The 60,182-nt window shown below is 42.6% G+C and overlaps 1 protein-coding gene across 8 annotated transcripts; it reads left to right on the forward strand.

Moving 5' to 3' along the window:
• The first annotated feature begins 23,245 nt into the window (after positions 1 to 23,245).
• Positions 23,246 to 30,487, forward strand: LOC109944886 (phosphatidylinositol/phosphatidylcholine transfer protein SFH6). 8 transcript variants are annotated; one of them, XM_020550495.3, is made up of 14 exons: positions 23,246 to 23,557; positions 26,608 to 26,902; positions 27,058 to 27,154; positions 27,255 to 27,521; positions 27,610 to 27,687; positions 27,870 to 27,971; positions 28,059 to 28,108; positions 28,184 to 28,283; positions 28,366 to 28,458; positions 28,542 to 28,655; positions 28,850 to 28,976; positions 29,216 to 29,556; positions 29,790 to 29,864; positions 29,938 to 30,487. In XM_020550495.3, the coding sequence occupies exons 1-14, from the start codon at positions 23,524 to 23,526 to the stop codon at positions 30,112 to 30,114; spliced, it is 1,950 nt and encodes a 649-aa protein (XP_020406084.1). In that variant the 5' UTR covers positions 23,246 to 23,523; the 3' UTR covers positions 30,115 to 30,487. The 8 variants fall into 8 exon arrangements, with proteins under 8 accessions (XP_020406084.1, XP_020406087.1, XP_020406088.1 ...); XM_020550498.2 differs by having other exon boundaries at positions 29,988 to 30,487; XM_020550499.2 differs by having other exon boundaries at positions 29,994 to 30,487.
• Positions 30,488 to 60,182: the final 29,695 nt, after the last annotated feature.

Raw genomic sequence — 60,182 nt, forward strand, 5'->3', positions numbered from 1 at the left:
TATCATGGAAGGGGTAGTGGTTCTACATGAGACTATTCGCGAGCTGCGTAGAAAAAAGGATTGTGGGGTGATTTTGAAGCTTGACTTTGAGAAAGCTTATGATAAGATCAAATGGCCTTTTGTACAACAAACATTACGTATGAAAGGTTTTTCCGAAAAGTGGTGTGCCTGGATTAATTCAGTCACAACAGGTGGTCATGTTGGCATTAAAGTGAATGACCATATTGGTGCAAATTTCTAGACTTATAAAGGTTTACGCCAGGGGACCCTCTTTCTCCTATTTTATTCAATATAGTTGTAGACATGCTTGCTATTTTGGTAAATAGAGCAAAAGAGGAGGGTCAATTCGAAGGACTCATCCCGCATTTAGTGGATGGGGGTTTATCCATTCTGCAATATGCGGATGAGACCGTCCTTTTTTTGCAACATGACTTAGCAAAAGCGGCAAATTTAAAGCTCTTATTGATAAGTTTCGAACAAGTTTCAGGGTTAAAGATAAATTATCATAAAAGTGAGCTTTTTGGTTTTGGTCTGACTAAGGAGGAAGAAACACTCTATCTCTCTATTTAGATGCCAAAAAGGCGGCTTTCCTTTCAGATACTTGGGGATCCCAATGCATTATAGAAAGTTAAGTAATAGTGATTGGAAAACCATAGAGATAAAGTTTGAAAAGAAATTGAGCAGCTGGAAGGGAAAACTTATGTCGGTAGGTGGCCGGTTAGTCTTGATTAATTCTGTTCTCACAAGCTTAGTTATGTTTATGTTGTCTTTTTTTGAAGTGCCTAAGGGTGTACTGGAAAAAATAGACTACTATCGCTCTAGGTTCTTCTGGCAAGGAGATCATCATAAAAAAAGTATAGACTTGCACGTTGGGATATTCTTTGTCAACCTAAAGACCAAGGAGGTCTAGGTATTCAGAACATAGAGGTTCAAAATAAGTGTTTGTGAAAGGGAATTAGGCTTACACCTAGTTCCTAAATAGTTTTGGTGGTTGAATTGCCCAACACAAATAATTGGACTAACTAGTTTGCTCTAGTGTATAAGTTATACAGGTGTAAAAGGTTCACACTTAGCCAATAAAAAGATCAAGTATTGGATTCAACAAAGGAGCCAAGGGACAACCGAAGGCACCTCTGGTCTGGGGCACCGGACTGTCCGGTGTACACCGGACAGTGTCCGGTGCACCACCGGACAGTGTCCGGTGCACCAGAGGACTCCAACTCAAACTCGCCACCTTCGGGAATTTCCAGAGGCACTCCGCTATAATTCACCGGACTGTCCGGTGTACACCGGACAGTGTCCGGTTCTCCAAGGAAGAGCGGCCTCCGGAACTCGCCAGCCTCGGGAAAACGCAGCGGCTGCTCCGCTATAATTCACCGGACATGTCCGGTGTACACCGGACTGTCCGGTGAACCAGCAGAGCAACGGCTACTTCGCGCCAACGGTCACCTGCCGGCGCATTCAATGCGCACCAGAAGCGCGCAGAAGTCAGGCTCGCCCATACTGGCGCACCGGACATTGAACAGTACATGTCCGGTGTGCACCGGACATCCAGGCGGGTCCAGAAGACAGAAGCTCCAACGGTCGGAATCCAACGGCATTGGTGACGTGGCTGGCGCACCGGACATGTCCGGTGTGCACCGGACTGTCCGGTGCACCATACGACAGACAGCCTCCACCAACGGTCATGTTTGGTGGTTGGGGCTATAAATACCCCAACCACCCTCCCATTCATTGCATCCAAGTTTTCCAGCTTCCAACCACTATACAAGAGCTAGCATTCATTGCAAAGCACACCAAAAGAGATCAAATCCTCTCCCAACTCCTCACAAAGCCTTAGTGACTAGAGAGAGTGATTTGTAGTGTTCATTGAGCTCTTGCGCTTGGATCGCTTCTTTTCTTTCGCATTCTTTCTTGTGATCAAACACTCACTTGTAATTAAGGCAAGAGACACCAATTGTGTGGTGGTCCTTGCGGGAAGTTTAATTCCCAAGTGATTTGAGAAGAGAAGCTCACTCGGTCCGAGGGACCGTTTGAGAGAGGGAAAGGGTTGAAAAAGACCCGGCCTTTGTGGCCTCCTCAACGGGGAGTAGGTTTGCGAGAACCGAACCTCGGTAAAACAAATCCGTGTGTCTCACCGCTTTACTCGCTTGCAATTTGTTTTACACCCTCTCGCGGACTCGGTTTTATTTCTAACGCTAACCCGGCTTGTAGTTGTGTTTATATTTGTAAATTTCAGTTTCGCCCTATTCACCCCCCCTCTAGGCGACTATCAATTGGTATCAAAGCTCGATGCTTCATTAGAGCCTAACCGCTCGAAGTGATGATGGGAGATCACGCCAAGAAGGAGATGGAGACCGGCGAAAAGCCCACTACAAGCTACGGGAGCACTTCATCGGGAGAGTCCCGTACCAAGAGGAAGGAGAAGAAGAAGGACTCCTCCAAAGGGAAGGAGAAGAAATCTTCTTCACACAAAGAGAAGAAGGAAAAATCCTCTTCTCACAAGCCTCGTCGGAGTGGGGACAAGAAAAAGAAGATGAGGAAAGTGGTCTACTACGAGACCGACTCTTCATCAACATCCACCTCCGGCTCCGACGCGGCATCCGTCACTTCTAAGCGCCAAGAGCGCAAGAAGTATAGTAAGATTCCCCTACGCTATCCTCGCATTTCTAAACATACACCTTTACTTTCCGTCCCATTAGGCAAACCACCAACATTTGATGGTGAGGATTATGCTAGGTGGAGTGATTTAATGCGATTTCATCTAACCTCACTCCACAAAAGTATATGGGATGTTGTTGAGTTTGGTGCACAGGTACCATCCGTAGGGGATGAAGACTATGATGAGGATGAGGTAGCCCAAGTCGAGCACTTCAACTCTCAAGCAACAGCAATACTCCTTGCTTCTCTAAGTAGAGAGGAGTATAACAAAGTACAAGGGTTGAAAAGCGCCAAAGAGGTTTGGGATGTGCTCAAAACCGCACACGAAGGAGATGAGCTTACAAAGATCACTAAGCGGGAGACGATCGAGGGGGAGCTCGGTCGGTTCCGGCTTCGCAAAGGGGAGGAGCCACAAAACATGTACAACCGGCTCAAGACCTTAGTGAATCAAGTGCGCAACCTCGGGAGCAAAAAGTGGGATGACCACGAGGTGGTTAAGGTTATTCTAAGATCTCTTATTTTCCTTAACCCTACTCAAGTTCAATTAATCCGTGACAACCCAAGATATACACTAATGACCCCCGAGGAAGTAATCGGGAATTTTGTAAGTTTTGAGTGCATGATCGAAGGCTCGAGGAAGATCAACGAGCTTGATGATCCCTCCACATCCGAAGCTCAACCCGTCGCATTCAAGGCGACAGAGGAAAAGAAGGAGGAGTCTACACCAAGTAGACAACCAATCGACGCCTCCAAGCTCGACAATGAGGAAATGTCGCTCGTCATCAAGAGCTTCCGCCAAATCCTCAAGCAAAGGAGGAGGAAAGACTACAAGTCCCGCTCCAAGAAGGTTTGCTACAAGTGTGGTAAGCCCGGTCACTTTATAGCTAAATGTCCATTATCAAGTGATAGTGACAGGGGCGACGACAAGAAGGGGAGAAGAAAGGAGAAGAAGATGTACTACAAGAAGAAGGGCAGCGATGCCCATGTTTGTCGGGAGTGGGACTCCGACGAAAGCTCTAGCGACTCCTCCGACGACGAGGACGCTGCCAACATCGCCGTCAACAAAGGACTTCTCTTCCCCAACGTCGGCCACAAGTGCCTCATGGCAAAGGACGGCAAAAGGAAGAAGGTTAAATCTAAATCCTCCACTAGATATGAGTTTTCTAGTGATGATAATGCTAGTGATGAGGAAGATAATTTGCGTACTCTTTTTGCCAACCTTAACATGGAACAAAAAGAAAAATTAAATGAATTGATTAGTGCTATTCATGAAAAGGATGACCTTTTGGATTCCCAAGAGGACTTCCTAATTAAGGAAAACAAGAAACATGTTAAGGTTAAAAATGCTTATGCTCTAGAAGTAGAAAAATGTGAAAAGTTGTCTAGTGAGCTAAGCACTTGCCATGAGACTATAGACAACCTTAGAAATGAAAATGCCAATTTATTAGCTAAGGCTGATTCTCATGTTTGTAATGTTTCAACTTCCAATCCTAGAGATGTTAATGATGATTTGCTTGCTAGGATTGAAGAATTGAACATTTCTCTTGCTAGCCTTAGAAATGAAAATGAAAAATTACTTGCTAAGGCTAAAGATTTTGATGTTTGCAACGCTACTATTTCCGACCTTAGAAGTAAAAATGAAATATTGCATGCTAAGGTTGTAGAACTAAAATCTTGCAAACCCTCTACATCTATCGTTGAGCACACTTCTATTTGTACTAGATGTAGAGATGTTAACATTGATGCTATACATGATCACATGGCTTTAATTAAACAACAAAATGATCATATAGCTAAATTAAACGCTAAAATTGCCGAGCATAACTTAGAGAATGAAAAATTTAAATTTGCTAGAAGTATGCTCTATAATGGGAGACGCCCTGGCATCAAGGATGGCATTGGCTTCCAAAGGGGAGACAATGTCAAACTTAGTGCCCCTCCTAAAAGATTATGTAATTTTGTTAAGGGCAAGGCTCCCATGCCTCAGGATAACGAGGGTTACATTTTATACCCTGCCGGTTATCCCGAGGATAAAATTAGGAGAACTCACTCTAGGAAGTCTCACTCTGGCCCTAACCATGCTTTTATGTATAAGGGTGAGACATCTAGCTCTAGGCAACCAACCTGTGCTAAGTTGCCTAAGAAGAAAACTCCTAGTGCATCAAATGAACATAGCATTTCATTTAATACTTTTGATGCATCTTATGTGTTGACTAACAAATCCGGCAAGGTCGTTGCCAAATATGTTGGGGGCAAGCACAAGGGGTCAAAGACTTGTGTTTGGGTAACCAAAGTTCTTGTGTCTAATGCCAAAGGACCCAAAACCATTTGAGTACCTAAAGTCAAGAACTAAACTTGTTTTGTAGGTTTATGCATCCGGGGGCTCAAGTTGGATCATCGACAGCGGGTGCACAAACCATATGACAGGGGAGAAAACGATGTTCTCCTCCTACGAGAAAAACCAAGATCCCCAACGAGCTATCACATTCGGGGATGGAAACCAAGGTTTGGTCAAGGGTTTGGGTAAAATTGCTATATCTCCTGACCATTCTATTTCCAATGTTTTTCTTGTAGATTCATTAGATTACAATTTGCTTTCTGTATCTCAATTATGCAAAATGGGCTACAACTGTCTATTCACTGATATAGGTGTCACTGTCTTTAGAAGAAGTGATGATTCAATAGCATTTAAGGGAGTGTTAGAGGGTCAGCTATACTTGGTAGATTTTGATAGAGCTGAACTCGACACTTGCTTAATTGCTAAGACTAACATGGGTTGGCTCTAGCACCGCCGACTAGCCCATGTTGGGATGAAGAATCTTCATAAGCTTCTAAAGGGAGAGCACATTTTAGGACTAACAAATGTTCATTTTGAGAAAGACAGGATTTGTAGATCATGCCAAGCAGGAAAGCAAGTTGGTGCCCATCATCCACACAAGAACATCATGACGACCGACAGGCCGCTTGAGCTACTTCACATGGATCTATTCGGCCCGATTGCTTACATAAGCATCGGCGGGAGTAAGTATTGTCTTGTAATAGTGGATGATTATTCTCGCTTCACTTGGGTGTTCTTTTTGCAGGAAAAATCTCAAACCCAAGAGACCTTAAAATGATTCTTGAGACGGGCTCAAAATGAGTTCGGCTTAAGGATCAAGAAAATTAGAAGCGACAACGGGACGGAGTTCAAGAACACTCAAATCGAAGGCTTCCTTGAGGAGGAGGGCATCAAGCATGAGTTCTCTTCTCCCTACACGCCACAACAAAATGGTGTAGTAGAGAGGAAGAATCGAACTCTATTGGACATGGCTAGAACCATGCTTGATGAGTACAAGACTTCGGATCGGTTTTGGGCGGAGGCGGTCAACACCGCTTGCTACGCCATCAACCGGTTGTATCTACACTGAATCCTCAAGAAGACATCTTATGAACTCCTAACCGGTAAAAAGCCCAACATTTCATATTTTAGAGTCTTTGGTAGCAAATGTTTTATTCTTGTTAAAAGAGGTAGAAAATCTAAATTTGCTCCTAAGACTGTAGAAGGCTTTTTACTAGGATATGATTCAAACACAAGGGCATATAGAGTCTTTAACAAGTCCTCCAGACAAGTTGAAGTTTCTTGTGACGTTGTGTTTGATGAGACTAACGGCTCTCAAGTAGAGCAAGTTGATCTTGATGAGATAGGTATTAAAGAGGCTTCGTGCATCGCGCTAAGGAACATGTCCATTGGGGATGTGTGTCCTAAGGAATCCAAAGAGCCTCCAAATGCACAAGATCAACCATCCTCCTCCACGCAAGCATCTCCACCAACTCAAAATGAGGATGAGGCTCAAGTTGAGAAGTAGAAGATCAAGCAAATGAGCCACCTCAAGATGACGACAATGATCAAGGGGGAGATGCAAATGATCAAGACAAGGAGGATGAAGAGCAAAGACCGCCACACCCAAGAGTCCACCAAGCAATCCAACGAGATCACCACGTCGACACCATCCTCGGCGACATTCATAAGGGGGTAACTACTAGATCTCGTGTTGCACATTTTTGTGAGCATTACTCTTTTGTTTCCTCTATTGAGCCACACAGGGTAGAGGAAGCACTCCAAGATTCGGATTGGGTGGTGGCGATGCAAGAGGAGCTCAACAACTTCACTAGGAATGAGGTATGGCATTTAGTTCCACGTCCTAACCAAAATGTTGTAGGAACCAAATGGGTCTTCCGCAACAAGCAAGATGAGCATGGTGTGGTGACAAGGAACAAAGCTCGACTTGTGGCCAAAGGATACTCTCAAGTCGAAGGTTTGGATTTCGGTGAAACCTATGCACCCGTAGCTAGGCTTGAGTCAATTTGTATATTATTGGCCTATGCTACTTACCATGGCTTTAAGCTTTATCAAATGGACGTGAAAAGTGCCTTCCTCAATGGACCAATCAAGGAAGAGGTCTATGTTGAGCAACCTCCCGGCTTTGAAGACAGTGAGTACCCTAACCATGTCTATAAGCTCTCTAAGGCGCTTTATGGGCTCAAACAAGCCCCAAGAGCATGGTATGAATGCCTTAGAGATTTCCTTATCACTAATGGCTTCAAAGTCGGAAAGGCCGATCCTACTCTATTCACTAAAACTCTTGAAAATGACTTGTTTGTATGCTAAATTTATGTTGATGATATTATATTTGGGTCTACTAACGAGTCTACATGTGAAGAATTTAGTAGGATCATGACACAAAAATTCGAGATGTCTATGATGGGGGAGTTGAAGTACTTTTTGGGATTTCAAGTGAAGCAACTCCAAGAGGGCACCTTCATTAGCCAAACGAAGTACACTCAAGGCATTCTCAACAAGTTTGGGATGAAGGATGCCAAGCCCATCAAGACACCCATGGGAACTAATGGGCATCTCGACCTCGACACGGGAGGTAAATCCGTCAATCAAAAGGTATACCGGTCGATGATAGGTTCTTTACTCTATTTATGTGTATCTCGACCGGATATTATGCTTTCCGTATGCATGTGTGCAAGATTCCAAGTCGACCCTAAGGAAGCTCACCTTACGGCCGTAAAACGAATCTTGAGATATTTGGCTTATACTCCTAAGTTTGGGCTTTGGTATCCTAGGGGATCCACTTTTGATTTGATTGGTTATTCGGATGCCGATTGGGCGGGGTGCAAAATCAATAGGAAGAGCACATCGGGGACTTGCCAGTTCTTGGGAAGATCCTTGGTGTCTTGGGCTTCAAAGAAGCAAAATTCGGTCGCTCTTTCCACCGCCGAAGCCGAGTACATTGTCGTAGGCCATTGTTGCGCGCAATTGCTTTGGATGAGGCAAACCCTGCGGGACTACGGTTACAAATTAACCAAAGTCCCTTTGCTATGTGATAATGAGAGTGCAATCAAGATGGCGGATAATCCCGTCGAGCATAGTCGCACTAAACACATATCCATTCGGTATCACTTTTTAAGGGATCACCAACAAAAGGGAGATATCGAGATTTCATATATTAACACTAAAGATCAATTAGCCGATATCTTTACCAAGCCTCTTGATGAACAAACTTTTAACAAACTTAGGAATGAGCTCAATATTCTTGATTCGCGCAATTTCTTTTGCTAACTTGCACACATAGCTCATTTGTATACCTTTGATCATGTCTCTTTCATATGCTATGACTAATATGTTTTTCAAGACTATTTCAAACCAAGTCATAGGTGTATTGAAAGGGAATTGGAGTCTTCGGCGAAGACAAAGGCTTCCACTCCGTAACTCATCCTTCGCCGTCGCTCCGGGCCACCCTCCATCTTTGGGGGAGAGAGCAAAAGGACTTCGTCTTTGGTATAATCTTAACTCATTTATTTATGACCAAAGGGGAAGAAAGTACTTCAAGGGCTCTAACGATTCCGTTTTTGGAGATTCATGCCAAAGGGGGAGAAAGTATGAGCCCAAAGCAAAAGGACCGCACCACCACCAATTTGAAAAACTTAGTTTTTCAAAGAGTATTTTCAATTGGTATCCTATTGTGTTCAAAAGGGGGAGAAAGTAGTATTTCAAAAATGATATATCAAAACCCTCTTGAACACTAAGAGGAGGATCTCATTTAGGGGGAGTTTTGTTTAGTCAAAGGAAAAGCATTTGAAACAGGGGGAGAAAATTTCAAATCTTGAAAATGCTTTGCAAAATCTTATTCATTCACCTTTGACTATTTGCAAAAGAACTTTGAAAAGTATTTACAAAAGAATTTGCAAAAACAAAACATGTGGTGCAAGCGTGGTCCAAAATGTTAAAAATAAAGAAACGATCCATGCATATCTTGTAAGTATTAATATTGGCTCAATTCCAAGCAACCTTTACACTTACATTATGCAAACTAGTTCAATTATGCACTTCTATATTTGCTTTGGTTTGTGTTGGCATCAATCACCAAAAAGGGGGAGATTGAAAGGGAATTAGGCTTACACCTAGTTCCTAAATAGTTTTGGTGGTTGAATTGCCCAACACAAATAATTGGACTAACTAGTTTGCTCTAGTGTATAAGTTATACAGGTGTAAAAGGTTCACACTTAGCCAATAAAAAGATCAAGTATTGGATTCAACAAAGGAGCCAAGGGACAACCGAAGGCACCTCTGGTCTGGGGCACCGGACTGTCCGGTGTACACCGGACAGTGTCCGGTGCACCACCGGACAGTGTCCGGTGCACCAGAGGACTCCAACTCAAACTCGCCACCTTCGGGAATTTCCAGAGGCACTCCGCTATACTTCACCGGACTGTCCGGTGTACACCGGACAGTGTCCGGTGCTCCAAGGAAGAGCGGCCTCCGGAACTCGCCAGCCTCGAGAAAACGCAGCGGCTGCTCTGCTATAATTCACCGGACATGTCCGGTGTACACCGGACAGTGTCCGGTGCACCAGAGGACTCCAACTCAAACTCGCCACCTTCGGGAATTTCTAGAGGCACTCCGCTATAATTCACCGGACTGTCCGGTGTACACCGGACAGTGTACGGTGCTCCAAGGAAGAGCGGCCTCCGGAACTCGCCAGCCTCGGGAAAACGCAGCGGCTGCTCCGCTATAATTCACCGGACATGTCCGGTGTACACCGGACTGTCCGGTGAACCAGCAGAGCAACGGCTACTTCGCGCCAACGGTCACCTGCCGGCGCATTCAATGCGCACCAGAAGCGCGCAGAAGTCAGGCTCGCCCATACTGGCGCACCGGACATTGAACAGTACATGTCCGGTGTGCACCGGACATCCAGGCGGGCCCAGAAGACAGAAGCTCCAACGATCGGAATCCAACGGCATTGGTGACGTGGTTGGCGCACCGGACATGTCCGGTGTGCACCGGACTGTCCGGTGCACCATACGACAGACAGCCTCCACCAACGGTCATGTTTGGTGGTTGGGGCTATAAATACCCCCAACCACCCCACCATTCATTGCATCCAAGTTTTCCAGCTTCCAACCACTATACAAGAGCTAGCATTCATTGCAAAGCACACCAAAAGAGATCAAATCCTCTCTCAACTCCTCACAAAGCCTTAGTGACTAGAGAGAGTGATTTGTTGTGTTCATTTGAGCTCTTGCGCTTGGATCGCTTCTTTTCTTTCGCATTCTTTCTTGTGATCAAACACTCACTTGTAATTAAGGCAAGAGACACCAATTGTGTGGTGGTCCTTGCGGGAAGTTTAATTCCCAAGTGATTTGAGAAGAGAAGCTCACTCGGTCCGAGGGACCGTTTGAGAGAGGGAAAGGGTTGAAAAAGACCCGGCCTTTGTGGCCTCCTCAACGGGGAGTAGGTTTGCGAGAACCGAACCTCGGTAAAACAAATCCGTGTGTCTCACCGCTTTACTCGCTTGTGATTTGTTTTACACCCTCTCGCGGACTCGGTTTTATTTCTAACGCTAACCCGGCTTGTAGTTGTGTTTATATTTGTAAATTTCAGTTTCGCCCTATTCACCCCCCCTCTAGGCGACTATCAGTTTGCTTGGTAAATGGTTATTTAAATTGATTAATGAGGACGATCTATGGCAGAATTTACTTAGGAACAAATACCTCAAATCTTGTACCTTGTCAAAGGTAGGTAGAAAACCTGATGACTCTCATTTTTGGTCTGGGCTACTGAAAGTTAAATACCAATTCTTTGGTCTTGGTTCCTTTATTCTTAAAGATGGGAAGCAGATTAGATTTTGGGAGGACACGTGGACGGGTAAACAACCTCTAATGATGAAATTTCCGTCCTTATATAATATAGCTCGTAAAAAAAGTGATACGGTGGCAAATGTTTTTAATAGGATTCCTCTAAACATCTCTTTCCGTAGAGCGCTGGTGGGTGGTAATCTTTTATGTTGGAATAGATTGGTCTTGAGTATTGCTCATACTCATCTATCCACTGGGAGAGATGAGTTCAAATGAAATTTGCCAACCTCGGGGCTTTTTACAGTCCGTTCGATGTACAATACTCTTATTAATAATCCCAAGATTTTCTATTTCAAAACGCTCTGGAAGATGAAAATACCTCTGAAAATCAAGATCTTTATGTGGTATCTCATTAGTGGTGTAGCTCTCACGAAAGACAATCTAGCTAAGCGTAGATGGCAGGGAAGTAAAAAATGTGTGTTCTGTGATTCGAATAAATCTATACAACACTTGTTTTTTAAATGTCATTACGCTAGATTCTTTTGGAGGCTTTTATATTGGTGTTTTGGTCTAAGTACCCCGAGATCATTTAAACATATTTTTGGATCTTGGTTGCATAGGGTGCACCTCAAAGTTAAAAATCTGATTATTATAGGTGTTGCAGCTTTATGTTGGGCTATCTGGATAAGTCGGAATGACTTAGTGTTTAACAAAACCCCGATGGTTACTTATTTGCAGGTTCTGTTTTGGGCGACCCATTGGCTTAGGTTTTGGGGATATTTGCAGAGGGTTGAAGACCAGGAGATAGTCAAGGAGACGTGTCGACGGATCGAAGTCGCATCTATGCAATTTTTTTTCTTATTTTGATTGGAGTTTTACGAACAAGATTACATATTGAGGTTATAGTATCTCTGTTGGGTGTCGTGTTTATTTTAATGTTTGTGGTGTAAGATTGCACTCTATGTTGGGAGTGTTGATCTTTTGATGTTACTTTGTTTGTAAGGCTGTACCCTCCTTTCATAGAGGACAAAGCCGGGACCTGGTTTCCATTATCTAAAAAATCACTTATATTATATTCCTACACTCTCTCACGTTGAGCCTCTCTTAGATCTTAGACATGAAATAAAAGTGAGTAACAATTATTTTATTTAATTGCGCTAGCTAGGATTCGAATTCGTAACCTCTAACTTTGATACCATATTAAGGGTCCGTTTGGTAGGGCTCTGGTTTGTCCAAAAACAGCTCTAGCTCTGGCTTTTTTTTGAAAAGTAGTTTTTTTTGTTAGAGTTAAAGCCATTTCATAAATCGTTTAGCAGAAACGGCTTATTCTGGAGCCAAAGTCATTTCCATGTATTAAAGTGCTAGAGGCAGAGCCAAAGCTGAACCTAGTATTTGTGGCTTCTTCTCTATAGTAAAAAAACAGCTCTGTCAATTAGGTGATTTTCGTAAAAGCCGTTTGAAAAATATGTTTGGCAAGGTTCTGACTTTTTCCAGAGAAAAGTCAGAGCCGAAGTCTTGTCAAACATACTCTAAGGGTGTGTTTGATATGACTCTGTTCCACCTCAGAGCACCTCTACTCCAAAACTCTGCGTGGAGTAGCTCTGCTCCAGAGTTTAGATTGTTTCTCAAAACCGGTAGCAGTGGTGGGTAAATAACTCAAAACTCTATGACTAGGTTGTTTTTTAGAGTTTTCGGAGCAGCAAAAAAGGTACTCCAAAAAGTTGTACTGCAGCTCCAAAAACTCAATAGAGTTTATAACTCTGGAGTTATTGTGTTTAGCATGATCTGGTCATCTCCTACTTAAAGTTTTGCTCTGGAGCTATGCCAAGCAGGCTCTAAGTTATATTATATTCCAACAATACTTAATCAAATACTCGGATCGGACCCTGCTATCAAAACAAAGGATACCAATTTTAGTTGGTTGAGTTCGTCATAGTCCGGCATTTTGCAGGCGCCACCGAAGACGTGGAGCACCCCCTCCGTGGCAAGGTCCTGCCACTCCTGATGCATGCAGAGGATCAACATGGTCCACGTGAGTAGCACCCAGGGGGTTACAATTTCGTTTGTAATTTTGAAAACCGTTTTGTTGACTAAAATTTAACTTTTAAGTTTTCAAATTCTAAACCGAAATACAACTAAAATTGATTCGGCATTTCTCTAAGTTACGGTAATGGTAAATTTTACCTGAAACCGCTGCTTATCAAGCGGGATTGTAATCCGTGGTAGAACCTATATGGTCTCATTTCGAAGTAGAACAAATTGCACTCTCTAATGACATATTGACATTGTCCATGGACATGGCACCAGAGCTCGTCCCGCCGCATTTGCCTTCACCCCTGAACTGTTCCACATTTGACTCTAGCAGTAGGCCAAAGAAGATCGTCCCTCATCACATTTCCTGCTCTCAGCTAGTTATTCCTCGTTGCGATCATCCCAACCCTTCCATCGTGATCCGCTTCATCCTTCGGTTAACCAGCACTAAACACATGTAACCTTTTATAACGTATATCCCATGATAATAAAGATTTTTGTCATTAGCTATTTTATTTTATGAAGTATCTTTTCGACAAGATAACTTTATGACGAATTTAGATAAGCGTCACTAGTAGTATTGAGAAAATACCATAACACTAGTCAATCATCGTTTCGTGACAACATCTTATTGTCATAAGGTACTAGCAGTAAACGTCATAACTATATAACAGTCTATATCGTCATAAGATATTATAAATAAGTAATGATCTAAAATGTTCATTCTAGTTATTAATAAAAATCAATATACATATTGAAGAATGGTTATGATTTTAACTGACGGCCATAATGTGCTACAAAACTGAGAAAAAATCCTAAAAATCAAAATGTTTAAATGAGAAAAAGGTAAAAACTTTTATGCTTAGAAGATTCTATTCTGTTTTATGATGTATCTTTTTTTGACAAAATAACTTTATGACGAATTTAGACAAGTGTCACTAATAGCATTGGCCATGTGACCAAATGTTTTGTTGTTAGATGTCCACAAATATGTAGTGATAGCCATCCTTAATTGAATTCTAGACATGACTCAATGTTTTCCACCTCTTATTGCTTTATTATATTAGATATAAAGTAATAAATCAATAGTAGTGTCAATTTCATTTCTATGAAGATCTTAGTTGAAATCTGAAATAACAAAGAAAGAATCTCAATTTAGACCTATAATAACAAATCAATAGTCTATGTGCATTTAGATATTTGTAACAAGTTTGCTCAAGTATCTTATTGTGTTTCTTGTTCCAATCTTGATAGTGATTGTAACACATAAAAAAATCTATGGAAGTCCAAATGATCAACTATGCTCTAGGGATACTCATGTAGCATTACCATTGCACTAAGTTCTTTTCTAACTATTTCTCGGTCAATGTGTAGTTTTCCACTGAAACAATGTCCATATATGTTTTATCGAGCCTCAAAGAAGCTTGTGCTAATGTCTTCCCATTTAGCTTCTTCTTTTGCACACAACTTTTGTAGATGGACATGAACATGCTTTGTCCCATTATTACTTGTCACATAAAAGTTTCTTGAAGCAATAGCTAAACTTTGCTTCAACTATGCCATTACATTTCACTATCTTGAACTCCTTCCATAGAGTAGAGGCGAGTCTTCTCTTAAAACCAGCCACAACACCATATTCTTCCTCTTCTTCTTCTTCAATGTCATCGTTGTCTATTTCAAATGGTGCTAAGTCATTGTCCGACTTAGGAGCAAATGATTTAGGTTCAAGGGATGCAACCATTGTTGCATTTGATGACTAACATAATGGGATGTAAAGATTTTTTTAATTTGAACAAGAGCGAAGTAAAGACAATGCTCATTTAATGCATTAGTGCCTTACGTATGCTCGCTAACGACAGAGTTGCTAACTCGATTGATGAGTATATCAAAATAGGGGAAAGCTTGGCCTTAGAATGTCTCAAATATTTTTGTATAGGTGTTATTTAAAGTTTTGACGAGAAGTATACTTGTGTCACACTGTTGATGATTTTAGGTGGCATTTATATAAGAGAGAGAGGATTTTGTGGTATGATAGAAACTAGAAACTATAAATTGGATGCATTGAAAGGGAGGAGCTATCCCATTGGATATAGAGGATAATTTATAAGGGGGACATTTGATCTCGACCATCATGCTTGAGGCTATTGCCTCATATAACTTGTGGACTTAATATTCTTTTTTGGATAGTAGGGTCGAATAACGATGTCAATGCGCTCAACCAATCATCGTTGTTTACTAACGTGCTCAAGGGAGAAGCACTAGATGTAAACTTCATGATGAATTGCCTTGAGTGCAACCAAGGGTATTCTCTCGTTGATGACATCTACCCTTGGTGACCAGTATTTATGAAGATCATTCCTCTCCTACAGACTTTGAAGCAACAAATGTTTGTGGTATGCCAAGAGGGTGCACAGGAGGAAGTATATAGGGCATTTGGAGTCCTTAAGGCTCACTTTCATATTCTCGCTAGCTTAGGTCGTTCTTTTCACCACTATGTGTGTGGTGTGATTATGTGTGCATGTATCATTCTATATAACATGATTATTAAGGATGAGTGTGAAGAATCATATGATATGCTCGGCTACAAGATAATCAAGTCCTCTGTTGCAACACTAACCATCACCTCCAAAGCATTGATGGACTTTGTAGCCATCCTTCTGAAAGGGAAATAGGCTTACACCTTTTTCCTAATTGATTTTGGTGGTTGAATTACCCAACACAAATAATTGGACTAACTAGTTTGCTCTAAATTATGAGTTCTACATGTGCCAAAGGTTCACAACAAACCATTAAAAAGACCGAGAAAGGATTCAAATATAGAGAGCAAAGGTCAGTCGAAGTGTGCCCTGGTCTGGCGCACCGGACTGTCCGGTGTGACCGGACAGTGTCCGGTGTACCACCGGACAATATCCGGTGCACCAGGGACTCCAACTCCGAACTGCTCACCTTCGGGAATTCTGGGAGCCACTCCGCTATAATTCACCGGACTGTCCGGTGGGGCACCGGACTGTTCGGTGTGCCAACGGAGCAACGACTACTTCGCGCTAACGGTCGTCTGCAGAAGGCATTAAATGCGCTATAGTGCGCGCCAGAGTCAGAGCAGTGCTAGAAGGCGCACCGGACAGTCTACAGGACCTGTCCGGTGCACCACCGGACTGTCCGGTGGCCCAGAAGACAGAAGCTCCAACGGTCAGAATCCAACGGCTGGGTGACGTGGTAGGCGCACCGGACTGTCCGGTGCGCCATGCGACAGCAGCCTTCACCAAACGGCTAGTTTGGTGGTTGGGGCTATAAATACCCCCAACCACCCACCATTCATGGCATCCAAGTTGTCTGACTTCCCACACCTTACAAGAGCTATAGCATTCAATACAAGACACACCAAAGAGATCAAATCCTCTCCCAAGTCCATAGATCATTCCCAATCAAATAGTGACTAGTGAGAGAGTGACTTGTGTTCATTTGAGCTCTTGCGCTTGGATTGCTTCTTTTCTTCATTCTTTCTTGTGATCAACTCAATTGTAACCGAGGCAAGACACCAATTGTGTGGTGGTCCTTGCGGGGACTTAGTGTCCCGTTTGATTGAGAAGAGAAGCTCACTCGGTCTAAGTGACCGTTTGAGAGAGGGAAAGGGTTGAAAGAGACCCGGTCTTTGTGACCACCTCAACGGGGAGTAGGTTTGCAAAAACCGAACCTCGTTAAAATAAATCATTGTGTCTCACTCTTTATTCGCTTGCGATTTGTTTTTCGCTCTCTCTCTCGGACTCGTTCATATTTATAAAGCTAACCCGGCTTGTAGTTGTGCTTAAGTTTATAAATTTCAGATTCGCCCTATTCACCCCCCCTCTAGGCGACTTTCAATCGGTATCAGAGCCCGGTGCTTCATTAGAGCCTAACCGCTCGAAGTGATGTCGGGAGCATCCGCCAAGAGGGAGCTCGGGACCGGCGACAAGTCCGCAAGCTCGGGGAGAACACACTCAAGGAAGTCCATCCACAAGCACAAGGAGGAATCCTCTTCCTCCATCAAGTCCCAACGGAAGGGTGACAAGAAGAAGAAGATGAAGAAAGTGGTCTACTATGAGACCGACTCTTCGTCACCCTCCACCTCCAGCTCGGAATCGGCATCCGCCACTTCTAAGCGCCATGAGCGCAAGAAGTATAATAAGATGCCCCTTCGCTATCCTCGCATTTCAAAACACACTCCATTACTTTCCGTCCCATTAGGCAAACCACCTATGTTTGATGGTGAAGATTATTCTATGTGGAGTGATAAAATGAGGCATCACCTAACCTCACTCCACAAAAGTATATGGGATATTGTTGAGTATGGAGCACAGGTACCAAATGAAGGGGACAAGGATTATGATTTGGAGGAGGTCAAACAAATCCAACACTTCAACTCCCAAGCCACTACAATACTCCTCGCCTCTCTAAGTCGAGAGGAGTATAATAAGGTGCAAGGATTGAAGAGCGCAGAAGAGATTTGGGACGTGTTCAAGACCGCACACGAAGGAGACGAGGTGACCAAGATCACCAAGAGGGAAACGATCGAGGGGGAGCTCGGTCGGTTTATGCTTCACCAAGGGAAGGAGGCACAAGCGATGTACAACCGGCTCAAGACCTTGGTGAACCAAGTAAGCAACCTCGGGAGCACCAAATGGGATGACCATGAGATGGTCAAGGTTATTCTAAGATCACTTGTATTTCTTAATCCCACTCAAGTTCAATTAATTCGTGGTGATCCTAGATACAAGCTAATGTCTCCCGAGGAAGTGATAGGAAAATTTGTGAGCTTTGAATTAATGATCAAAGGCTCCAAGAAAATCATCGAGCAAGGCGCCTCCTCCACACCCGATGTGCAACCTGTTGCATTCAAGGCAACGAAGGAGAAGAAAGAAGACTCTACACCTAGTAGGGTCCCCATCGACGCCTCCAAGCTCGACAATGAGGAGATGGCACTCATCATCAAAAGCTTTCGCCAAATCCTCAAGCAAAGGAGGGGGAAAGACTACAAACCCCGCTCCAAGAAAGTTTGCTACAAGTGTGGTAAGCCTGGTCATTTTATTGCAAAATGTCCATTATCTAGTGATAGTGACAGGGACGACGACAAGAAGGGAAAGAGAAGAGAAAAGAAGAGGCACTACAAGAAGAAGGGCGGCGATGCCCATGTTTGCCGGAAGTGGGACTCTGACGAGAGCTCCATCGACTCCTCCGACGAGGACGCCGCCAACATCGCCGTCACCAAAGGACTCCTCTTCCCCAACGTCGGCCACAAGTGCCTCATGGCAAAGGACGGCAAAAGGAAGAAGGTAAAATCAAAATTCTCCACCAAATATGCAACATCTAGTGATGAGGGTAATTCTAGTAATGAGGAGGATAATTTGCTCACCCTTTTTGCCAACCTAAACATGCAACAAAAGGAAAAGTTGAATGAATTAATTAGTGCTATTCATGAGAAGGATGAACTCTAGGACACCCAAGAGGACTTCCTAATTAAGAAAAACAAGAAGCATGTTAAGGTTAAAAATGCTTATGCTCTAGAAGTAGAAAAATGTGAAAAACTATCTAGTGAGCTAAGCATTTGCCATGATGTCATTGCCAACCTTAGAAATGAGAATGCTAGATTAATTGCTAAGGTTGATTCAAATGTATGTGATGATTCAATTTCCAATCTTAGAGATGATAATGCTAGTTTACTTGCTAAGATTGAAAAATTGAATGCTTCTCTTACTAGCCTTAGGATTGAAAATGAGAAATTGATTGCTAAGGCTAAAGACTTAGATGTTTGCAATGCTTCCATTTCCAATCTTAGAAGTGAAAATGATATTTTACATGCTAAGCTTGTTGAACTAAAATCTTGCAAACCCTCTACATCTACCGTTGAGCATGTTACAATTTGCACTAGATGTAGAGATGTTAACATTGATGCTATTCATGATCACATGACCTTGATTAAACAACAAAATGATCATATAGCAAAATTAGATGCTAAAATTGCCGAGCATGAGCTAGATAATGAAAAATTTAAATTTGCTCGTAGTATGCTTTATAGTGGGAGACGCCCTAGCATCAAGGATGGCATTGGCTTCCAAAAGGGAGACAATGTCAAAATTAATGCCCCTCCTAAAAAATTGTCTAACTTTGTTAAGGGCAAGGCTCCCATGGCTCAGGATAACGAGGGTTACATTTTATACCCTACCGGTTATCCCGAGCACAAGATTAGGAGAATTCACTCTAGGAAGTCTCACTCTGGCTCTAACCATGCTTTTATGTATAAGAGTGAGGCATCTAGTTCTAGGCAATCAACCCGTGCTAAATTGCCTAAAAAGAAAACTCCTATTGCATCAAATGATCATAACATTTCATTTAAAACTTTTGATGCATCTTATGTTTTGACTAACAAATTCGGCAAAATAGTTGCCAAGTATGTTGGGGACAAGCACAAGGGGTCAAAGACTTGTGTTTGGGTACCCAAAGTTCTTGTATCTAATGTCAAAGGACCCAAAACCGTTTGGGTACCTAAAATCAAGAACTAAATTTGTTTTGTAGGTTTATGCATCCGGGGGCTCAAGTTGGATCATCGACAGCGGGTGCACAAACCATATGACAGGGGAGAAGAAGATGTTCTCCTACGAGAAAAACCAAGATCCCCAAAGAGCGATCACATTCGGGGATGGAAATCAAGGTTTGGTCAAAGGATTGGGTAAAATTGCTATATCACCTGACCACTCTATTTCAAATGTTTTTCTTATAGATTCTTTAGATTATAACTTGCTTTCAGTCTCGCAATTATGTAAAATGGGTTACAACTGTCTTTTTACGGATACATGTGTTACTGTCTTTAGAAGAAGTGATGATTCAGTAGCATTTAAGGGAGTGTTAGAGGGTCAGCCATACTTAGTAGATTTTGATAGAGCTGAACTCGACACTTGCTTAATTGCTAAGACTAACATGGGCTGGCTCTGGCATCGCCGACTAGCACATGTTGGAATGAAGAATCTTCACAAGCTTCTAAAGGGAGAACACATTTTGGGACTAACAAATGTTTATTTTGAGAAAGACAGGGTTTGTAGCGCATGTCAGGCAGGGAAGCAGGTTGGTGTTCATCATCCACATAAGAACATCATGATGACTGACAGACCACTCGAACTCCTCCACATGGACCTATTCGGCCCGATAGCTTACATAAGCATCGGCGGGAGTAAGTACTGTCTTGTTTTTGTGGATGATTATTCTCGCTTCACTTGGATGTTCTTTTTGCAGGAAAAATCTCATACCCAAGAGACCTTAAAGGGATTCTTGAGACGGGCTCAAAATGAGTTTGGCTTAAGGATCAAAAAGATTAGAAGTGATAACGGAACGGAGTTCAAGAACTCAAATCGAAGGCTTTCTTGAGGAGGAGGGCATCAAGCATGAGTTCTCTTCTCCCTACACGCCACAACAAAATGGTGTAGTGGAGAGGAAGAATCGAACTTTATTGGATATGGCAAGGACCATGCTTGATGAGTACAAGACTTCGGATCGGTTTTGGGCGGAGGCGGTCAACACCGCGTGCTACGCCATCAACCGGTTGTACCTACACCGAATCCTCAAGAAGACATCGTATGAACTCCTAACCGGTAAAAAGCCAAATGTTTCATATTTTAGAGTCTTTGGTAGCAAATGCTTTATTCTTGTCAAAAGAGGTAGAAAATCTAAATTTGCTCCTAAGGCTGTAGAAGGCTTTTTACTAGGATATGATTCAAACACAAGGGCATATAGAGTCTTTAACAAGTCCTCTGGACTAGTTGAAGTTTCTTGTGACATTGTGTTTGATGAGACTAACGACTCTCAAGTAGAGCAAGTTGATCTTGATGAGCTAGATGATGAAGAGGCTCCATGCGTCACGCTAAGGAACATGTCCATTGGGGATGTGTGTCCTAAGGAATCCGAAGAGTCTCCACAAGCACAAGATCAACCATCTTCCTCCATGCAAGCATCTCCACCAACTCAAGATGAGGATGGAGCTCAAGATGATGAAGGAGAAGATCAAGAAGATGAGCCACCTAAAGAGGAGAGCAATGATCAAGGGGGAGATGCCCATGATCAAGATGAGGAAGATGAACAAGTTCCAAGACCGCCACACCCAAGAGTCCACCAAGCAATCCAACGAGATCACCCCGTGAACACCATCCTCAGCGACATTCATAAGGGGGTAACTACTCGATCTCGTGTTGCTCATTTTTGTGAACATTACTCCTTTGTTTCCTCTATTGAGCCACATAGGGTGGAGGAAGCACTTCAAGATTCGGATTGGGTGGTGGCGATGCAAGAGGAGCTCAACAACTTCACTAGAAATGAGGTATGACATTTAGTTCCACGTCCTAACCAAAATGTTGTAGGAACCAAGTGGGTCTTCCGCAACAAGCAAGATGAGCATGTTGTGGTGACAATGAACAAAGCCCGACTTGTGGCCAAGGGATATTCACAAGTCGATTTTCAGAATCCAACGGCTGGGTGATGTGGCAGGCGCACCGGACTGTCTGGTGCGCCATGCGACAGCAACCTTCACCAAACGGCTAGTTTGGTGGTTGGGGCTATAAATACCCCCAACCACCCACCATTCATGGCATCCAAGTTGTCTGACTTCCCACACCTTACAAGAGCTATAACATTCAATACAAGACACACCAAAGAGATCAAATCCTCTCCCAAGTCCATAGATCATTCCCAATCAAATAGTGACTAGTGAGAGAGTGACTTGTGTTCATTTGAGCTCTTGCGCTTGGATTGCTTCTTTTCTTCATTCTTTCTTGTGATCAACTCAATTGTAACCGAGGCAAGAGACACCAATTGTGTGGTGGTCCTTGCGGGGACTTAGTGTCCCGTTTGATTGAGAAGAGAAGCGCACTCAGTCTAAGTGACCGTTTGAGAGAGGGAAAGGGTTGAAAGAGACCCAGTCTTTGTGACCACCTCAACGGGGAGTAGGTTTGCAAAAACCGAACCTCGGTAAAATAAATCATTGTATCTCACTCTTTATTCGCTTGCGATTTATTTTTCACCCTCTCTCTCGGACTCGTTCATATTTCTAACGCTAACCCAGCTTGTAGTTGTGCTTAAGTTTATAAATTTCAGATTCGTCCTATTCATCCCCCTCTAGGCGACTTTCACCTTCAACATGAGGATGTAATTATGCTAGTCCAGTGCATGGTCAGCTCTAAGATAATTTAATGGAGCATATCTGAGATCTACACTATAGAAATTAGATTTTATTTTTATGAATTATGCATTTTTAAATAATACAGTTTTAAATGTTTTATAAATTATGTAGTTCTTATTTAATTAATTATTTGCTCGATAATTTTAATTACAATAAAACACCATATTTTATTTTAAATAAAACTCTATGAAAATAAAAAAATGATATTGGTGATGAAACACTGTACCAGAACACTATGATAAATAAAGATGGCAACAACTTTTGTGTAATCAAGCCTTATGTGCAAACGACACTTTTAATCTATCATATTTAACATTTAAATTCTTCTACTACTGGCTCATGTAGATTTATAGAAGACCCCCTAACAACCACAATTATATCCACGGTTGGATTATAATCTAACGGATCAGTATGTTCGTTTGCATGCTTACATATAAGCCTGATTGTACATTAGCCGTCAATAAAGATTGATAATCACTAGACCTATTTGTTTCAGCTTATAATATTTTTAAATTATATAATTTAGTTTAAATAATCTAAATGAAAAATAAATAGACAAATTATTAGACTCGAATATATTATGTGGAGGTAAGATTATCCTAATGTCATAAGCTACTCAACAAATGCGTATTTTATCTTATTCGGTAAAAAAGACCCATTATCTATGACAGCTTCAGAAGAAATTATCCACCATCGTCACTTATTAAACTAAAGACGTTTCATGTATTTTTCTTACTCCCCTCATACTAAAATCAATAATCAAAGTTTTAATAAACTTAGTTGTGAAACAACTACACCCAAACAATTTAAATTCCACTATATAATATATATATTATTTAATCTCATATATACAATCTATAAGCTCAAACAAATAGTGCAATAAACTGTGCCAGATTAGAGATGACAATGGGTAAATACCACATGTTATTATTATCTCATACCTATATCCACTACAAAAAATAACCCGGATCACCCATATTCACTGGTGTGTATGGATTTACCCCAATACTTATATCCATAAAGATTAGACATATATCATATATCGTAAGCATTATTCAACAAATATAATGAATTGCAAAATATACCAGCTACTAAACATTATTTCACGTCACGGGCTAACCACCCTCTGCATGAACCTGTTAGTGGAACCCTCACCATCAGACATGTGGCGCGTTCTCGTGACGGTAACACCACATTCTCTCACTTCGGAGCCCACAGACCTGGTCCAGCCGGGACCCGGGAATCGTGTAACAATCCTATGTCTCTCCCCTGTCCCCTCTCTCCACCGATGGAGGGAAAGAAGAAGGTCTTCCCCTCCCTCCCAAAACGGCATCAAAATTCTCCGCTGGGAAAAATCTGCAAAATTCTCCGCTTAGGAAAAAAAAGATTCGGAGCAATCCACCATCTGTTTACTCCTCGATTAAGGTGATAGAGTCATAGCGAGGGCTCTGAATTGGGATCCCAACAAAAGAATCAGACTTGGGTTGGGGCTTGCAGAGAAGGGAATGTCGACAACCATTGACGGGCTCGCGACGTCGAGTGAGTGCCAAATTGTGTTTGCTTCAAATATATGTTCTTGATGAAACCCTTATGCCTTGTGCTTTCTTGTTTCTTTGATGTTGGGGTTGGAGAGTGGGGGTGTCTCGCTACTTTGGTTCATTGGTTCAGTTGTAACTCCGCTTTTAGTGGATATAAATATTTCTTTCTGTTGGGTTAATATTGATTGTTGACTGCTGAGAACCTGATAATTGATTGACAAACTCAAAATAACAAATGTGTCCTTCAAAATTCCGGCACTTTGATTCAAAAAGATGAGAATATATCTTCTAAATTGATGCCCGCAGGAGGAGGCATTGAGTTACCTTGACCATGTGCTCCGGCCGTTCCACGAGACTCGAGGGAGTTTCCCCTGCCGTTACTTAGGGCCCGTTTGGCACAGCTCCAGCTCCTGATTCTAAGCGAGGATCTGGAGGAGCCGTGCCAAACGGGTATTTTTTTAAACTGATTCTCATGTGGAGCCGAAAGATCGGGAGTCGTTTTTGTGAATAAAGGTGGGATCTAAAAAAACCTGCTCCACCCTCCCTTAAAACAGCTCCTCAACCAACCAAATATGGACCTCCCCTTAAAGTTTGATCGAAATTACCCGCAATTGCCATTGGACAAAAACATAACGAGCTAATTTATGGATTAAACATTTGAGACCATTTTATGCACTACTATGATGGGAATATTTTATATGTTATTGTTTCATAATTTTTTTCCGTATATGCATCCTACTTATTGGTTTGTAACAAAGTTGAACTGCAAAGGGTAAAACAGATAATCGCCACAGACCACCAACTTTCAGAAGACAAGAATCAGTTTACTTGCCAAACGGTTTTAAAAATGATTCTGATTCTTTAGGAGAATCAGGAGGATCAGCTCCTCACGAGGATCAGGATCTGGAGCTAAATAAGCAGGAGCTGGAGCTTTACCAAACGGGCCCTTAGGCCTCCAACTCCATACCCAACCACTCCGAAAAATCCACATCCAACCGCTTATTGAAAATATCGGCAATCGCCTGGCAGGATGGAAAGGGAATCTACTAAACCGAGCTGGCCAGCTCACACTTGTGTCTTCTGTTCTATCCTCCATGCCCACCTACCAGTTATCGATTTTTCCTCTCACGGCCTGGTCACACAAACGTATTGATAAGATCTGTCGCTTCTTTCTTTGGAAAGGGAAGACTGAGTCAAATGGTGGTAACTGCCTCGTCGCATGGCCACTAGTTAGCAAGCCCAAAGACCTCGATGACTTGGGTGTTATCAACCTTGACAAGTTCGGACATGCCCTTTGCCTTCGCTGGCTTTGGAAGGAATGTACGAGAGAGCATCACCCATGGAAAGGTTTGGAAGTGCCTTGTAACCAGGTGGATAGATTGCTCTTTAGCGCCTCCACTACTGTCACTATCGGCGACGGTAACACGGCCATGTTCTGGCACGATAGTTGGCTCGACGGCATGGCTCCGAGGAATATAGCCCCGCACCTCTTCGAGCTAATCTCGAGAAAGAACAAATCAGTTGCCCGTTGTTGGGGCGAAGGCGAAGACGCTACCCTTCGCTCGACGCTTTCGTCGCCTCGCTACACCAATGAAGACCACGCCCGAGCGAGCCGAGAGCGCCGGCCGGATGATGACCGGCGCGGTCACCCTTCGTCCTCTCTATTGCAAGACGAAGGCAAGACTCCGACGAAGTCTGCTAGTCCCACGTCCTCATCGCGCCCGGAGGCCCATGTGGGATTCGGCCCACTGTAACGGGCCCCGCGCGGATAAGCTGTTACAGGCCTCATCTATAATAGCCTTTTCTGTAATGACGGTTTGTAACCTCCCCTTGTGGGAATATTCTGGGGATAGTCCGGGTACCCGAGGGCATAAACGTCCTTATCAGAGAACAGTGGACACTCGGGTACCCATAAATACCCCCGTACAGTGCCCTTTGAGAGGCCAGATTTACAGAGTTATTGCCATTCCCCGTCGAACTTTGGAAACACTCTCTCCACTCTCCCGTTGGATCCACTTGTCCAGAAAAGCAAGTACCAACACCCATGAGCTTAGTGGACAACATTGGATCAAAACAATGAGAAGTAAGATCACTTCCACTATTCAGATTGAGGAATTTGTTTCTCTTTGGACTAGACTCCAAGATTTCTAGCTGCAACTTGACTCACCGGGTACCATTGCCTGGAAATGGTCTCATGATGGCATCTTCTAAGTTATTTCGGCCTGCAGAGCACAGTTTATTGGTTCGTACAACCACCTTAATGCTAACTTTGCCTAGAAGGCACGTGCAGAACCAAAATGCAATTTTTTGCTTGGATTATTCTGCAGGATAAGCTCCTCACTGCCAACAATCTCGCCGCCCGGGGGTGGCCCCACCAGCCGTCTTGTGCCTTCTGCAACGGAACTCTTGAGGCTGGTATTCACCTTTGTCTACATTGCCCTTTTGCCCGTGCGGTGTGGAGCCAAATCCTGGTTTGGGAAGGTGTAAACATCCCTGCGTAGGCCGACCTTGTTTCCTCCGCCAACATTAGGGAGTGGTGGAAAGTCACGATTTCCCCACTCCCAAAACATCAGAAGCACTCGTTCAACGACATCGTGATTTGCACAATGTGGAACCTTTGGAAGGAGAGAAATCGTAGGATTTTCGAAAGCGTCACCCTTCCCCCGGTCCAAGTTACGTTGATAATTTAAGAAGATGTTTGGCAATTTAGGCGGGCTTTGCTTTCCATGTATTTTTTCATACAACTGTTAGCATAGAATTGTTTGTGTGTGGGACTGAGCCTCCCGTTGGGTGAGCTCGGGGGTGGCTTGTCCGGTCTCAGACCATTGTTTGTTCCCTCTAAACTCTTTTCCCTTAATTGATGGGCAGAGCTCCTGCCGTTTTCGTTCAAAAAAAGTTTCAACCCTTAGAGTCTGGTGCCTATGGATGACTTGTAGTCGTATTATATGGCAGCTTGCTAATTTGCCTACTGATTGTTATGACTATATACTGATTTCTGATTTCGATTTGGTTGATACACGAAACGGAATGCTAAAATAGTTTTTGGTACAGGTCAGGAGGGTAATGCACACAATGACGAAAAGAAAGAGTACAATTCTGATGAAGAGAACTCAGAAGGAGAAATGAAGCCCAAAAGGGTCTCTTTCAAGAAGAGAGCCGTTACTGTGGGGTATAAATTTAGGCATTCTTTATGGAGAAAGAGTAAAATGAAGAATGATAACCATGTAGCCTCAATAGATGACATAAGAGATGGTCAAGAGCTGGAGATTGTTGAAAGGTTCCGCGAGTGTTTAATCGACGAGGGCTTGTTGCCAGAACATCATGATGATTATCACATGATGTTGAGGTATTGCTACATCGCATTTGCTCATCTTAAGTTTCTTTGTTCTTCTCTCCTGTCAGATTCTTACTTTCTGCACAATATTTTTACATGCAAAAATCTCCTGGGAAGTTCATTTCCTTATTTGTTTTAACTTTTCTTTCTATGACTTCTACGTGTAGGTTCCTGAAAGCAAGGAAATTTAATATTGACAAAGCAAAGCAGATGTGGTCAGAGATGCTTAGATGGAGGAAGGAATTTGGTGCTGACGATATAGAGGTAAAGCTATTTATCAAATACACGAAAACATATACCCATGATATATGTTTTAAAATTATTTCTTTTTGTTTGATTTTAGAAGTCTAATATGGTTCTTTAGGAATTCGACTACACTGAATTAGATGAAGTTGTGAAGTACTATCCACAACTTTACCATGGTGTGGACAAAGGTGGAAGGCCTATTTACATAGAACTAATTGGGAAAGTTGATACCAACAAACTAGTGCAAATAACAACTATTGACCGTTATGTAAAATATCATGTGAAGGAGTTTGAGAGATGTCTCCAGATGAGGTTTCCAGCTTGTTCTATTGCTGCAAAAAGGCACATAGACTCATCTACTGCGATATTGGATGTGAAAGGCGTGGTATGTGGTTTTTATGTACAACATTTCCCTCAACAAACTTTTATTTTAGGGGGTTAGGGTAGCAATTAACTTGTTTTTGCAAATCAAGGGCCTAAAGAACTTCACAAAAGTTGCAAGAGAGCTAATTATGCGGTTGCAGAATATCAACAATAACAACTATCCAGAGGTATGTTATTCCCAACTTCAGTACTAGTTTTCCACTAGTCCCTCATTTCCCTGGTTATCTATTCTACCTTATGTAAATCAGTACATGGCTCTTCTTCAATTATCGCTGCTCATGAATTCACCATTTTTGTTTGAGCCTATACTGGGAAGTAATTTTCTAATGCGTTCCGAATGATCTTGCAGACCTTACAGCAACTGTGCATCATAAATGCTGGCCAAGGCTTCAAGATGTTATGGGGTACAATAAAATCATTTCTTGATCCAGAAACTGCTTCAAAAATTCATGTATGGCTGTTTATTGTTATGATCTTATCTTACTACGTAGTTTTTGGTTTATATGTACTGATTCTCACCAATCTTTTTCACATCAAGGTCCTTGGAAACAAGTACCAAACTAAATTACTTGAAATAATTGATGACAGGTTAGGATCTCAAATCCTGTTAACTGGTTTTCTGTTTGGATTCCATCCTAATGTTTCTCTATTCCATGTTTTCAGTGAACTACCAGAATTTCTTGGTGGCAAGTGCAGATGTGAAGAGTATGGAGGTTGTCTGAAATCAAATAAAGGCCCTTGGAAGGACCCTGAAATTGTTAAGGTATTTTCCTAGTGCTGTCCTAATCATCCTAACTAGTTGTCATGTTCTATATAATACTAAAATAAAAGGTTTCAATTCCCAGAAGGTTATCAATGGTGAGGCAAACTATGTTAGGCAAGTTATTGCTGTATCAAACATAAATCAAAAGGAAGTTAGTTGTACTGAACACTCAACTGTAAGCCTTCTTTACATGGATGTTACATGGAACATCTTTTTTGAGATTTCCACTATTTACCATATATAAACCTTTCCCCTTAGGAGGAAAAAGTCAACGATGCCTCTGTCGAATCTATTTCTGAGGTGGAAGATGTTTCTTCTTCAACGGCTTTAATGGATCACATCATAAGCCCTAATTTGACCTTTGTGGATGAGGCAAGTATCATTTTACTATTTGAGTATCTACACAATCAATGATAAGTGTGCTATCCTACAAGTTTTTTTACTTCAAATGATTCAGTTGAATATATAAATGCCTGCTTTTGGGTTACTATTTCTCAATGGTTGAACTCTTTATAATCTTTTTAATTAATCAATGTGATGATCGATAAATGTTTTGCTCTCGACAGTCAAAATTTCGAGGACATGCTTCCTCATCAGATGCTCCTCCCTTTATTAGGGGTAGCATCCCTGTTGCTAGCGAGGTCGTGGATGCATGCTCCAATCCAAGAAACAGCTCGATGCCTTCCAGCTCAGGTCTTTATGTAATCATGTCATTCATGGACTAGAATCCTATTGAGAAGTTCTGTTATTTGTGCTAACTGCATTGAGACGAACTACATACAAATACAATACTACACGTACTGAACAGTCTGTAAATCTAAAATAGTGGCGCATACTGGGCAATTTCGACTGGTTTTTATGATTATTATTAGGATAAGCTACTAGTTAGCTTACGAGTTAAATTGACTGATTCTTTATGCATGCTCCACCAGGTTCTTTCTCCTTGAGAAATATACCGGCAACATTGGGAGGACTTAAAACTCGAATTTTCAAGTGGCCAACAGTCTTAATCCTGAGCTTGTTGGCATTCCTCCACTCTGTCCTAAGTGTAGTGATCAAAAGGCTATCACAACAGGCCATCACATGTGACTTCCAAGGATATACAGGAAATGGCACCCTTACATCTGTATTGGCACGGCTTGGTGAATTGGAGGAGAAGGTACAGGCAATTGAAGCAAAGCCACCCCAAGTGCCATTTGAAAAGCAGGAATTGTTGCATACTTTCGTTAACCGCGTGGGTGTGTTGGAAGCTGAACTAATTTCTATGAAGAAGGTACTCTTGTTTTCTCATGTTGACCCTAGTTAGGTATCTTGAATTTTAAGTATATATGTTGTAGCTTTATTGTGAAGTAATAATATTTTTTCTCAGCCATGTCAGTTACATATATCCAAGAATTTGTTTGTTTACTAAATCTCTTGACATTTTTGTTGTACCAGAAGTCCATGGAACAATGAATAGAAAATGCTACTTTTGTCTGTACTGACATTTGTTTTTCTCGTGAGCAGGTCTTGTATGAGACATTGGTTCGGCAGGATGAGCTGCTTGCATATATTGACCAACAACGGACAGCCAAATTTTGTGTAAGTTACAACCGTTTGTATAGTTTGCATTTTCCTTTCAAGAGTGTATCATTCTAACGCTTCCCTTTTCTAGTCAATGGTACCAAGTACGAAATTTCATATTTGTGCATCCATCGTTTGTAGCGGCAGAAATTCTGCTTTTGAGTTGTGCTGGAGTATCGGCCACCTATTTTCTTCTATTCGGAGATGGCATGCTACTATTGTGGACGCAGAATACTTGCGAATATCTTCATATTTTGTTGCGGTGTAAAGAATTGCAATATATAGATAAAGATGGGATTGAAAAGGGTTGCTTCTCTTGACACCTTGTTTCAGCGAAAAAAAAGAGAGGAACGTTCGATATCTTGTGCACATTTTCAAGCAGATAAAGGCATAATTTTTCCCAGTATTTGGTGGAAGGTTCGAACTGTCTGTAACTCTATAGTGCATATGGTGTGTGTTTGTTTGGTGGCTGTGGATGGGGCTGGATTGTATATCTTGGCTGACACTGAGAGATAGACTGAGTGAAAAATGTCGGACCTTGCCCCTCGTCACGGAAATGAGAGGGAATTGAACTGGAACAAGGAACAATGAATTGTAAAATGTTTTGTAAATTCAGAATGTTTTCACTCTGGATCGCATAACCACCAAATGTATGACGATCTCGTACTATCCCTACTTGTTATTAAAGATGCGAGACCCTAATGACGTACTCTCACTTTAGACTATGCAACAAGCTAAGGCCCAACACGGAGACTAGTCGTTTGTTGTCAAATATCAGTATACAAGGTATGTTTTGTTGCTCGTAGATCTTGTCTGCCATCAAATGTGAGGTATCCCTCTAGAACGAGCGCTCGTTAATAGTTTCAGTGAAGCGCGCGAGTGCCAGATCCTCAGATTTTTCTTCATGACACGCTGCTGTACGGGGCTTCCGTGCTTGACTGTTGCAGCTGTAATACATAGAGACAAAAAATTATAGAAACAGTAGAAGTCAGTATAAATTAAAGCCACACAAATAGGAGTTTTCCACTTAGGTCATGTTTGGATACATAGAGATTAAGGAGAGAATAAATCCGCTACTAGTGAAAATTCTACTCAATCCACTCTAATATACCTTAATCCAAAAATAAATAAGGCCTTAGAGTATGTTCGGTAGAATGATTCTTAGCCGGATTGTTTATCTAATTCATATAATAAGGTTAGCTGGAACGATTTTTGAGTAATTTCGGGCACAAGCGAATAGACCCTTACGCAAGTTATATTCCAGACGGACCTTGGCTCCTGTTGTAGTGGTACAGAAGCTAGTGGTATTGGTTCTGTACGTGGAAAAGGTAGGCAAATAAAGCGCCTTGCATTTTACATACGCAAACAAAGCATCGTTTTGCTTCCGTATTTGATGGACACGTCTGGCACTGCGAACCATGAGTTCGGTTGGTTGAAAGAAGAAAGCTAAGTTTTCGTAGACTATCGCGGATCGAGTTTGTATGCTTCGACTCGGGTGTGATTTCGGACACGAATAGAGTGCGTTGGTATCCTAGAGCAAGTCCGATAGTTATCTCAGACTGTCTTTCTTAGAAGCGCGGAAAATAGGGGACACAAAACTATAGATGATACTATTTGACACAGTTTGAAACTTATGAAGACGTGATAGAGGATGTGATAGAGGATCTACCCAAGATAGTCTCAACAATTCTCTAAAACTTAAACTTACAAAGTAAAAAAAATATGCTTCTCCAATAATTCTTTAAATGGATTTGCTAAATTCAATTACTTGCTATCCAACCTCATTTACTCTTCATATTTGGCAACTCGATAGCAACTCTCTAAACGCAGTTGTCATCAATTTCTTCACAACTATGTGTTTATTTTTTTTCTTTCCCGCACAGTGAGGTAGCCAGGTCTAGTGTGCTCCTTTTTTATTTTCCGTGTAGCGAGACAACCAAATATGAGGAATTGTTGCAGACTAAGTTATTTTTTAATCCCAATAGCTATTTAGCAACTTGCTAAACATAACTTTAGGGAGTCTTTTTTCTAGAGAACTATTGAAACGTGATGGTGTGCGTCTTAATCACTTTAGATTACTGTATGTTGCTAGTATACACTAGTACAAAGAAATCTTATTGAGGCGGTTCGGAACTCATTTCGTTCACAACCACAAGTGCTACGGGCCAGCAAAAATGGTTATGTGCACAGGCAGATAACTGAGAACCGCCAGTGAAAACTTATTTAAGACAACCAGTATAAATCAATTTTTAATAATGATTGGGTTAAGAAAATTGTCAATATAAATTCTTTTTCAGAAAACATAAATAAGGTTTTAAAAATAGCTAAAATAATTATTTTAGTCGGGTGATTTGTACCGACGATCAATATATTATTTTTATCAGGTTTTAAAAATTTGCTAAAACAATTATTTTTATTTTGGTACTTTCTCTATCCGAGGTCGTTTGCAAAATTTTAAATGATTTGTACCGGTGGGTACTTAAAAAATCGCCGGTTGTACTAACGGTTTTCTTAAGGATCCGCTAGTGGAAATATACGATTTGCATTGGCGGTTCTTAAGTCAGGACGACCATTTTATTTTCACTGGCGCTCGATAACCGAAATTGTCTATAGAAATTAGTGCACACCATAGGCATAGAGTTGTTTTCTACTAATGATACTAGCAAAACATACTGTTGCAATGAAATTTAATACGTATATAAATCAGATCCTATTTATTTTATATGTGTTTAGTTGAAACCTTTCATCTATATATGTGTCACGGAGAATCACCTCGCCCATGGGTTCATGCATATATAGTCACATAGTGACATGTGGTAAGTATGCATTCATATATTGAGTTAATGTTTCTATATTAACAGTAACATAATTGAGCAAGTTTAGCTCTGTATTTGACATGAACTTCGACATGCTCAGGTTTCATGCATGTTCATATATAGTTTGCATAGTCGCTATATTGTTGGGTAGTATGAACTAAAAGTAACTAAAGACCATTAAAACATATTAACAAAGACCAAAATATCCCTTGCTGTAAGTATTTAATGAGGAGCACAGGCAATAATGAGAGGCAAATGCTGTCAGGAATAGATTTTTAGTCTCTTTTAGTCGCCCCCTAGAGACTAAAAAGGTTTAATTTCTTATTTAGTCTTTGTGTTTACAGTTTAGACCCTAAAAAACTAAAACAGAGAGACTAAAGTTTAGTCCTATGTAACCGAATATACCCTCTATAGCAATATAAACATTGCATGCAGAGGCACACAAGACAAGCGGAGGGTCACTTCCATGTTTTAGAAACTGCAAGGGCAGCTATCACTTGCACGCAAAGATCAATGGTTTTCCACTACAATCCCAGTTTGACTATGCAATGAATGCAGAACAGAATTTCCTCGTGCATATTCAGATCTGTATCTGACCTCAGGATCGAGGGACCATCGTGCGTGCGTCGATTGGTGCGGTGTCAGGTCAGTCCAAAGTCCAAACAAAGCAGCCGCGCACGGGCCACACGAGCCGTCTCGTCAAGTGGCCATTGGCCTGATGGATCCGGCAGCCATTATTATATATAGCTGTCTAGCGCCTATAGTAGGATTTGACCACCCGATTTCCCCGAATTGATGCTGCTCCCACATTTGACGCTTCCAAATCCAGCTCCGCCGTGGCCGTGCTTTGATTTCTGATTTCCGTATGGGGCAGTGGGAAAACTAGGCCTTCTTTTGATACCTACTACTAGGTGAATAGGTGATTACAGTACTCACCTCAACCAACCCTGCCGGACTCCTGTGCGTGGCCGTGGTTCGTACAAAGCTCAATAGATTCACATGAAATTCGTCAATTGTTTTCAGAAGCAAACCCTTGCTTAGTGCGTCTCCAGTGGCTAGCTATTTTACTAGCTAGATTCACTATCTTTGCTACGTGGATAGAAAATATGGGGAAAGACGAGAATAGCTAGCGACGAGCAAATAGATAGAATATTTCACGTATTCCAAGAAACTAAGTATATTATTTTTATTCTTCTCTCAGCTTTACATTAGCTAACTATTTGAGACAACTATTGTGGACACCTTTAGTTGTGAGCTGTTAGCCTGCACGTCAAACCATATTTTTTTTGTCGGCTCAATAAAAAGGCTGCCGTTTCGTTTGTGCTCCTAGCAAGCTGCTCGTCAACTTGGCGGCGAAGCATGCTAAAAACCATTCATTTGTAGTGCACACTCCTGTAGCCACTAACACTGCTCGATTCTGTTTTAAACAGTGAACTGAACTTGCCAATGCGGCACAAGAGACCCCCAGCTGTGGATGGAACACCGGAGGTTCAGTGTGCTGCCGATCTGTCAAAAACTGAATCATACATACATATATATATACTCTCTAGCTAGATTCAGATTCCGACGACGCCGGTACTGTACTGGCATAATAAGAAGAGTCGATGCATGTCTTATTCACAGATGAGATCATAGTGACTGTCAATTTCATGCAGCTTGCACCGTGACGTCGTCCTAAATTCGGTGGTTGTAATGTCAGGTTCTGTTGGTGGTCCAACTGAGGCAAGCCAAAGAACGGAGGCTATACATATATTCTGATATGCGTACGTCTCAACTCTCAAGTGGCAAATAAACCGGCCGGAACACCTATATATATATATATATATATATATATATATATATATATATATATATATATATATATATATATATATATATATATATATATATATAGGTTTCCTGAGGTCATAATTTGGGGGAGAAAAAGGTTAGACTTTTTTTAATTGTACTCCGAAGTAGCCCCTAGCGCTGGTCCTTTTGCAGTCTCAGGAAGTACAAGGAGGTATCACAAACTATAACTTGCTATTGCTAGGAAGGTAACACAACTTGGTACTCCCTCAGTTGCAAATCGTAAAATGTTTTATTTTATAGATATATTTATGTATCTAGATATATATAGGGCATGTCTAATTCATACCAAAACTACCTATGATGCATATATCTATGACATTTGATAATTCTTTAATTATAGTTTAGTGGCACCTTAATTCCATGGACTATATATATAGCATAAATAATCCTCTTGTGATAGTTCCAAAACAGTTGCGAAAAATATATATTCTAACTACATCTAGGTCTATGTATCTCAATCATGTACTCCCTCTGTCACACCCGGATTTTAGGGGTCCAAAACCCGGGCGCGAGCATAATCACCAGGTGTGCTGGGACCAAGTCTCACACATATGATGATTCATGGCACATGATCGAATGTCACAATTTTACTATATAACAGGAGTTCTATACAAAATAAATAGATAATTACATTATAAGGAGACAACGGTCCAGCAACCCAAAGTTGACTGGGAGACGACGACCTAGACCTCTCACGAACACATCGCAGCATCCTCCATGCGCCTCATCCTGCGGTACCTGATCTTGACCTGTGGGGGGTGTGAGACAGCAAGAGTGAGCTCACATGCGTTCATCGCTCAACAAGTTGTGGGGAATAATGTGCATGAACTCGCCAAAGGTGGGAGCTCACGTGAAGTGTAAGGCTTACCAAAGATGATGGTTAGAGCTGAGCATTGCTTTTAAAGTTGGTCAAAATTTTATTAGCAGTTACTAAGTATAAGTAAATACCAAACCCAATTAAGTAGTAGAACAGAAGTAACAACATCACCTGCGATGCAATGCATATGACAAATTGAATTTAGTTCCATAAATTAATCATCAGAGAGTCCTGAGCTGCTCATGACCGTGAGCTCGGCTAGTATACCAGTTTTACACTCTGCAGAGGTGGTACCCTTTACCCACAAGTCATGTTACCCATCTGCCAAGGGATCGCGACTTCCCATACACCTCTACCGAGGAGGCGAGACAGGGTAACACTACGAGGCCTTTACAAAGTTCCACTAGCTTCAGAAAACCCGCTACAGTTTATAGGAAGCTCCAATGCAGGGTTCTTGTCTGACCGCCATCGCAGCAAAATCATCCAAGGACCTCCCTACACTGACCACTCCCCTACTGCCCTTGCCCCTTTCGGGTAAGGTAGTCCTCCACTAGCTTTCCTAATTAGTCAGCCAAGGGCGTCCCATTAAACCCTTGTGGTGGCACGTGGTTCTCAAGTTAAGCTCTATGTTCCAATTAACATTAATGATCTTGACATGAACAGTAAATAATAACGGATAACTAAAATATAATCATGAATAATGTATCTTCATACCCAAAACCACATAAAGCACTAGCAAGTACTACCCAAAAAGTTCAGTGGTAAACAAGGCATAAGGATAGACAAACTGAGAGCACCTAGAGGGGGGGTGAATAGGTGATCCTGTGAAACTTAAACTTATAGCCACAAAAACTTGTTAAGTGTTAGCACAATAATCGCCAAGTGGCTAGAGAGGAGTCTCAACAAAACACAATACCACAAGAGATCAAACACAGAGATGACACAATGGTTTATCCCGTGGTTCGGCCAAGACCAACACTTGCCTACTCCACGTTGTGGCGTCCCAACGGACGAGGGTTGCAATCAACCCCTCTCAAGCGGTCCAAAGACCAACTTGAATACCACGGTGTTTTGCTTTGCCTTTCAATATCCCGTTTGCGAGGTATCTCCACAACTTGGAGCCTCTCGCCCTTACACAAGATGTTCACGAAGAATCACAGAGCAAGGGAGGGATTAGCAACTCATACACGACACAAAGATCACAGCGAATACGCACACGCAAAACCCAAACTTGAGCTCAAGAGACTAGCACACTAGAACGGAGCTCAAATCACTAGAATGTCGAACAAGTGCGCAAGAATGAAGTGTGAGTGATCAATGATGCTCAAAGGATGCTTGGTGTACTCCTACATGCGCCTAGGGGTCTCTTTTATAGCCCCAATGCAGCTAGGAGCCGTTGAGCACAAATCTGGAAAGCCATTCTTGCCTTCTGTCATCGGGGGCACCGGACAGTCCGGTGCACACCGGACACTGTCCGGTGCCCGATTTCCTTCCTTAAATAGCGAAGCCGACCGTTGGCAGACTTGGAGCCGTTGGCGCACCGGACATGTCCGGTGCACACCGGACAGTCCGGTGCCATCTTCTAGCCGTTGGCTCGGCCACGTGTCCCGCGTAGATTGCGCGGCCGACCGTTGGCTCACCGGACAGTCCGGTGTACACCGGACAGTCCGGTGAATTTTAGCCGTACGTCGCCGGTGAATTCCCGAGAGCGGCCAGTTCATTCGAGCCAGCCTGGCGCACCGGACACTGTCCGGTGCACCACCGGACAGTCCGGTGCTCCCAGACTCAGCAGATTCTTGGCTGCTCGAGCCAAGACATTTCCAATTGGATTTTACCTGTTTCCAGCACTTAGACACAATACATTAGTCCATAAAACAATGTACTAAGTCTGAGAAACATACCTTTATCCTTGATTTGTACTTTGTCCACCTTTTTACACTTAAGCACTTGTGTTGGGCACTTAAACCACCAAAATACTTAGAAATGGCCCAAGGGCACATTTCCCTTTCAATCTCCCCCTTTTTGGTGATTTATGCCAACACAATATAAAACAAGTAGAACAAGTACAAAATCAAATCAAATTAGAACTCAAAATTGTTTTGTTTCACTTTGACATATATGGATCACTCTATGCCACCACTTGGTTTGTTTTTGCAAATCCAACTCAAATTTCTATCTCTAAGTCAAATACACATGTTAAGACATAAAGAGAGTCATTCCAAAAGAAATTAATTCAAGATTTCAAAAACTCCCCTTTTTCCCATAATCAATACTTCTCCCCACAAGAAGCCAACTTTTGACAAGAGAGACAACAAAAGAGTTTTGACAAACCAAAAGCTCTATTCTACTGTTTTCAAAATCTCTCAAGTGGTAGCTGATCCATTTATCGCTTTGGCCTTTATTTTCTCCCCCTTTGGCATCAAGCACCAAAATGGGATCAATCTTGGCCCATTAACCCCATTGCCTCACCAAAATCTTCAACTAAGAGCAAATAGGCAATAAGAGTATAAAGATGAACTTGGAAGAGTTACTCTTTTCATCGGAGTGCAGTGGAAGTCTTGCCTTCTCCAAGTCCACCTTTTTCCCTTTTAATTATCCTTGGAGACTAAAACAACCAAACTCAAGTACATGGTTAGTCTCAAAGGGTCAAGTTGTAGCACAGCTCCCCCTAAATATGTGCATCACTTGCAAACAGGACTTGTGAGGTCTAGGGAGTGTTTGTACAACTTGAGCACCACAATAAGCAACAAAATGCAGAATCATGATCAAAAGCATAGACACATGTATGCTACATTTCAATCCAAGTTCCGCGAATCTAAGATATTGAGCTCACTACGCAGCCTGCAAAAGGTCTTCTCATCTAGAGGCTTGGTAAATATATCGGCTAGCTGGTTCTCGGTGCTAACATGAAACACTTCGATATCCCCCTTTTGCTGGTGGTCTCTCAAAAAGTGATGCCGGATGTCAATGTGCTTTGTGCGGCTGTGTTCAACAGGATTTTCCGCCATGCGGATAGCACTCTCATTGTCACATAGGAGTGGGACTTTGCTCAGATTGTAGCCAAAGTCCCGAAGGGTTTGCCTCATCCAAAGTAGCTGCGCACAACACTGTCCTGCGGCAACATACTCGGCCTCAGCGGTGGATAGGGCAACGGAGGTTTGTTTCTTAGAGTTCCATGACACCAGGGACCTTCCTAAGAATTGGCACGTCCCTGATGTACTCTTCCTATCGACCTTACATCCAGCATAGTCGGAATCTGAGTATCCAACCAAGTCAAAGGTAGACCCCTTTGGATACCAGAGCCCGAAGCAGGACGTAGCAACCAAATATCTAAGAATTCGCTTCACCGCCACTAAGTGACACTCCTTAGGATCGGATTGAAATCTAGCACACATGCATACGCTAAGCATAATATCCGGTCTACTAGCACATAAATAAAGTAAAGACCCTATCATTGACCGGTATGCTTTTTGATCAACGGACTTACCTCCTTTGTTGAGGTCGGTGTGTCCGTCGGTCCCCATCGGAGTCTTTGCGGGCTTGGCGTCCTTCATCCCAAACCGCTTTAGCAGATCTTGCGTGTACTTCGTTTGGGAGATGAAGGTGCCGTCTTTGAGTTGCTTCACTTGGAACCCAAGGAAGTAGTTCAACTCGCCCATCATCGACATCTCGAATTTCTGCGTCATCACTCTGTTAAACTCTTCACAAGACTTTTGGTTAGTAGAACCAAATATTATGTCATCGACATAAATTTGGCACACAAACAAATCACCATCACATGTCTTAGTAAAAAGAGTTGGATCGGCTTTCCCAACCTTGAAAGCATTAACAATTAGAAAGTCTCTAAGGCATTCATACCATGCTCTTGGGGCTTGCTTAAGTCCATAGAGCGCCTTAGAGAGCTTACACACGTGGTCGGGGTACCGTTCATCCTCGAAGCCAGGGGGTTGCTCCACGTACACCTCCTCCTTGATTGGCCCGTTGAGGAAAGCGCTCTTCACATCCATTTGGAACAACCTGAAGGAATGGTGAGCGGCATATGCTAGCAAGATACGAATTGATTCTAGCCTAGCCACAGGAGCAAACGTCTCCTCAAAGTCCAAACCTGCGACTTGGGCATAACCTTTTGCCACAAGTCGAGCCTTGTTCCTCGTCACCACCCCGTGCTCGTCCTGTTTGTTGCGGAATACCCACTTGGTTCCCACAACGTTTTGCTTGGGACGAGGCACCAGTGTCCAAACTTCATTGCACTTGAAGTTGTTGAGTTCCTCCTGCATGGCTAACACCCAGTCCGGATCTAGCAAGGCCTCTTCTACCCTGAAAGGCTCAATAGAAGAGACAAAGGAGTAATGCTCACAAAAATTAACTAATCGAGATCGAGTAGTTACTCCCTTGCTAATATCACCCAGAATTTGGTCGACAGGATGATCCCTTTGAATCATCGCTCGAACTTGGGTTGGTGGTGCCGGTTGCGCTTCTTCCTCCATCACATGATCGTCTTGTGCTCCCCCTTGATCACACGCCTCTCGTTGATGAACCTGTTCATCGTCTTGAGTTGGGGGATGCACCAAAGTTGAGGAAGAAGGTTGATCTTGCTCCTTTTGTTCCTGTGGTCGTATATCACCAATCGCCATGGTTCGTATAGCGGCCGTCGGAACATCTTCTTCATCTACATCATCAAGATCAACAGCTTGCTCTCTTGGAGAGCCATTAGTCTCATCAAATACAACGTCGCTAGAGACTTCAACCAATCCCGATGATTTGTTGAAGACTCTATACGCCTTTGTATTTGAGTCATAACCTAACAAAAACCCTTCTACGGCTTTGGGAGCAAACTTAGAATTTCTACCCTTCTTCACTAGAATGTAGCATTTGCTCCCAAATACACGAAAGTAAGATACATTGGGTTTGTTACCGGTTAGAAGCTCATACGACGTCTTCTTGAGGAGGTGGTGAAGGTAGACCCTGTTGATGGCGTGGCAAGCCGTGTTGACGGCTTCCGACCAAAAACGCTCGGGGGTCTTGAATTCTCCAAGCATCGTCCTCGCCATATCGATTAGTGTCCTGTTCTTCCTCTCTACCACACCATTTTGCTGTGGTGTATAGGGAGCGGAGAACTCGTGCTTGATCCCTTCCTCCTCAAGGAACTCCTCCACTTGAAGGTTCTTGAACTCGGACCCGTTGTCGCTCCTTATCTTCTTCACTTTGAGCTCAAACTCATTTTGAGCTTTCCTTAGGAAGCGCTTGAGGGTCCCTTGGGTTTCAGACTTATCCTGCAAAAAGAACACCCAAGTGAAGCGGGAAAAGTCATCAACGATAACTAGACCATACTTACTTCCTCCTATGCTCAGATAGGCGACGGGTCCGAAGAGGTCCATATGTAGCAGCTCCAGGGGTCTTGATGTTGTCATCACATTTTTGGTGTGATGAGAGCCTCCCACCTGTTTCCCTGCTTGACAAGCTGCACAAGGTCTATCTTTTTCGAAATGAACATTGGTTAGACCTATCACGTGTTCTCCCTTTAGAAGCTTGTGGAGGTTCTTCATCCCCACATGTGCTAAGCGGCGATGCCACAGCCAGCCCATGCAAGTCTTAGCCATTAAGCATGCATCTAGACCGGCCTCTTCTTTTGCAAAATCAACTAAGTAAAGCTTGCCGTCTAGAATACCCTTAAAAGCTAGTGAACCATCACATCTTCTAAAGACAGACACATCTACATTTGTAAACAAACAGTTATATCCCATATTGCATAATTGACTAACAGATAGCAAATTATATCCAAGAGACTACTAAAAACACATTAGAGATAGAGTGCTCATTTGAGATTGCAATTTTACCTAACCCTTTTACCTTGCCTTGATTCCCATCACCGAATATTATTGAATCTTGGGAATCTTTATTCTTGACGTAGGAGGTGAACATCTTCTTCTCCCCCGTCATATGGTTTGTGCATCCGCTGTCAATAATCCAGCTTGAACCCCCGGATGCATAAACCTGCAAGGCAAATTTAGGCTTGGGTCTTAGGTACCCAACTCATGTTGGGTCCTGCAAGGTTAGCACAAATATCCTTAGGGACCCAAATGCAAGTTTTGTCTCCCTTGCATCTTGCCCCTAATTTTCTAGCAACTATCTTCCTATCCTTTCTACAAATAGCAAAAGAAGCATTTAAAGCATGATATATTGTAGAAGGTTCATTAACTTTCCTAGTAACATTCACGACATTTCTCCTAGGCATATTATCATTTCTCCTACCAACATTTCTATCATGCACATAAGAAGAACTAGAAGCAAACATTGCATGAGAATCAAAGGCATTATATTCATTACAACTCCTATAAGCATTTCTAGGTTGTCTCCTATCATGGTACATAAAGGCATGGTTCTTTTGCACACTACTAGCCATAGGGGCCTTCCCTTTCTCCTTGGCGGAGATGGGAGCCTTATGGCTTGTCAAGTTCTTGGCTTCCTTCTTGTAGCCAAGTCCATCCTTAATTGAGGGGTGTCTACCAATTGTGTAGGCATCCCTCGCAAATTTTAGCTTATCAAAATTACTCTTGCTAGTCTTAAGTTGAGCATTAAGACTAGCCAATTCATCATTAAGTTTGGAAATTGAAACTAGGTGTTCACTACAAGCATCAATGTCAAAATCTTTACACCTATTACAGGTTTCAACAATTTCTACACGAGAATTAGATTTACTAGCTACTTCTAGTCTAGCATTTAAATCATCATTAAAACTCTTTAACTTAGCAATAGTTTCATGACAAGAAGATAGTTCACTAGAGAGCATTTCATTTCTCTTAATTTCTAGAGCAAGAGATTTCTGAGCTTCTACAAATTTATCATGTTCTTCATACAACAAATCCTCTTGCTTTTCTAAAAGTATATTCCTATCATTCAAGGCATCAATCAATTCATTAATTTTGTCTACCTTGGTTCTATCTAATCCCTTGAATAAGCATGAGTAATCTATCTCATCATCATCACTAGACTCATCCTCACTTGAAGAAGCATAAGTACTAGTATTATGAGTGCTTACTTTCTTCTCCCTTGCCATGAGGCAAGTGTGTCGCTCGTTGGGGAAGAGGGATGACTTGTTGAAGGCGGTGGCGGCGAGTCCTTCATTGTCGGAGTCGGACGAAGAGCAGTCCGAATCCCACTCCTTGCCAAGATGAGCCTCGCCCTTTGCCTTCTTATAGTTCTTCTTTTTCTCCCTCTTGTTCCCTTGATCCTGATCACTATCATTGTCGGGACAGTTAGCAATAAAATGACCAAGCTTACCGCATTTGAAGCATGAGCGCTTCCCCTTGGCTTTGGTCTTGCTTGGCTATCCCTTGCGACCTTTAAGCACCGTCTTGAATCTTTTGATGATGAGAGCCATCTCTTCATCATTAAGTCCGGCCGCCTCAATCTGTGCCACCTTGCTAGGTAGCGCCTCCTTGCTTCGTGTTGCCTTGAAAGCAAGGGGTTGCGGCTCGTTGATCGGACCATTCAAGGCGTCGTCCACGTACCTCGCCTCCTTGATCATCATTCGCCCGCTAACGAATTTCCCAAGAACTTCTTCGGGCGACATCTTGATGTACCTGGGATTTTCACGTATATTGTTTACCAAATGAGGATCAAGAATGGTAAATGACCTTAGCATTAGGCGGACGACGTCGTGGTCCGTCCATCGCGTGCTCCCGTAGCTCCTTATTTTGTTGATGAGGGTCTTGAGCCGATTGTATGTTTGTGTCGGCTCCTCGCCCCTTATCATCGCGAACCGTCCAAGCTCGCCCTCCACCAACTCCATTTTGGTGAGCAAGGTGACATCATTCCCCTCATGAGAGATCTTGAGGGTGTCCCAGATCTGCTTGGCATTGTCCAAGCCGCTCACCTTATGGTACTCGTCCCTGCACAAAGAGGCTAGCAACATAGTAGTAGCTTGTGCATTTTTATGAATCTGATCATTAATAAACATGGGACTATCCGTACTATCAAAGTGCATTCCACTTTCTACAATCTCCCATATGCTAGGATGGAGAGAGAACAAGTGACTACGCATTTTGTGACTCCAAAATCCGTAGTCCTCTCCATCAAAATGAGGAGGTTTACCAAGTGGAATAGATAATAAATGAGCATTAGTACTTTGAGGAACACGAGAGTAATCAAAAGAAAAGTTCGAATTGACCGGTTTCTTTCTCTCGTATTCGTTGTGGTCGTCGTCCTTTTGGGAGGAAGTAGACTCATCGCTGTCGTAGTAGACGATCTCCTTGACGCGTCTTGTCTTCTTCTTCTTCCCATCTTTGCGTCTGTGGCCCGAGCCCGAGTCGTTGGACTTGTCATCCCTTGGCTCGTTGACGAATGACTCCTTCTCCTTGTCGTTGATCACGATTCCCTTCCCTTTAGGATCCATCTCTTCGGGCGGTTAGTCCCTTTGTGAAGAGAACGACTCTGATACCAATTGAGAGCACCTAGAGGGGGGGGGTGTGAATAGGTGATCCTGTGAAACTTAAACTTATAGCCACAAAAACTTGTTAAGTGTTAGCACAATAATCGCCAAGTGGCTAGAGAGGAGTCTCAACAAAACACAATACCACAAGAGATCAAACACAGAGATGACACAGTGGTTTATCCCGTGGTTCGGCCAAGACCAACACTTGCCTACTCCACGTTGTGGCGTCCCAACGGACGAGGGTTGCAATCAACCCCTCTCAAGCGGTCCAAAGACCAACTTGAATACCACGGTGTTTTGCTTTGCCTTTCAATATCCCGTTTGCGAGGTATCTCCACAACTTGGAGCCTCTCGCCCTTACACAAGATGTTCACGAAGAATCACAGAGCAAGGGAGGGATTAGCAACTCATACACGACACAAAGATCACAGCGAATACGCACACGCAAAACCCAGACTTGAGCTCAAGAGACTAGCACACTAGAACGGAGCTCAAATCACTAGAATGTCGAACAAGTGCGCAAGAATGAAGTGTGAGTGATCAATGATGCTCAAAGGATGCTTGGTGTACTCCTACATGCGCCTAGGGGTCTCTTTTATAGCCCCAATGCAGCTAGGAGCCGTTGAGCACAAATCTGGAAAGCCATTCTTGCCTTCTGTCATCGGGGGCACCGGACAGTCCGGTGCACACCGGACACTGTCCGGTGCCCGATTTCCTTCCTTAAATAGCGAAGCCGACCGTTGGCAGACTTGGAGCCGTTGGCGCACCGGACATGTCCGGTGCACACCGGACAGTCAGGTGCCATCTTCTAGCCGTTGGCTCGGCCACGTGTCCCGCGCAGATTGCGCGGCCGACCGTTGGCCCGGCCGACCGTTGGCTCACCGGACAGTCCGGTGTACACCGGACAGTCCGGTGAATTTTAGTCGTACGTCGCCGGTGAATTCCCGAGAGCGGCCAGTTCGCTCGAGCCAGCCTGGCGCACCGGGCACTGTCCGGTGCACCACCGGACACTGTCCGGTGCACCACCGGACAGTCCGGTGCTCCCAGACTCAGCAGATTCTTGGCTGCTCGAGCCAAGACATTTCCAATTGGATTTTACCTGTTTCCAGCACTTAGACACAATACATTAGTCCATAAAACAATGTACTAAGTGTGAGAAACATACCTTTATCCTTGATTGGTACTTTGTCCACCTTTTTACACTTAAGCACTTGTGTTGGGCACTTAAACCACCAAAATACTTAGAAATGGCCCAATGACACATTTCCCTTTCACAAACTAGGGTAACCTATTAGGTCCCATCAAAATTAACCTATGCAGATCATTATGATTAATTAGGACATGGGTGGGTAAAAGAAGTGATCAAGGGCACAACTTGCCTGGGACTTGAGATTCCAGGTACCAACTTGCTCTTTAGATGACACGTGTCCTCGCGCTAGTCGTAGCAATACAAACAAACATGGTATAGATAAAATGAACATCACATCAAACATAAGATCAAACTGCATAATAATAACCTATGCGCTGCTACGAGACTAACGCAACTCGAACGGATCAAATCGGAGTTAAAACGGAGGAGTTATGAATTTCCTAAGGTTTTATGGATTTGATATAAGATTAGTTAGGAAATAAATTTTAAAGTGGCTTTCATGACGAATAAGTGGTACTAATTGATAAACCATAATATTATAAAATTATAGAAATTGGGATGGGTCAATTCGGAGTTCATATGAATTTTCTATGATTTATACAAGTTTCTACCATTATTTTCGTATTAAAAATGATTTTAAAATGAATTTCCTTGATTTTATTCGCTAACTGGTCGGCGCGCCAAATTCGGAGAAGCCCAGGGGCTAACACGTAAATTTTCTAAGACTCAGTGAACATCGCCCATGGACGGCGGGTTGATTTTTAAGAAAGCCAGGGGTTCTTTAGAAAGAAAGCCAGGGCGAAGGGGTATCGTTGATTCAGAGCCGTCCGATTCATTCCGGATGGTCCAGATTACATATGTGAAGGGGTACACAAAGTTCTAATCCTGAACCCACAACTCCAATCCAACGGACCTTATCCATCCTCAATCCTGCCCGTGGATCTATCCATCTACGGCCTGGATTCAACCTCCGAATGGGTAAGTTACCTTCTAATCCTGGACGTCCGCATTTGATCCAACGGTTCTAAGCTTTCTTCCCCACCAACCACGAGCAGTGTCACCGCCGCCAGGTTCACACGGCGGAGCATCACCGGTGAGCAGTGCTCCGGCACCCAGGTGCCCCAGCTAGGCTACGAGTCTATGCTAAACAGAGCGGAGGGTATGAAGAACTTAATGGAGTGCACCATACCGGTTATCGTAGCGTCTGCAGTGTTGTCCACGCCGCGGCACGGATCCACGACATGGTCGCCACCGCGGCGAGAAATTGCCGCCCTTCCGATCACCCACGAGCTTGGCGGCCTCATCGAACACACTCGGGGTTCACCAGCGAACGCCCCCGAACGCGCCGTGCGTGCCCAACCAGTACGGAGATGAGGGACGCCGGTGGCGAATCCCGCGCCCGACCTTGACCCGCGCGGCTCCAGAGTCCGCGGTTGAGGTCAGCTCGAGCCTTGAGCTGGAAGTACGGGCACGGTCACGGTCACGGATCTATCTTATAGGGCATGGGGGAACCCGGTGACCAAGGGTTGTTGAAACGGTCGCCGAGATCACAGGGGCGAGCACGCCATGCGCGGACCAAGCGATTGGAACCGAAGTCCTAGCGGCGGGTTCGGTGTTTCTGTTAGGGGGGTTGGGGATGATCCTGACGAGCGGGTCCCATGGATGGGCGAGACGAGCAAGCGCCAGCAGGCATCGCGCAGCACACGGCGAGATCATCGCGCGGATTCCGGTGAGGTTTGTTACGGTGAAGGAGACGCATCAGACAATCGGGCCCCATATGTCATTGTCATCGCGCGCACAACGTCAAGCGCCCGACCCGCGAGTCCCACCTTTCAGTGGCCACAGGAGCGCGCGTGGTGGGGTGTTGGGCAGTGGGGCATTGTTGCCAGCGTCAGGGAGAATGGCGGGCTGGCGAGGTGAGGGGGAAGATGGGCTGAATTGTGCATGAGCGGCCCAGGTTAGTGTTTTTCTTTTATTCTTTTATCTTTTCTGTTTTCTTTTCAAATTCAGTTCAAATTCAAACATGTTTTGAACTTCAACTTTTCAAGTGTCACAATAATTCCCAATCTATTGTTTACAATATTATTTTTTTCTATCCTTTTCCTTGTCATCTATTTACCAAAGGAATAAATGGTTCCATAAATTGTTTTCTTTCTCATTTAGAAAAATAGTACTTTGAATGTGGAATGAGAAGTAAAAGTTACTTCAAAATTAGATATTCATGTAAATAAATGCTTATGGTGCATCATTTAATGATATGCACAATTATTTAGTTGAATAGAAACCTTTCTATATATTTTTTTTATAAATTAATTCTCAGTTTCAAAATTCAGTCCTCAACATTCATTACTCAAGTATAAGTTGAGATATTTGAACTTACTATTTTATTTATATATTTATTTATTGTCTTATGCAAATTTTGGGCTTTACACCCTCTGTTCCAAACTTTAAGGTGGTTTGGTTTTTTAGATATATTGTTTTTATTATAGATCTAGACTATTATGTATCAAGTATATAGTAAAATTAAGCTACGTATTTAGAAGAGAGAGAAAAACTAAATCATCTTATAATTTAAAATAAAAGAAATACTACAACAATTGACATCAACATTGCCTTCTCACTTGCAGATGGCTTTCAAAGTTCAAACAGGCTTTATTTTGAGCAGAGTTCTAGACTATTTGGGAGGGAGAATAATTGCATTGATATAATTAAATCGTTCGATACAGAATTATTGGATTCAAAATATACAGGATCAGAAGAAAACATCTATATGGGAGAAATCTCGTTTCATATGTTTTAGTCTAGTTCTCCCACTCACCATTTCTTTTCCCGCAAATAGGCTTGATCAAACTAATTAAGCTATTAAAATAGCTTCATCATTTCACAAATGAAAAATGAGACTTCATTCTCAGAATCTTCTCCACATCTGCACCTTATTCTCCATGATATGCATTTCGCCATTGCACTACATCTTTCAACTATTATTTTTTTTTAAAAAAAGATAAAGTCCCCTATATAGCGTATACAAATATATATATTATGCATTTGCGGGTGACCCACAGATATAAGAATACTGCACAGAAGCATAAAGTCACAATATTCTCTGCAGCTGTGAGCCAACAAATCGTGTGGAAACTAGGGCCGCCAATGACTAATGTGATTCATTGAAGAACTGCTAGCTGGAAGGGTCGCTATACCGGGGGTCAAAAGGCAATTTTGAATGGAGCCCTGCCTGTGAATTATATATGCATGCATGATATATACACGCTAGCTTTTTCATATGGCGTGATCGTGAAACAGGCTAGGTACTACGGGTATATAGTGCGCATGCAACTAGCTAGAAGCTTTGCACCTAGTGAACACTCTCGTCTATAAACAACCGCCAATTAATATAAGCAGCAGCTAGCACAATATATAGGAGAATCCTGAAAGCAGCACAGCTCTAACTTGCACCAACGAAAGCATATGCCCTTTTCCATATACCTCCTACCATTTTAGTATCTGCTACGGCTTCAATTCATTGCCACAAGTTGGTAGTAGTATGAATCATGTGAAACGAATCGAACCTGCAAGCTGCAGCTTAACTAATCTCAATAAAAGTCAGGAAGATGAGTCGAGCATATTTCTTACCACCGTGATCGATAGTCCCTCTCAGCAACAGTATATATTCTTGTTTGTAACTTGTAGGCAACAGGTTTGGTTTCAGCCACAAAAATATGTATGGTTGGCTACAAAGATTATTTAGTTTTTAGCATCGATCGCTAATTTGTTCTAGTCATAACAATTAGGATTCTATTTATTTTTAAGGTCTTTTTGGTTCCTTTAGTCGAGGACCAAAGTTTAGTTCCTAAATTAGGGACTAAAAGTTCAGAACTCATTAAATAACTTGTGGGAAGACTAAAATGTTCTTTATCTCTGTTGTCACTAACCTTTTCCACGAGAACCAAAATAAATGAGGTGCAAATGGTAAAAGCAATATGGTTTAGTCCTTTTTAGTCACATATTAAGTGATTAGAGACTAAAGTAGTTTAGTCTACAGATGTCTAAACAGATCGGGGCTATCAGACGGTCTGTGGCATGACACCATTTTAGCACACACGAGCATGACCCGGCTTGGCCCAATCACTATATCAGTCGAGCCCGTTGGCCACTAGGCCCGTGCCAGTCCAACCCAATCACCATGTCGTGTCTGGGGCTTATGTATAGCACCTGATTTTATTTTTCATAAAAAATATCTAACTTGATTATAGAGTATACAAGAGTAAAATACACTAGCCGTCCTTGAATTTGGCACACTGTGTTATTTAGGTCCCCGAACATAGAAAACCAAGAAAATTGGTCATGCAATATGGTCGATTCGTGCAAAGCCGTCCGAAATCGGGTTTGCTCAAACCAGATGTTGACGTAGCATGTCACGTTGGAGCACACTAATGAAAGTTCGGTGACCCAAGTGACTCTAAAGTGGCACGTAATGTCAGCATCAGGTTTTAGAAACACAATTTTGGATAGTTTTGGATGGATCGCCAAGTTCTACCACCAATTTTTCTGGTTTTGAGAGTTTGTGAATCCAAATGACACAACATGACCAGTTCGAGGACTACTAATGCATTTTATCCAGTATAATGTGTGTTCTGTTGGCTAGTCGAATGTAAATGTGTGCCCTAACTTGTGCATATTTTTAACTTTTTTGTTATTTAAACGTTATGGACTGCCGTAAACCCGTCAAACCATGGGCTGGCCTGACACGATTAATAGCTTAATGACACAATTAACATCTCACATGACAATATGGATTGGGTCGGTCGGGTCGGCCCTAATTCATGTCGGGCCATACTGGGTGGTCTATTTGGACATGTAAAGTTTAGTCCCTCTAGTTCCACTATTTGTCAATTTAGGGACTAAATAAGACTAAAATATATGAACTAATCTTTAGTCTTTAGAACCAAGCATCGCCTTAGTTGAGTTTATCACTAGTTTATTCTCGATAGATCTTCAGTACATTTTTTGAGATAGTAAAATCTGGGTATCATGTTAGTCTTATGTTCTAGCTATATACTCCATATCAAATTAAAATTTGTTTTAGATTTTTAATGGATTTATATAATAACTGATGTATGTGTTTTATATATCATTATCATCCATTTGAATATAAACATAAAAACTAAGAGGGACAAATGGAGTATAATTATTTGTGTTAGACAACGCCTTCTCTCCTATCTTCTTCGAAAGGACAAATATGATTATACCCTTCACTGTCTTTGTACTTGTGGTTTTACCCTCCGTTTTTTACTTTTTGACTGTATCCATCCGTTTTGAAAATGAAGCTATCGTTTGCCCCTGTCACACCCGGCTTTAAGGAACAAAACCAGGTGCATCTCATACATGCGCCAAGAAGACAACATATATAATAACAGAGTGTATAGAGATAAATGTCATAAAACATCAGAGTATTTATTACATAGCGGAAGACTTATTACAAAATAAAGATAAATATAAAACGAACTAAGGATCGTCGGCGCCAATGTCAACTGAGAAACGCCACCTAGATCAGATCATACTCCTCGCCTTGTGGCTCCTCCTGAACCACCTGCTCTTCTCCTGTGGGGGGGTGTGAGACAGCAAGGGTGAGCTCACACATGATCATAGCTCAACAAGTTGTGGGGAACCAGTGGACATAAACTCACAAAGGTGTGAGTTCATGTGATGTGTAAGGCTAATCAATGATAGGGGTTAAAGCTGAGCATTGCTTTTAAGTAGTTGGTCAAACTTTTATTAGCAATTACTAAGTGTAAGTAAATACCAAACCATAAATAAAGTAATAGAACAAATTAATAATAAACCCATGCAATGCATATGACAAAATTGAATTTAAGTTCCATAATTTAAACATCAGAGAGTCCTGAGCTGCTCATGACCGTGAGCTCGGCTAGTATACCAGTTTTACACTCTGCAGAGGTTGTACCCTTTACCCACAAGTCATGCTACCCATCTGCCAAGGGATCGCGACTTCCCATACACCTCTACCGAGGAGGCGAGGCAGGGTAACACTACGAGGCCTTTACAAAGTTCCACTAGCTTCAGAAAACCCGCTACAGTTTATAGGAAGTTCCAATGCAGGGTTCTTGTCTGACCGCCATCGCAGCAAAATCAACCAAGGACCTCCCTACACTGACCACTCCCCTACTGCCCTTGCCCCTTTCGGGTAAGGTAGACCTCCACTAGCTTTCCTAGTTAATCAGCCAAGGGCGTCCCATTAAACCCTTGTGGTGGCACGTGTTACTCAAGTTAAGCTCTATGTTCCAATTAACATTAATGATCTCAACATGAACATAAATAGAATAACAAAAGAATTGGAACATAGAGGTAATAAATGATTATCCCAAAACCAGGTAAAGCAATAGCAAACTACCCAAGTGAGTCAGGGGTAAACAAGGTAATGAGATAAACAATCTAGGGTGACCTATTGGGTCCCATCAAAATTAACCTATGCATGGATAAGTGATATTAAAGAACATTATTAGGTAAAAAGTGGTCAAGGGCACAACTTGCCTTCAATGAGCTCCTGCTCAGCTACTTCAATCTGCTGCTCACCAGGGTCCTCGGTCACGAGCTCTTCTACTCGTCACAATACAAACAAGCACAGTGCATATAGAGAAATTAATATTACACCAAACATATAAATAAAATACACAGTAATAATCTACACATTAAAATAAAATTCTAGGAACAGGAATCATAATTTTTGGAGTTATAGAATTTAAGTTATGGATTTTCAAAGGTTTTATGTGCTTTAAATAAGATTAAGTGTGAGATTAATTTTCTTACTGTTGTCATGATAAAACAGAGACACTAAGTGCTAGAGAATAAAATTATAAAAATTTAGAAAGTGGAATGGCTCAATTTGGACCAGAGATGGATTTTCTATGAATTTTATAAGTTCTAGCAATTCTTTTCATATTAAATATTCAATTTCTAATTCATTTATACAGTTTAAATAAGCTCTGGACTGGGCGCATTATTTCCAGAGAACTCAGGGGCCTCGGGGCAAGAAACCCGAGACACAGTGAACAATTGAGTATGGATGGCGGGTTGATTCGCTAAAAGGTGAGGGGCTCTTTAATAAAACTGACCCGCGAAGGGGTATGGACTAACGTGGGCCGTCCGATTAGAATTCTAGAGCGCAGATTAGATCTAACTTAACCGAAGCGGTACACGATACTAGCCGCCGGATCCGAGATCCACGACCACGGTTTAATGAGACCCGATCTAACCTGAGCCATCCAGAGAGCGATCAACGGCACAGGTTGTTCCCTTCAATCCTACACTGGCGCCATCATTCTGAACCGTTGGATGCGGTTTCAACGGCCAACATCATTCCCCCAACACCCCAAGCTCCAGCGCGGCGGTGCGCTCCCACCGCGGTGGCGCAGGCACCGGCGAACCCAATTCCTCCCCTCTGGTGCACCGCCCCTACTCCCGATACCCGCAAAACGAAATTGGCACGACGGCGGACATGGGATGGAGGTGCATACCGACAGTTGAAGGGCGAATTATCCTGTCCATGGCGCGGCGGAGATGGCACACGACGGTGAGGAATCCCGGGGTCTCCGTCGACCAAACGTGCACGTCGAGGCCACCGACACCTTCCTTGCGGTCCGTGGAAACTCCCAGACACGACGTTAAGGCAGTGGCAACGAGGAGCTCGAGGTTTGCCTACCGGCTCTCACTCCCAACCCGCGGCGGCACTCTCCCTCACTCGAATTCCCCTTTCTCTGTGCGATTCACGGCGGCGCATCGGATGAGGAGGGAAGGAGGGAGCAGGGGAGTTCGCCTACTTATCCTCCGTGGACTCGGCTCGGGCTGGAAGGAGGTCGTCCGCTATTCACAGCAACGGCGGCGAGTATCTCGCGCGGGTCTGTTAAGGCGAAGAGGAACAGGCTGACACGGGGGGTCGGGTTGTCAGCGGCCGCGCGCGAATTCTGTTGCAACAGACGCCGCGAGGAAAGGGGAAACCCCGACAGGCGGGTCCCACATGTCGGCGCCGAAGACAGACCAGCGGGCCCCAGTTGGCAGCGAGTGGTCACGAGTCTCGCGCGGGAACGGTGTGGGCTGGCGCGGTGAAGGTTTCTGGTGGGCCGAATTTGGTACAGAGGCCCAGTTAGGAGTACAATATCCTTTTTCTTTTTATTTCCTATTTCCTTTTCTCCCTTTTCAAATTCAATTTGAATTCAGATCTAATTCAAACCTTTTGGCCCTTCCTTACAATTTTATATTGTGCCATTAAAGTACTGACTTTGAAGATACTTATTTTTATGTATATATTTTCTATAAATTCTATACTCTTTCCCTTTCTTTTCTATATTCTCATGGTTTTATTTTCAAGTTAAACTTTAAATTCTATGGATCCATTGATATGCTATTAATGGTATATTTATTTTATTAAGCACAAATGCACATTCAAATAAAAACTCAACATGATGCATAAACTTTAATAGTATATCCTTTTATTACTTATTTGTTTTTGAATATAGTGTCCACATGTGATGATGCATAAAGGTCAAACCCATATAAGGAGAAATTGTTTCTCTATTGGTATTATTTCTAGCAAATTACAAAGTGGGTGTTACAGCCCCTATTCTTAACATTGTTAGTGAATATCAATTAATGATTAAAAAATAAAAAAAGAAGTGGGTGAAACGTCCAAACTACCTTCTAATCGGTATGGGCGCAACCCCAATGGGGTAAAATCACAATTACATAATATGATGAGGGTATATCACAATAAATTGCATGGACATTTTTGTATTTTTGCATCAAATTTAACACCATTAACCGCACATAATGGTACAAGGGTATGATATAGTTTCGTTTTTAAAATGAATGGGTAAAATCATAAAGTTAAAAAACAAGGGTAAAATTACAATTATAAGGCTAGAGAGGGGTATAATCACAAATACCCCTTTTTTAAATTACACATTATTGATGCCACAGCCCTCATACACTTGTGTATTACCATTGTGCACATGTAATAAACCATATTTTCTAAGTACGTCTGAAATACTGAGCTAGTAGATTTTAAAGATATGATGAAGTTACAATATATACTCCACCTGCCTCAAAATAGTATTCGTTTTAGCTCTTGATTTTTATGTCTATATTTAAATGTAGGATGATAAATTTAGATGAGTGTATCTGCTATCGACATACACATCGTCTGTTATTGAAAAAACATTACTACTATTAAACCCTAGAAAGATCTAGTAGAGTGCCAGTAGCGAGCCGAGAACTTTAGGGTGTTTAGTTTGAGGAATCACTCCATCCAAAATAAGGTGGTGCATCATGAGTACATTTCTTAAATTTGGTGGGATGACCATATTTCCCATATTAATACTAACTAACTAAGTATGAAGAATACGGTGGTAATAGATCAACTCATTTCATTCCACAAACCAAACAAAAAAATAAGGGAGGAGAGGATGATGGACTAGCTCATTTTTGAAACCAAGCACTCTATCATGTTCCACCAAAAGAAACCTAAATAAATAGCCAAGCTAAGGTCAGCTCACCTGATGCCTTCTTAACCAGCTGTTTTCACCGATGTACAGCACCAAACGGATTGAGAAATCGTTTCGCATAGATACCTTAAATATTGTACAGTATCTAGAGATACAAATGTGGAATATATCAGTACCATATCTAGAATAAAAAATGTGTTGTCAAAGAGCATTAAGCATTTTGATTTATTCTCCTTGCCTGAAATGTAGTGATTTGCTATATTATTTATTATACTACCTGGCCTATATGTCTGTTACACCCCGCCTGGCTTTGCCATTACGTGTGACGCCATTGCATAAACTCCACCGAGAAAAGGTTTTTATGCTTTTTTGTGCCTCCACTTCTCCACAAGCGCAGCATGTTAGTTTGTAGAGTTTGATGTTACTGATTTGATGTTTGTCACTAGATTATTATTTAATACTCCATATGTCTAAATTTATAATTTATTTGACTTTTTTATCATGTTTGACGGGCTCAACTTAATCCAAATTTCTGTAAAAAGAAAATCAAAACCATACTTAAAATATATTATATGGTAAACCACATCATAATAAAAATTAATAATAATTATAAATGTTTTTAATAAGACAAGCTGGCCAAACTTGGTGTAAAAAACCCAAACAAATTATAACGGATAGAGTAATTATTTAATGATTTATTAAGTAAAGAATGTGATGTATATGCATAGATGATACTCCTCTAGAGACTGGAGTGATGAATTAGTGTTTTTTTCTTGGTCATGCTTAAAAGTGCTAAAATATTTAGTGGCTAAGCCATTCAACAGCGTTTAACGGAGCAAAAAAGTTATTAGTACCAATAGCAGAATAATTAGTTCTGTTGTAGTGGTAGACCTTTAAAAAGTCATAGCGATACTATCCCGGCTATTTATAACAATTCAGCGTAGCTAAACTGACAATGATGGAGATTTTAAAACTGAAAAGAAAAATCAAAGCACTCCGCCACCGCCACTCGCAACCGCTGCTCCACGCGGCACCATGGACCATAGCTCGTCTTGTGCTGCTGCTGTATGCCTCCTTTGAAACAAACTACAAAGGAAAAATGAAGAAATTTAGAGGGATTAGAATCCTATAGAAATTTAGAGGGATTAAAATTTGCATCATGGTCATTTCAAGCAGACGACATCCCAGTTTTATTTGTGGTTCGTCTTCTCCCTTTAGCATTATTGCCCACTCCCTCATCCAGTACGTTCCCCTGAAGACTTACCGGTAAAGGAGTAGACACTTGTGCACTGTTAAAAATAACATCATTTCTACATAACCAAATTGCCTAGCAAAAGGCACAAGTTCCAAACCAAATCTTGTTCCTAAGGTTCCCCTCTACCCCTTCCATCCACCTTCCAAACATATGATGTACGCTTCTAGGTGGTATGATATCAAAGGAGACCTGAACACACCGCCATACACATCTAGCAATACGACAATAAAAAAGGTCTTGAATGGATTCATCTAAAATACATGCAACACACTTTAAACTTCCTTTCCATTACTTTTTTGCTAGGTTGTCTTTGGTAAGGACTATGTTCTTGATAAGATACCACATAAAAACCTTTGTCTTTAGAGGAATCCTAAGTTTCCATATAGGATGTCTTCTACGTGTAATATGTGGCATTATAAGAGCTCGATACATTAACCGAACCGTGAACCAACCATGCTGATGTACAGACCACTCGAATGTGTCTCTCTGATCAGTTAGTTGAGTATTCACAACCGTGGTTGTAAGTTGCAGCCAAGCCACTAAGTTATTACCAACCAAAGATCTTCGAAAAGCCACATTTAGCGGTGTAGTTCTGAAAACATCTGAAACAATCGCTTTCTTCTTTCTGACAATGGCGTAAAGGTTAGGATATAAGTGTTTGAAAGCTACACCGCGACACCATATATCTTCCCAAAATCTAATTTGGGTCACATCCCCCGAGCTTGAAACGTTCTAAACCTAAGAACACATGTTTAACCTTCATTAGACCTGCCTAAAAGTGAGAATCACCTAGGCATATGCTCTACTTGGGTAAAGGCTTTTCCTCTCATATATTTATTTCACAGGATTGTCTGCCAGAGACAATCCTCGTTAATCAGCTTAAAAAGCCATTTACTCAATAAGCACTTGTTCTAGAGGTCAAGATCTATTACCCCCAAACCTCCCAAGTCAAGACCTATGTTCCACTTGGTAAGTTTGTATATCCTTTTGTGTCCCTCCTCGTCCCAAAAAAACGGGATCTAAATTTATCCAGTTTGGCGAGTACCTCTGTAGGCACTGAAAGGATCACGATGCCCAAGAGGGGGGTGAATTGGGCTTTTCTAAAAATCAACACTAATTAAAACCTAAGCAAGAGCTAAACAAGAGCCCAACTTCACCCCAACAACTAGCACTAAGAATATAATACTAGAAATGTAACAAAGCTAAGATAATACTTCAAATACTTGCTAAACAAATACACAATGTAAAGTGCTTAAATTAAGTGCGGAATGTAAAGCAAAGTTTAGAAGACTCCTCCAATTTTTCCCGAGGTATCGAAGAGTCGGCACTCTCCACTAGTCCTCGTTGGAGCACCCGCGCAAGGGTATCGCTCCCCCTTGATCCTCGCAAGAACCAAGTGCTCACTACGAGATGATCCTTTGCCACTCCGGCGCGGTGGATCCCTCGAGACCGCTTACAAACTTGAATCGGGTCACCAACAAGATCTTCACGGTGATCACCGAGCTCCCAACGCCACCAAGCCGTCTAGGTGATGCCGATCACCAAGAGTAACAAGCCATAGACTTTCGCTTGACCAAGAGAAGCCTAATGCAAGTGGTGTGTGCTCTAGGTGGCTCTCACTAGCGCTAATGAGGAACAAGCGCGGATTATGATTCTCTAATCTCCTCACTAGGCTTTTGGTGCTTGCAATACTCTACCAAGGTGCTGGAATAAATGTGGAGTGCAAGACATTGAATATGGTGGGTGGAGGGGGTATAAATAGCCCTCACCCACCAACTAGCCGTTACAGGCAATGTGCTGCGCGATGGCGCACCGGACAGTCCGGTGCGCCACCGGTGCGCCAACGGTGCGCCACCGGTGCGCCAACGGTCACTTCCAACGGCTAGTTCTGACACAGAGCCGTTGGACTCATGGCGCACCGGACAGTGAACAGTCCACTGTCCGGTGCACACCGGACAGTCCGGTGCGGTGTCCGGTGTGCCACTAAAATTCATCTCCGAAGGCTGCGCTCTCGGGTTTCTGCGACTCGGAAAACTCTGCTGAGGACCAGCCTGGCCCCACCTGGCAGAGGGTGCACCGGACAGTCCGGTGCCCTAAAGCCAGAAACCCTACCTCTTGTTTTTCAGCTGATTTTCAAATCGGTTTTCGCTCTAACTTGAGTGTGAGTTCTAGAGTGACACCTAGCACTGTATATGAGTGTGATTGTGCACCAACACTACACTAGAACTCTCTTGGTCAAACTACTCATCGACAACCCCTCTTTATAGTACGGCTAAAAGAGAATAAAAGACCTAACTAAATCGCGAGTGTCCACATCTCCTTGACACTCGGGCTCCGTAGACCTTCACCTTTTGTTCCGTCGTTTTAGCCGTCGCTTCGAGTTCTTATCTCCGGGATTGCTTTCTCATTGTAGTGCTTTTACCTGTCATGCGACCTAACTTACCATTTGTCTCTGCAAAACACACGTTAGTCACATATAATATTACGTTGTCATTAATCACTAAAACCAACCAGGGGCCTAGATGCTTTCAGGCACCTCAAAAAAGGATAGCATAAACATCGTGAGACTCGTCAAGACCGAATTAACTAGGACCAAACGCCCACCAATAGATAAAAGTTTTTCTTTCCAACCATTTAGGGCTTGTTCGTTTCACCGTTAATCCATGTGGATTGGGTGGTATTGAGTCGGTTTAAATCCATAATAAGTCAAAATTCATCTCAATCCATCCCAATACACTCCAATCCACATGGAATTGGAATAACCGAACAAGGTCTTAGTCTTTTCTTAAACCTTTGCTCAATTACCATCCAGTTTGTATTATTAAGTTTTATACGATGCATAGGAATTCCAAGGTATTTAAAAGTAAGTTGTCCCTTATCGTATCCAAAAATTTGTGAATACTCTGTTATCGAGTCGTTTGCTGCTAAAAAAAGGAGCTCTTCATAGGGGCTTCCCAGCCCGTATAAAAAAAATCCGACTTACCGATGCCTCGGCCTGGATCTGTTCGATTACTGTAGGGTGGTATGATACGAAAATCCGGTAGCGATACCGTCACTTTCGTTAGTTTCGACATCTAGATAGCTAGCTAGCGCTCTTTTCTGACGGCTCTGCACCTCGCGGACTGTCAGTCTCTGTCACCAGCAAGCAGTACGTGTACGTCCGGCACACATTCCGGGCGCGCTTGACACGCAAGCTAGGCACCAGGGGGGCCGGGGGAATGTACGTACCAGCGGACGTCACGTACGTCTGCGACGCGCCTGCGTCCGGGCGAAAATCTGTCGTCCTATGGGTTCTCTCCGCGCGAGGCGCGGCCAGGGCCGGCCATTGGAAGGAGAGAGGGAGAAAAGCACCGGCCGGGCGCGGAGGGGAGGGACCGGGCTGGAGTGCCGGCCGGACACTCCCGGTCACTCGGGTGTCTCTCCGGTCCCCTGCTCCACCACCGATCAGATCCATCGGAGGAGGAAGGAAAAGCGGAGAAGAAGAAGAAGAGAAGAGAAGAAAAGAAAAGAAAAAAAAAAGCTAAAAGCGGGTGGCGTCGGCGACGGTCCAGCGATCGCCACTCCACGGCCGCTCGCTGCGTTCCTACCGCGCCCGCCTACCTGTCCCGCCGCGATACGCCACGAAGTCGCGCGTGGGCACCGAATATTTTCCCCGCATCGGCTCGCACTGGATCTTTTCGCGACTTTAGCTAACACACCAGCGAGTCGACCTCCTCTTCATTGTTTAGTCCACAAGCATATATTAGTATTCAGCAATCAAATGCTCGAGAACGCGCGCCGTGACGGCACCAAGCTGCGTGTCGGCCATCCATATCGTATCTGTTCAAATATTTTGTATGATAGATTGTAATGTACTAATGTATAGTCCTGACTTGTACTCTATGTACCGATTTATAATTCGTTTGACTTTATTTACTGAGTTTAACCGACTCATCTTATTCAAAATTTCTGGAAAAAAAATTAAAACTTGAAGTAGAAAATCAAATGAATTATAAATTGGAACGGATGGAATATATATAAATTATCTAATAGTTTAATACAATATGTCCCTCTAATTATACTAATTCTATTTTTCTTCATAGTATCTAAAATCTAGTTTGAGATTCTAACCCTAGCCGCCGACATCAGCTTCCGCAACCACGCACCACCAAAGAGAGATCAATCTCTGCAGAGGCAGTGCCGCCATTTAGACATCTGATTCTATCGTTCTTGTTGCTATCTTCATTGTCATTGTCGCGTAAATCGTAACAAATCCGGATCTCCTCATGCACTCGTTATCATCAAGTTGTTCTCGCCCCCAGGCTCATCGTTGGACCATCATCATCACCACCTTTTCTATCGTATGGAGGCTGGTTGATTTCACCATGTCCTACACCGCCATGGTAGTGACCATGCTCGTCTACGCCCTAACCCTGAGTTGCCATAGAGACGACTAGATCAGGAGTATCGTGATCGAGCAGATCTATCTATCTCCACCACGTTGTTGGTACCGGCTATG

The sequence above is a fragment of the Zea mays genome, chromosome 3, assembly GCF_902167145.1.
Source record: "Zea mays cultivar B73 chromosome 3, Zm-B73-REFERENCE-NAM-5.0, whole genome shotgun sequence".
Taxonomy (NCBI): domain Eukaryota; kingdom Viridiplantae; phylum Streptophyta; class Magnoliopsida; order Poales; family Poaceae; genus Zea; species Zea mays.

Coding starts and splice junctions, on each gene's coding strand:
- LOC109944886 (XM_020550495.3), top strand. CDS start 23,524: ATGTCGACAACCATTGACGGGCTCGCGACGTCGA. Junction 27,522..27,609: donor TATTGGATGTGAAAGGCGTG/GTATGTGGTTTT, acceptor TTGCAAATCAAG/GGCCTAAAGAACTTCACAAA. Junction 29,865..29,937: donor AACGGACAGCCAAATTTTGT/GTAAGTTACAAC, acceptor TCCCTTTTCTAG/TCAATGGTACCAAGTACGAA.